Source organism: Ranitomeya variabilis, chromosome 1, assembly GCF_051348905.1.
Source record: "Ranitomeya variabilis isolate aRanVar5 chromosome 1, aRanVar5.hap1, whole genome shotgun sequence".
Taxonomy (NCBI): domain Eukaryota; kingdom Metazoa; phylum Chordata; class Amphibia; order Anura; family Dendrobatidae; genus Ranitomeya; species Ranitomeya variabilis.
In genome coordinates, this window is record NC_135232.1 from 246,797,851 (window position 1) to 246,869,939 (window position 72,089).

The window sequence follows — 72,089 nt, forward strand, 5'->3', positions numbered from 1 at the left end:
CCTAAGGGAGATGACGAAGGACGAATATGTCCCTTTTCCAAGGACTCCTTTATATATTCTCGCATAGCAGCATGTTCAGGCACAGACAGATTAAATAAACGACCCTTAGGGTATTTACTACCCAGAATCAAATCTATGGCACAATCGCACTCCCGGTGCGGAGGTAATGAACCAAGCTTAGGTTCTTCAAAAACGTCACGATATTCAGTCAAGAATTCAGGAATCTCAGAGGGAATAGATGATGAAATGGAAACCACAGGTACGTCCCCATGCGTCCCCTTACATCCCCAGCTTAACACAGACATAGCTTTCCAGTCAAGGACTGGGTTATGAGATTGCAGCCATGGCAATCCAAGCACCAACACATCATGTAGGTTATACAGCACAAGAAAGCGAATAATCTCCTGATGATCCGGATTAATCCGCATAGTTACTTGTGTCCAGTATTGTGGTTTATTACTAGCCAATGGGGTGGAGTCAATCCCCTTCAGGGGTATAGGAGTTTCAAGAGGCTCCAAATCATACCCACAGCGTTTGGCAAAGGACCAATCCATAAGACTCAAAGCGGCGCCAGAGTCGACATAGGCATCCGCGGTAATAGATGATAAAGAACAAATCAGGGTCACAGATAGAATAAACTTAGACTGTAAAGTGCCAATTGAAACAGACTTATCAAGCTTCTTAGTACGCTTAGAGCATGCTGATATAACATGAGTTGAATCACCGCAATAGAAGCACAACCCATTTTTTCGTCTTAAATTCTGCCGTTCACTTCTGGACAGAATTCTATAACATTGCATATTCTCTGACGTCTTCTCAGTAGACACCGCCAAATGGTGCACAGGTTTGCGCTCCCGCAGACGCCTATCGATCTGGATAGCCATTGTCATGGACTCATTCAGACCCGCAGGCACAGGGAACCCCACCATAACATCCTTAATGGCATCAGAGAGACCCTCTCTGAAATTCGCCGCCAGGGCGCACTCATTCCACTGAGTAAGCACAGCCCATTTACGGAATTTCTGGCAGTATAATTCAGCTTCGTCTTGCCCCTGAGATAGGGACATCAAGGCCTTTTCCGCCTGAAGCTCTAACTGAGGTTCCTCATAAAGCAACCCCAAGGCCAGAAAAAACGCATCCACATTGAGCAACGCAGGATCCCCTGGAGCCAATGCAAAAGCCCAATCCTGAGGGTCGCCCTGGAGCAAGGAAATCACAATCCTGACCTGCTGAGCAGGATCTCCAGCAGAGCGAGATCCCAGGGACAAAAACAACTTGCAATTATTTTTGAAATTTTGAAAGCAAGATCTATTCCCCGAGAAAAATTCAGGCAAAGGAATTCTAGGTTCAGATATAGGAACATGAACAACAAAATCTTGTAAATTTTGAACTTTCGTGGTGAGATTATTCAAACCTGCAGCTAAACTCTGAATATCCATTTTAAACAGGTGAACACAGAGCCATTCCAGGATTAGAAGGAGAGAGAGAGAGAGAAAGGCTGCAATATAGGCAGACTTGCAAGAGATTCAATTACAAGCACACTCAGAACTGAAGGGAAGGGAAAAAAAAAAATCTTCAGCAGACTTCTCTTTTCTCTCCTTTCTCTGTCAATTAATTTAACCCTTTTGGGGCCGGTCAAACTGTTATGGTTCTCAATGGCAAGAGAACATAGCCCAGCAAACATAAGCACTAGCTCTTGGAAGGATGGAAACTAAACTGACCATGAACTAAACCTGCCGCACAACTAACAGTAGCCGGGTAGCGTTGCCTACGTTTTTATCCCTAGACGCCCAGCGCCGGCCGGAGGACTAACTAATCCTGGCAGAGGAAAATATAGTCCTGGCTCACCTCTAGAGAAATTTCCCCGATAGGCAGACAGAGGCCCCCACATATATTGGCGGTGATTTTAGATGAAATGACAAACGTAGTATGAAAATAGGTTTAGCAAAATTGAGGTCCGCTTACTAGATAGCAGGAAGACAGAAAGGGCACTTTCATGGTCAGCTGAAAACCCTATCAAAATACCATCCTGAAATTACTTTAAGACTCTAGTATTAACTCATAACATCAGAGTGGCAATTTCAGATCACAAGAGCTTTCCAGACACAGAAACGAAACTACAGCTGTGAACTGGAACAAAATGCAAAAACAAACGAGGACTAAAGTCCAACTTAGCTGGGAGTTGTCTAGCAGCAGGAACATGCACAGAAAGGCTTCTGATTACAATGTTGACCGGCATGGAAGTGACAGAGGAGCAAGGTTAAATAGCGACTCCCACATCCTGATGGAAACAGGTGAACAGAGGGGATGATGCACACCAGTTCAATTCCACCAGTGGCCACCGGGGGAGCCCAAAATCCAATTTCACAACACCCTCCCTGGTGTTGCCCTCAACTGAATAAAGCTGAGCTTCTACCTTCCGGCTCTGATTAACTGCTGTTTTTAAACACATTGCTGGTTCCGGCCTACTAACGGTGTCTGCCCCTGCCTGGTGTTGCCCTCAACTGAATAAAGCTGAGCTTCAACCTTCTGGCTCTCATTAAGTGTTTTTTAAAAAAACAAAATGGTGGTTAGGGCCTACTAACGGCTTCTGCCCCTCCCTGGTGTTGCCCTCAACTGAATAAAGCTGAGCTTCTACCTTCCGGCTCTGATTAACTGCTGTTTTTAAACACATTGCTGGTTCCGGCCTACTAACGGTGTCTGCCCCTGCCTGGTGTTGCCCTCAACTGAATAAAGCTGAGCTTCAACCTTCTGGCTCTCATTAAGTGTTTTTTAAAAAACAAAATGGTGGTTCCGGCCTACTAACGGTGTCTGCCCCTCCCTGGTGTTGCCCTCAACTGAATAAAGCTGAGCTTCTACCTTCCGGCTCTGATTAACTGCTGTTTTTAAACACATTGCTGGTTCCGGCCTACTAACGGTGTCTGCCCCTGCCTGGTGTTGCCCTCAACTGAATAAAGCTGAGCTTCAACCTTCTGGCTCTCATTAAGTGTTTTTTAAAAAACAAAATGGTGGTTCCGGCCTACTAACGGTGTCTGCCCCTGCCTGGTGTTGCCCTCAACTGAATAAAGCTGAGCTTCAACCTTCTGGCTCTCATTAAGTGTTTTTTAAAAAACAAAATGGTGGTTAGGGCCGACTAACGGCTTCTGCCCCTCCCTGGTGTTGCCCTCAACTGAATAAAGCTGAGCTTCTACCTTCCGGCTCTGATTAACTGCTGTTTTTAAACACATTGCTGGTTCCGGCCTACTAACGGTGTCTGCCCCTGCCTGGTGTTGCCCTCAACTGAATAAAGCTGAGCTTCAACCTTCTGGCTCTCATTAAGTGTTTTTTAAAAAACAAAATGGTGGTTCCGGCCTACTAACGGTGTCTGCCCCTGCCTGGTGTTGCCCTCAACTGAATAAAGCTGAGCTTCAACCTTCTGGCTCTCATTAAGTGTTTTTTAAAAAACAAAATGGTGGTTAGGGCCTACTAACGGCTTCTGCCCCTCCCTGGTGTTGCCCTCAACTGAATAAAGCTGAGCTTCTACCTTCCGGCTCTGATTAACTGCTGTTTTTAAACACATTGCTGGTTCCGGCCTACTAACGGTGTCTGCCCCTGCCTGGTGTTGCCCTCAACTGAATAAAGCTGAGCTTCAACCTTCTGGCTCTCATTAAGTGTTTTTTAAAAAACAAAATGGTGGTTCCGGCCTACTAACGGTGTCTGCCCCTGCCTGGTGTTGCCCTCAACTGAATAAAGCTGAGCTTCAACCTTCTGGCTCTCATTAAGTGTTTTTTAAAAAACAAAATGGTGGTTAGGGCCTACTAACGGCTTCTGCCCCTCCCTGGTGTTGCCCTCAACTGAATAAAGCTGAGCTTCTACCTTCCGGCTCTGATTAACTGCTGTTTTTAAACACATTGCTGGTTCCGGCCTACTAACGGTGTCTGCCCCTGCCTGGTGTTGCCCTCAACTGAATAAAGCTGAGCTTCAACCTTCTGGCTCTCATTAAGTGTTTTTTAAAAAACAAAATGGTGGTTAGGGCCTACTAACGGCTTCTGCCCCTCCCTGGTGTTGCCCTCAACTGAATAAAGCTGAGCTTCTACCTTCCGGCTCTGATTAACTGCTGTTTTTAAACACATTGCTGGTTCCGGCCTACTAACGGTGTCTGCCCCTGCCTGGTGTTGCCCTCAACTGAATAAAGCTGAGCTTCAACCTTCTGGCTCTCATTAAGTGTTTTTTAAAAAACAAAATGGTGGTTCCGGCCTACTAACGGTGTCTGCCCCTGCCTGGTGTTGCCCTCAACTGAATAAAGCTGAGCTTCAACCTTCTGGCTCTCATTAAGTGTTTTTTAAAAAAACAAAATGGTGTTTAGGGCCTACTAACGGTGTCTGCCCCTCCCTGGTGTTGCCCTCAACTGAATAAAGCTGAGCTTCAACCTTCTGGCTCTCATTAAGTGTTTTTTAAAAAACAAAATGGTGGTTAGGGCCTACTAACGGTGTCTGCCCCTCCCTGGTGTTGTCCTCAACTGAACAAAGCTGAGCTTCCACATTCTGGCTTTCGGCCTATACTATCAGATATTAAACTGCATTTGGCCTACTAGTGTGGTTAGGCCCTTGAAACAGTGTCTGCTGCTCTTGGGTTTGCTACTCCACTGAACAAAGCAATGCCGCCTGTTTAGTCCTGTTACCAATTTTGATCTGCATTTAGCCTACTTTATTCTTTGGCCCTATATCTGTTTCCTCATCATCCTGCCCATTGCCCAGCCACTGCTAGATGAGTCTGCTGGTACATTGACCTAGACCACTACATTCCCCTTGTACTCTACACAGCCAGAATCTGACCCTGCTGAAAGTAAGGTTCCCCTTCCCGCATATTATACCACCTTACACAGGGACAAAGAGGAAGGTGCAGATGAAAGTGCAGGTTCCTTCATCAGGTGGGGGGGCATACTCGTTGGCGACGTCACTGGCACAGGGCCACTCAGAGTACGCAAAAGTGTCGCTGCTGGTGGGAGGCGCCCCCGCCATGCAAACACACCGCCGTACTTTGAGGGGCCCTGTGCCAGTGCCAATGCGAACAAGTGGGCCCCCCCTGCTTGCTCAGGATCACAGCACTTGCAACGTTGAAATACTTACCTCTCCCTGCTCCACCGCCATGACGTAGTCCATGTTTCCTGGGCCCACTAAAACCTTGAACCAGCCCTACCCCCACAACTTTTGCCAAATGACCCCCAATTTCCAGTGCCCAACTATTATTATAAAGTTAATTAAGATTGACAAGCTTCAGAAAACAAGAATGGATGTTTTTGGCAGTAAAATGTGCACTGTAGGTGTTTTCCTGGCCTCCACTCACTGCCGGCTATGCTTCCCCATTGACTTGCATTGGGTTTCGTGTTTCGGTCGATCCCCGACTTTTAGCGATAATCGGCCGACTTCACTCGACTCGACTCTGGACTAAATCGGGTTTCACAAAACCAGACTCGATCTTAAAAAAATGAAAGTCGCTCAACCCTACCCCTGACTATGTTAAGTACCATCATACATGTCAACACAATGGTATTGTCAGTGGCAGGTATGGAAGGATGTCAGCGCATAGACTAAACATTGGTGGAAGTGTGAGAGATAACTGTGGAAGTGGTAGAGCAATGTTTGACCTGGGGGTGGGTGAACTCTCTTGTGGCTGGCGGTACGGGCCCAGGGCCCCTCATGTTACAACAGTGTGTCTGACGTTGGGTGCGCACCACCACCGCCAGAGACACTTTATTGTACTATGAGGGACCCAGTAGCAATGCCGTCGACCAAAAGCGAGCACACCCACCTCTTCAGACAAACAGCAGTCTCACGGGTGCTTGCGCCAAGTCGCGATACCACGGCCCCGTGTGGGGAGTTTGGCCATTTAGGGAGGTGTAAACATGTTGTATGCTGGACAATCAGCTGCAGAAAATTAGACATTAGAAAAGTAATTCACAGTAGTCCACAGGCAAGAGCTTTTCATAGGAAAGCTAGGTGTCGGCCGGGCAAGGTGGGGCAAAAGATTTCGAAATCCAGTTGTGGTTCATTTTAATGAATGTTAGATCGTCAACATTTTGGGTAGCCAGACGAGTCCTTTTTTCGGTTAATATTGAACCTGCAGCACTGAATACTCTTTCTGATAGGACACTTGCTGCCGGGCAAGCAAGCTCCTGCAATGCATATTCTGCCAATTCTGACCAGGTGTCTAATTTTGATGCCCAGTAATCAAATGGGAATGACGGTTGAGGGAGAACATCGATAAGGGATGAAAAATAGTTAGTAACCATACTGGACAAATGTTGTCGCCTGTCACTTTCAATTGATGCAGCAGTACCTGTCCTGTCTGCTGTCATAGCAAAATCACTCCACAACCTGGTCAGAAAACCCCTCTGTCCAACGCCACTTCTGATGTGTGCACCCCTAACACTCCTAGTCTGCTGCCCCCTGGAGCTCGTGTGAGAACGATCACGTGCGCTGTGTGCTGGGAATGCCTGAAGCAAACGGTCAACAAGAGTTGATTGTTTGGTTGCTAATATTAGTTCCAAGTTCCATGTGGCATAATATTTTGCAATTTGCCTTTATAGCGTGGATCAAGGAGGCAGGCCAACCAGTAATCGTCATCGTTCATCATTTTCGTAATGCATGTGTCCCTTTTTAGGATACGTAAGGCATAATCCGCCATGTGGGCCAAAGTTCCAGTTGTCAAATCTCCGGTTGTGATTGGTTGAGGGGCAGTTTCAGGCAAATCTACGTCACTTGTGTCCCTCAAAAAACCAGAACCCGGCCTTGCCACGCAACCAATTTCCAGTGCCCCCGGGAAAGCTTCCGCATTAAAAATATACTCATCCCCATCATCCTCCTCGTCCTCCACCTCCTCTTCGCCCGCTACCTCGTCCTGTACACTGCCCTGACCAGACAATGGCTGACTGTCATCAAGGCTTTCCTCTTCCTCTGGTGCAGACGCCTGATCCTTTATGTGCGTCAAACTTTGCATCAGCAGACGCATTAGGGGGATGCTCATGCTTATTATGGCGTTGTCTGCACTAACCAGCCATGTGCATTCCTCAAAACACTGAAGGACTTGACACATGTCTTGTATCTTCGACCACTGCACACCTGACAACTCCATGTCTGCCATCCTACTGCCTGCCCGTGTATGCGTATCCTCCCACAAAAACATAACAGCCCGCCTCTGTTGGCACAGTCTCTGAAGCATGTGCAGTGTTGAGTTCCACCTTGTTGCAATGTCTATGATTAGGCGATGCTGGGGAAGGTTCAAAGACCGCTGATAGGTCTGCATACGGCTGGAGTGTACAGGCGAACGTCGGATATGTGAGCAAAGTCCACGCACTTTGAGGAGCAGGTCGGAGAACCCAGGATAAGTTTTCAATAAGCACTGCACCACCAGGTTTAAGGTGTGAGCCAGGCAAGGAATGTGTTTCAGTTGGGAAAGGGAGATGGCAGCCATGAAATTCCTTCCGTTATCACTGACTACCTTGCCTGCCTCAAGATCTACTGTGCCCAGCCACGACTGCGTTTCTTGTTGCAAGAACTCGGACAGAACTTCCGCGGTGTGTCTGTTGTCGCCCAAACACTTCATAGCCAATACAGCCTGCTGACGCTTGCCAGTAGCTGGCCCATAATGGGACAACTGGTGTGCAACAGTGTCATCTGCCGATGGAGTGGTTGGCCGACTGCGGTCTGTGGAAGAGCTGTAGCTTCTGCAGGAGGACGAGGAGGAGGAGGAGGGGGTGCGAACGCCTACAGCCAACTGTTTCCTAGACCGTGGGCTATGAACAACTGTCCTGAAATTGATGTCCCCTGTGGACCCTGCATTCACCACATTCACCCAGTGTGCCGTGATGGACACATAACGTCCCTGGCCATGCCTACTGGTCCATGCATCTGTAGTCAGGTGCACCTTTGTACTCACAGATTGCCTGAGTGCATGGACGATGCGCTGTTTAACATGCTGGTGCAGGGCTGGGATGGCTTTTCTGGAAAAAAAGTGTCGACTGGGTAGCTCGTATCGTGGTTCAGCGTACTCCATCAGGGCTTTGAAAGCTTCGCTTTCAACTAACCGGTAGGGCATCATCTCTAACGAGATTAGTCTAGCTATGTGGGCGTTAAAACCCTGTGTACGCGGATGTGAGGATAAGTACTTCCTTTTTCTAACCAGAGTCTCATGTAGTGTGAGCTGGACTGGAGAGCTGGAGATCGTGGAACTTTCGGGTGTGCCGGTGTACATGGCAGACTGAGAGACGGTTGGAGACGGTATTGTTTCCACCGGTGCCCTAGATGCAATATTTCCTCCTACAAAACTGGTGATTCCCTGACCCTGACTTCTTTTGGCTGGCAAAGAAACCTGCACAGATACTGCCGGTGGTGCGGAAAATGGTGGCCTTACAGTGACGGAAGGGATGTTGCGTTGCTGACTAGCTTCATTGGCCGAGGGTGCTACAACCTTAAGGGACGTTTGGTAGTTAGTCCAGGCTTGAAAATGCATGGTGGTTAAGTGTCTATGCATGCAACTAGTATTTAGACTTTTCAGATTCTGACCTCTGCTTAAGCTAGTTGAACATTTTTGACAGATGACTTTGCGCTGATCAATTGGATGTTGTTTAAAAAAATACCAGACTGCACTCTTCCTAGCATCGGATCCCTTTTCAGGGATTGCAGACTGAGCTTTAACCGGATGGCCACGCTGTCCTCCAACAGGTTTTGGCTTTGACACGCGTTTTGGGCCTGATACGGGCCCGGCAGATGGAACCTGTTGCGATGTTGATGCCTGCTGCGGCCCCTCCTCCACCTCCGCTTCTGAACTACTGCCGCCTGCACCCTGTTCCCCCAATGGCTGCCAATCGGGGTCAACAACCGGGTCATCTATTACCTCCTCTTCGAGCTCGTGTGCAACTTCGTCTGTGTCACTGTGTCGGTCGGTGGTATAGCGTTCGTGGCGGGGCAACATAGTCTCATCAGGGTCTGATTGTGGATCAGTACCCTGAGAGGGCAATGTGGTGGTCTGAGTCAAAGGAGCAGCATAGTACTCTGGCTGTGGCTGTGCATCAGTGCACTCCATGTCAGAATCTACTTGTAATGGGCATGGCCTGTTAAGTGTTTCACTTTCTAAGCCAGGGACGGTATGTGTAAAGAGCTCCATGGAGTAACCCGTTGTGTCGCCTGCTGCATCCTTCTCTCTTGTTGTAGTTTTTGCTGAAGAGGACAAGGAAGCGACTTGTCCCTGACCGTGAACATCCACAAGCGACGCGCTGCTTTTACATTTACCAGTTTCAGAAGAGGAGGCAAAAGAGCTAGAGGCTGAGTCTGCAATGTAAGCCAAAACTTGCTGTTGCTGCTCCGCCTTTAAAAGCGGTTTTCCTACTCCCAGAAAAGAGAGCGTTCGAGGCCTTGTGTAGCCAGACGACGAAACTGGCTCCACAGCTCCAGACTTAGGTGGAATATTTTTATCCCCACGACCACCTGATGCTCCACTACCACTACCATCATTACCAGCTGACAATGAACGCCCACGGCCACGACGACCTCTTGCACCAGACTTCCTCATTGTTTTAAAAACTTAACCAAAGTAACTTTATTTGTTGCTGTCAAACAACTTACACGGTGAGCTATAACTTCAGTATGATTTCAATATCCCTTAACAGGTTGGTGAGACCACAAGGAAAATCAGGCACAATGTTACACACTCTGTTTTCTGTGGCACCAAATCACAGAGATGCCACACACGCAGAACTGTCACTCAAGCACAAATGTCAATATTAATCTCCCACTATTTTCTTTTTTTTTTCTTTTTCAGGGAGACTTTAGAAACCAAATAATAAAAAATAAATAGGCTTTCTATGGCCCACTGAGTGAGAGATGGCACACACAGGAGTCAGGAGTGGCACACAAGCAGAAAGGGCAATATTAATCTCCCACTGTTTTCTTTTTTTTTTCTTTTTCAGGGAGACTTTAGAAACCAAATAATAAAAAATAAATAGGCTTTCTATGGCCCACTGAGTGAGAGATGGCACACACAGGAGTCAGGAGTGGCACACAAGCAGAAAGGGCAATATTTATCTCCCACTGTTTTAACTTTTTTTTTCTTTTTCAGGGAGACTTTAGAAACCAAATAATAAAAAATAAATAGGCTTTCTATGGCCCACTGAGTGAGAGATGGCACACACAGGAGTCAGGAGTGGCACACAAGCAGAAAGGGCAATATTAATCTCCCACTGTTTTATTTTTTTTTTTCTTTTTCAGGGAGACTTTAGAAACCAAATAATAAAAAAACAAAGGCTTTCTATGGCCCACTGAGTGAGAGATGGCACACACAGGAGTCAGGAGTGGCACACAAGCAGAAAGGGCAATATTAATCTCCCACTGATTGATGTAGTGATTTTTTTTCAGGTAGATTTTAGAACCCAAATCAAGCAAAAAAAATAAATAGGCTTTCTATGGCCCACTGAGTAAGAGATGGCACACACAGGAGTCAGGAGTGGCACACAAGCCCTGAGGCCAATATTTTTCTCCCACTGATTGATGTAGTGTTTTTTTTTTCAGGTAGATTTTAGAACCCAAATCAAGCAAAAAAATTAATAGGCTTTCTATGGCCCACTGAGTGAGAGATGGCACACACAGGAGTCAGGAGTGGCACACAAGCAGAAAGGGCAATATTAATCTCCCACTGATTGATGTAGTGATTTTTTTTCAAGTAGATTTTAGAACCCAAATCAAGCAAAAAAATAAATAGGCTTTCTATGGCCCACTGAGTGAGAGATGGCACACACAGGGATGGCACTCTAGCAGAAATGCCAATCTTAATCTCCCACAAAAAAAAAACAAACAAAAAAAAAAAACAGGGACTGTCCTACAATTACTATCTCCCTGCAGTAATCTCAGCCAGGTATGGCAGGCAGCAATAAGGAGTGGACTGATGCACAAATTAAATAAAAAGTGTGGACAAACAAAAAAGATAGCTGTGCAGAAAGGAAGGAACAAGAGGATATGTGCTTTGAAAAAAGCAGTTGGTTTGCACAGTGGCGTACACACAGCAATACAGCTATCAGGGAGCCTTCTAGGGCAGCCCAATGAGCTACAGCGCTGAGAGAAAAAAAAAATGTAGGTTCCACTGTCCCTGCACACCGAAGGTAGTGTTGGACAGTGGAAATCGCTACAGCACAAGCGGTTTGGTGGTTAATGGACCCTGCCTAACGCTCTCCCTGCTTCTAATGAAGCGGCAGCAACCTCTCCCTTTATAGCCCCTGTGACGCCACAGACAGCAAGCCAATCACTGCAATGCCCTTCTCTAAGATGGTGGGGACCAGGACCTATGTCATCACGCTGCCCACACTCTGCATTCACCTGCGCTGCGCTGAGAAATGGCGCTTTTCGCGTCATTGAAACGCGACTTTGGCGCGAAAGTCACGTACCGCATGGCCGATGCAACGCTGGGATCGGCTCGGTTTCATGAGACGCCGACTTTGCCAAAAGTCGGCGACTTTTGAAAATGAACGACCCGTTTCGCGCAACCCTACTCATTACTGGTTGGTGACACTTCTAAACCTACGCTACAAGGAAAACTTTCAATCTCTTCTCCCAGAGACAGACAAGTGTATTAAAATGGTGCAGTACCAAAGTGCCCTTGTTGAGGAATTATTTAAGAAAAATTCCCATCTGAAAATGCTGGCGGCATACGTCACAGTTCTTTGGACAACCATAGAGTACAGGCAAGAGAAACACAACTCCAATCCAGCAGAAGCAGGGGAACAATAGCAAAGTTCTGGGAGAGTTTTCTCAGATCCTCTCATCGCCCGGGCCTGGGTGCTGTCATAAGGAGTGCAATGTTTGAGAAGATGCTGAAGGACTTCCTTGCTGACCATACCAATGTCCTCCATGATTCCTCTGTGCCTTCTAATTATTGGGTAACCAAGCTGGACACGTGGCATGAACTGGCTCTCTACGCCTTGGAGGTCCTGGCCTGCCCTGCCACTAGCGTTTTGTCAGAGTGGGTTTTTAATACAGCTGGGGTAATTATAACTGATAAGAGCATCTGCCTATCAACTGAAAATGCTGACAGGCTGACTCTTATAAAATTGAACAAGAACTGGATTGGGCCAGACTTCTCTACACCACCGAATAATAAGAGCGAAACATAACCTCCAATACAGTGTCTTTTTTGGGAGGTGTATTTCCATGCACCTCTTCACACCCACACATTGGTATAAGCTTCCTAATTTTGGCTATTTGGTGTTCTCCTCCTCCTTCTTCTCTTCCTCATCTTTCACCACCATTAGAAAACCAGGGTGAACGTGTTCCGTGATGCTACAGCCACTCTACTTTTTTGCAAGGGTGTTTATAATGCCCATAATTATTTTTTTAATAAAAAGCTGATGTGTACCCTCCAGGGGGATATGTTTGTCAACCCATACACATAGTGTATGGGCATTACAAATATAGGAGACCCGATCATTTAAATTGGGAAAACATCCTCCACATCTCTTCAGATAGCACCACTAGAACACGAGGGTGAACGTATTCTGTGATGCAACAGCCACTCTAGGTTTTGGCAAGGGTGTTTATGATGCCCATAAAAAAAAATTATAAAAAAAGCTGATGTGTACCCCCCCAGGGGGAAATATTTGTCAGCCCATACACGTATGGGTATTAAAAGTATAGGAGACCCGCTCCTTTATAATGGGAACTTTTTTTGTTCTCTTTCAAAGGGCATTGGAGTGCCTCCTAAATTTTTGGAGGCCTTTCATTCACTGAATAGGCAAACACTATAGGAGACCCACTTCCTAATAATGAGAACATTGTTTTCAGGAGACCCACCTCTACATCTCTTCTAAGGGTTATTGTGGTTCATGTAACTGTTTGGCAGGGCAGGCCTTGCATTCAATGCATAGGCTAACAGTATGGTAGTACCAAATGAAAAAAAAAAAGGGAAGTTTGGATTTATGTGGCCATCCAGGACATCTATGTTATAGGTTATTGTGATGCATTCACTTCATGGAAAAACTGCATGGGAATACAAAATTAATAATAATGGGAACCTTGGTTTCAGGTGGCCAACCAGGACATCGGTTCAAAGGCTTACTGGCGTCCATGTTACTTTGGTGCAGGGCAGGTGTTGCATTAAATGCATAAGCAAACAGTATGGGAGTACCAAATTAATAATGTGAACTTGGTTTTCATGTGGCCATCCAGTACGTGGGTTCAAAGGCTTATTGGGGTGTGTGTAACCTTGGGGCAGGGCATGCCTTTCATTCAATGTATAAGCAAACAATATGAGAGTACCAAAAGAATAATCTAAACTAGGTTTTCATGTGGCCATCTGGAAGTGGGTTCAAAGGCATAGGCTAGTTTCACACTAGCGTTTAACCGGGCTGCGGAGGGATGCGGACTTCCTCCGTGAAGCCCTGCCCACTGCCGCGTCTCTTCGTTCAGCCCCGCCTATGGCTGCATGCGGCATGTGCACCCTATCTTTAACATTGGGTACGCAGGCCATGCCGCTGTATGCGGATGCCGCAGCATGCGTCATTTTGACGGTGCGTCGACCTGCGCCAAACGCAACATGTTGCATTTTCGTGCAGATACCGCACTGTCAAAACGACGCATGCGGCGGCATCCGCATACAGCGGCATGGCCTGTGCACCCAATGTTAGGGTGCGCACGCCGCATGCAGCCGTAGGCAGAACTGAACGAAGAGGTGCAGCAGTGGGCGGGGCTTCATGGAGGAATTCCGCATCCCAGATAAACGCTAGTGTGAAAGTAGCCTTATTAGGGTGCGTGTAACTTTGGTGCAGGGCAGCCGTTGCATTAAATGCATAAGCAAACAATATGGCAGTACCACATGAATAATGTGAACTTGGTTTTCCTGTGGCCATCCAGTACGTGGTTTCAAAGGCTTATTGAGGTGCGTGTAACTTTGATACAGGGCAGGGCCTTGCATTCAATGCATAACCAAACACTATGGGAAACCCACTTTCTTATAGTGGGAACATTTTTTCAGGAAGCCCTCCTGTACGTCTCGTGAAAGAGGTATTGGGGTGCGTCCTAGTTTTTGTCAACCCAGCCACTCACTGCATTGGCAATAATTTAATAATGGCCCTTTAAGAATATTAATGCCCCCATAAAAATAGGCTTTGTGACTTTAAGAGTCCCTCCTTCATAAAGGATACAAGATGTGTCTGATGATGAGTCACACATCACATGGCCAGCTAGGGTTGTTAAATGTTACAATGACATTTCCCAGTTAATGCATTTGTATTGGTTGAAAGCAATGCTAAAGTTGAAAAATGCATCAAAAATGCTACATGTGACAATAACCCAAGTGGTGGAGGTACATTTTTTGGGGGGGTTCTTTATTTTGCTATACATACAAATTATTACCCTGGAAAGGATGTTCCTTAACATATTTCCTGGGAAAATCCATTTTTGTTTTGTTTTTGTATGTTTTAGTGTGCGCTTGTAAAAGAGGCGTCACACTCTGACAACATTGGTCACAGCTGTGACCTAGGAGTCAGAAATACTTCCAGGTGTCTTCCCCATGATGTTCCCATGTCACTTGATCACTGTTCCCAATGATTTCAGATGTTTTTAGACACTAAAAGGACCCCTGGGGGTATTGTCGCAAAAATGCTCGGGTTTCCCATAGACTTACAGTTAGTGTTGAGCATTCCGATACCGCAAGTATCGGGTATCGGCCGATATTTGCTGTATCGGAATTCCGATACCGAGATCCGATACTTTTGTGGTATTTTGGTATTTTCGGTATTTTAAAATGCGCGCGTCTCCTGCCTCCCGTGACGTCACGGCTTGTGATTGGTCGCGTCGACCATGTGACCGCGACGCAACCAATCACAACGCCGGAACGTAATTTTAAAATCCTGAAGGACCTGAAATTACGTCACGGCTTGCTGTGATTGGTTGCGTCCCGGCCACATGGGCGGCGCGCGACCAATCACAAGCCGGGACTTCGCGTAAGGAAGGAAAAGCGCGAATTTTAAGCAAACAACGCTGCCGGTTCCCTCGGTAAGGTGCAGGCTGCGTCGGAGAGGTGAGTATAGCAATATTTTTTATTTTAATTTTTTATTTTACACATTAATATGGTTCCCAGGGCCTGAAGGAGAGTTTCCTCTCCTTCAGACCCTGGGAACCATCAGGAATACCGTCCGATACATGAGTCCCATTGACTTGTATTGGTATCGGGTATCGGTATCGGATTAGATCCGATACTTTGCCGGTATCGGCCGATACTTTCCGATACCGATACTTTCAAGTATCGGACGGTATCGCTCAACACTACTTACAGTACATTGGGTTTGTTGCTCGGGTCGAGTACCTGAGTTTTCCAATTTGCTCAACCTGAGCAACGAGCACCCAAGCATTTTAGTGCTTGCCCATCACTACTGATGATTTTTTTATATGTTCGTGTGAACCAATCCTAATTAAAACTCCACGCCATATGCAGATCTTGGTTTTGTTTCAGTGGCAGTGGGAAGGAGCAGTACATTCATGATGTTTTATACAAATTGCTCTAGAATCCATGTTCTATCAATATAAATAGAAAAAACGGTTAGCACTCACCGATCCTTAAAAATCTTGCTTTATTTCAACATTTAAAACATCATGGCCAGGAAAACAGGTGAAGGAGTGTGTGAGCCAGTGCTGGCGACTGCCGTTTCAAGCTCAACAGCACTTCTACAGGTCCCATGATGTTTTAAATGTTGAAATAAAGCAAGATTTTTAAGGATCGGTGAGTGCTATTTTTTCTATTTTCTGCATACTCTTTATGAGAGGTGGTGAGGCGCCCCCTGCTGGATGTCCTTATGAACTGCAGCCTGTGAACTTTTTCTCACGCTCGACGTCATATGAGGACATCCAGCAGGGGGCGCCTCACCGCGAATGAAGGTAACTACAGGTCATTGACCTACATTACCTTCATTCCCCGGGGTTTACAGGCACGAGCACAGCTGCATTATAGCAGAGCTCCTGCCTGTAAAATATTTTAACCCCTTCAGATGTATTTACATCGTGGGACATCACAGATCTACGGAAGGTATGTATATTGTTGGTTTATTATTTTTCCAAACGAGGGTCTTCAGGTGGATTGAGAGAGCAATAAAATATTACAACAACCTGTGTGTTTATTTCATTAAAATATTGTGCAATATTGTGTGTGTTTTTTAACCCTTTCATACAATTGGATTAATAATGGATAGGTGTCATAATTGACGCCTCTCCATTATTAACCTGGCTTAATGTCACCTTACAATAGCAAGGTGACATTAACCCTTCATTACCCCATATCGCACCGCTACACGGGAGTGGGAAGAGAGAGGCCAAGTGCCAGAATAGGCGCATCTCACAGATGTGCCTTTTCTGGGGTGGCTGGGGGCAGATGTTTGTAGCCAGGGGGGGCCAATAACCGTGGACCCTCTCCAGGCTATTAATATCTGCCCTCAGTCACTGGCTTTACAACTCTGGCGGAGAAAATTGCGTGGGAGCCCACACCAATTTTTTCCGCCATTTAACCCTTTATTTTAGCAGCTACAGCGGGCAAATTTTGCACATGCACACTACTAACATTAGTAGTGTGGAATATGGAAAAAAAAAGGGATATGAGATGGTTTACTGTATGTAAACCATGTCTCATATCCTGTCAGGTTTGTGAAAGAGAGAGCAAAAGCCGGCAATTGAATTAGCGGCTTTTATGCTATCTAGCGCTGCATTAAATATAAATATACATATATAGGTGTCTCACTGACATATATATATATATGTATATATACACATTCTATGTGTATATATCTATTCTATTCTAACCTGTCAGTGTGATTTTACTGTACACAGCACTGATTTGCCGGCTTTTCAAAGGACACCGGTGCGTACAAATCGGACAGTACGGATGTCATATGGATGATGCGATTGCAAAAAACGGATGATGCAATGAAAAATCGCATTGCACTCGCATGACACTCGCATGACAATCGCATAAGTTACATCCGTTTTTTCGGTCCAGATTACGGACCGTTTTTTCTCTCGTAAGTGGAAAGGGACCCTTATACTGACAAGTAGACAGTCACAGAGGATGACAGGCAGCAAGGATTCTGGGAGATATATGGTGGAGGGAGCAGGGTGACAGCGGCACAGAGTATTTCAGGAGAGCATTGTGCTGGTGTATGGAGGCACCATGTTTGGTGCGTGGAGCAGCCAGGGTTTGTACATAGAGTGCTGTCTTTTATACACATGGATGGAACGTCTGCTCCACAGAAATCCAGGAAACATATCTGTGGATTGATGGCCTGTTCTGATCCAGACATTGCATGCTAAGACCCCATTCCCCTCCTCAGATCTTGTCCTGGTGATGTGTGAAAGCGAGACGACAGGCGAAGTACGGTAAACGTAAAGTAACGATAAACATGAGACCCCTCTCTTCAGCTTCCTCACCAGCCTTCCCCTGACGGCACCTAACAGGAGGTCATGCTGCGCCCTCTATTACCCCAGACCCATGTGCAGCTGCTCAACCAGAACCACCCTAGATTGGGTCCCCTTTCTGAAGATAATACTGCCATAGTGTTCTCACATAATACCGCCATATAGATCACACATAATACTGTCCTATAGTTCTCACATAATACCATCATATACTGTAGATCGCAAATAACGACGCCATAGTGTTCTCACATAATACCGCCATATAGATCGCACATAATACCGCCATATAGAGCACACATAATACCGCCATATAGAGCACACATAATACTGTCCCATAGTTCTCACATAATACCATCATATAGTTTGCAAATAACGACGCCATAGTGCTCTCACATAAAACCAATATATAGATCTCACATAATACCGCCATATAGATCACACATAATACCACCAGTGTTCTCACATAATACCGCCATATAGAGCACACATAATACCGCCATATAGATCACACATAATACCACCATATAGATCACACATAATGCCGCCATATAGATCACACATAACGGGGGAGAGGAGTGCATAGGAGAGGATTAGATACACAGCTCAGCAGTCAGTATCACACAGGACAGTATTAGATACACAGCTCAGTCAGTATCATACAGGATAGGATTAGATACACGGCTCAGCAGTCAGTATCACAAAGGATAGCATTAGATATACAGCTCAGCAGTCAATACCACACAGGAGAGGATTAGATACACGGCTCATCATACAGTAACACACAGAATAGGATTAGATACACGGCTCAGCACACGGCATCCCACAGGAGAGGATTAGATACACATCTCAGCAGAGTATCACACAGGGTAGAATTAGATACATGGCTCAGCAGACAGTATCACACAGGAGAGGATTAGATACACGTCTCAGCAAAGTATCACACAGGGTAGGATTAAATACACGTCTCAGCACAGTATCACACAGGGTAGGATTAGATACATGGCTCAGCAGACAGTATCACACAGGAGAGGATTAGATACATGGCTCAGCACACAGCATCCCACAGGAGAGGCTTAGATACACATATCAGCACAGTATCACACAGGGTAGGCTCAGATACATGGCTCAGCAGACAGCATCACACAAGAGAAGATTAGATACATGGCTCAGCAGACAGTATCACACAGGATAGGACTAGATACACGGCTCAGTCAGTATCACACAGGATAGGATTAGATGCATGGCTCAGCAGTCAGTATCACAGGAGAGGATTAGATACACAGCTCAGTCAGTATCACACAGGATAGGATTAGATGCATGGCTCAGCAGACAGTATCACACAGGAGAGGAGTAGATACAGTCAGCACAGTAACACACATGGGAGGAGATACACTGCTCAGAGTCAGCATCACAAAGGATAGGATTAGATGGCCTCTCCCCCTCCCCTGCTGATACTTACTTCACTGCTCCGCTGCTGAGTCCTTAGTTTCTCCCTCCCATCCTTGGTCTCCTCCTCCTCCTATAACCGCAGGGCTCCTGGGATTATACTGGGAAACTAGAGCTTATAGATGCACTGTGAGCTCCAGAAAGATGGCGCCCATCTCCTGCCTCTGCTGTGATGTGGATGGCTCAGGGGGCATGGCCAGACACAGCAGGGAGCAGCTCAATGCAAAGTATAGGGTCGGATGCCAACCGCAGATCTCTATGCCCAGGGCAGCTGTATTTGCAGAGTGTAAGTGTCGTGCAGCTACACTTACACTCCTGCAAAGCAAAATGGCGGCGCCCAGTGGCTAAAAAAATTAATAATAAAAAAAATGTTAAAGTAAAAAAATGTAAATTTGTATTTAAAATAATTGTTTATATAAACAATCATTTTTAATGCAAAAAATAAAATGCGGCACCTTCCCTTTAAGAGCAGTTTGAATGTGTAAATAGGCTACTAAACAACCGCTAAGGCTACTTTCACATTTCTGTCTGCAGTCCCGGGCAGGAATGAGACAGAGAGTGAGATTTCCTGCTGGGCATGCGCAGATGGACAAGCAGGATGCAACGCATAGAAAAACGTTCCCTTGAACACTTTTTCCAGATGATGGGTCTCCAAATTCCAACGCAACGTGTGGCCATACATCACGATCCGTCGGCAATACAAGTCTATGGGACAAAACGAATCCTGCAGGCAAATTTGCAGGATGCATTTTTTTCCCAAAACAACGCATTGTGACAGATACAAAACAACGTAAGTGTGAAAGTAGCCTAAGTAGTAAAAAGTTGCTGATCAGTGGACAATTAGGGTATGTGTCCACGTTCAGGTTTGCTTCAGGCTTTCGTCAGGATTTTATGCAGGTAAAATCCTGACCAAAAATGCACCTGAGGTCACTGGCAGGTCACCTGCGGTGTTCCTGCGTGTTTTGCTCATTGTAGCAACATGCTGCGTTCTGAAAAAACGCACCGCATGTGCGTTTTCACGGGAAAAACGCATGCGTTTTTTAATGCACAGTGGAGACGGGATTTCATTAAATCCCCTCCACTATGCTGTAACATCTGGACGCTGCGTTTTTGACTCTGCGGCTCAGCGCTGCGTCAAAAACGCAGCGTTTCCTGAACGTGGACACATACCCTTAGTGCCGTCGGTTGGTTCTTGTAAATGAAACTTGGAATGCAGCTGTATTTTTCATCAGTCAGCTTCACTAGAAATAGATTTAACTACAAATAGCCAGCATATGTTTACTTGGTGTAATGGTATAAGGCATGGATGTTTACTGTTATATTTTTGTAACAAATGAAAAACAAAACAGAATCATCATTTTGCAGTGGTTAGACAAAGTGCCTTGTTTTAAAGCTCGCGTTCACAGCCAGATACAATGGCAATAAACATCTGATGAGGTCTAGCATGTGTCTTTTAGTGAGAAGAAGACAAAATGACTTAATGCTACCCTCCTGCACTGTCAAAATAATTCAATGATAAAAGCTTAGATTACCCCAACTCCTGTCAATGCTGTCACCATATCCAAACAATTGCCGGGTGGATGAAAATGACATTAATATTTTTTATTTTGTAATTTCTGCTAGTGGTACTGACAGTTGCCTGCACTCTCCCTACTACAGCTTTTATGTCAGTTGTCAATGTTTCCTTAAACATCACATATGTTTTGTGAGTGACTAAAAGTATTACCGTATATACTCGAGTATAAGCCGAGATTTTCAGCCCAAATTTTTGGGCTGAAAGTGCCCCTCTCGGCTTATACTCGAGTCACGGTCAGCGGCAGGGTCGGCGGGTGAGGGGGAGAGGGCGCTGAGGCATACTTACCTGCTTCCGGGGCTCCTGGCGCTGTCCCTGCAGTCCCAAGGTCTCAGGGTGCCGCAGCTCTTCCCCTGTTCAGCGGTCACGTGGGACTGCTCATTAGAGAAATGAATATGGACTCCACTCCCATAGGGGTGGAGCCGCATATTCATTTCTCTAATGAGCGGTAACAGTGACCGCTGATTGAGGAAGAGGCTGCGGCACTGAAGACCAGCTGTGCGGGGGAAGGAGCGGGACGCCGGGAGCAGGTAAGTATTACATATTCACCTGTCCGCGCTCCACACGCCGGGCGCCGCTCCATCTTCCCGGCGTCTCTCCGCACTGACTATGCAGGTCAGAGGGCGCGATGACGCATATAGTGTGCGCGCCGCCCTCTGCCTGATCAGTCAGTGCAGAGAGACGCCGGGACGGGACGCTGAGGAGCTGCAAGCAAGAGAGGTGAGTATGTCACTTTTTTTTTATTGCAGCAGCAGCAGCAATGGCACAGCTTTCTATGGTACATCTATGGGGCAATAATGAACGGTGCAGAGCACTATATGGCACAGCTATGGGGCAATAATGAACGGTGCAGAGCACTATATGGCACAGCTATGGGGCAATAATGAACGGTGCAGAGCACTATATGGCACAGCTATATATGGATAATATATGGGGCAATAATCAATGGTATGGAACATTATATATGGCACAGCTTTATATGGAGCATCTATGGGGCCATAATGAATGGTATGGAGCATCTATTTTTATTTTTGAAATTCACCAGTAGCTGCTGAATTTTCCACCCTAGGCTTATACTCGAGTCAATAAGTTTTCCCAGTTTTTTGTGGCAAAATTAGGGGGGTCGGCTTATACTTGGGTCGGCTTATACTCGAGTATATACGGTAATTAACAGGTATATATAATACAACTGAGATCTTTTTTTCCTAGATAGTTGTGTTCTGTCAGTGTTGGCCTCTCTCTCAAGTATCATAAATTACACAATTTAAAAAAACAACTCTTTTGCTTCCTCCCCTGTCCATTACCTGTGTTATGATCAGACCATGTCCCTGTACGGTCAGACATGGCCATTACACAGTACACAGCAGGGGCACATTTATGAGATTATCTCACAGGAACATTTTTTTAACACACCAATTGCGGAAATTATTGTTATTCAAAGTTCTATTGATTAAAATGTTGATTACAATTAAATTTGTTTGTGGGAAACCCCTTTTACTCCCTCACAATCTTTGGATTTTCTGTTTTTGTTCCCCTACTTCCCAGAGCCGTGACTTTTTTATTTTTCTTCAATATAGCCGTGTGAGGGCTTTTTTTTTTGTGGGATGAGTTGTACTTTTCAATAACACCATTGATTTTCCAATATAATATACTGGAAAATGGGAAAACCTTTCCAAGTGCGGTGACATTGCAAAGCAAGTGCTGTTTTTTTTTTTTTACCATGTTCACTCAATGCTAAAACTCACCTGCCATTATGATTTCAAACATGTATAGCTTCTTTATATTTAAGTGGTGAAAAAAAATCCAAAATTTGAAATAAAAAAAAAAAAATGGCACCATCTCAAGTTTTCGATTGGGTGACGGCTTATTTTTCCATACTGAGCTGAAGTTTTTATTGATACCAAGTTCGATGTTTTGATTGCCTGTTATTTCATTTCAATGTTGTGGTGATGGTGACCAAAAAAAACCTTAATTCTGGTGTTTTGATTTCTTTTCTGTTTACACCGTTTACCGATTGGATTCATTCTTTTTATATTTTGATAGAACGGGCATTTTTTAGCCCGGCGATACCAGATATGAGTATTTTTTTATTATTGTTTTATTTTGAATGGGGCAAAAGGGGAGTGATTTGAACTTTTATAACTTTATTTTTTTACATTTTTTAAAAACTTTTTTTTTTCACCGTCATCCATACTACCTTTAGGAGATCAGGCGTTTTTTCCCTACTTTTTACTTAATTTAACAGTCTCCTTAGGAAACTTGAAGCTGTGATCATCTGATCACTTGTGATACATATAGCAGGTCTTCAGCTCTACTATGTGTAGCAAATATCATCATCTGCTATGAACGCCGGCTACAGTGTTTGTGACGCAACATCATGTTAAATGCCGCTATTGGAGATTAACAGCAGCATTTAACATGTTAACAGCCAAGGGTGGATCGTGATTCCACCCGCTCCTGTTAGGGGCACACGACAGCTGTCATGTACCGGAAAAGAGCTCCGCGCTAGAGTCTGCATCAAAGGGGGATATCTGACCTACCTATAGGTCATGAAGAGGTTAACGAATATATTACAAAAAATAGACTTACAACAAAAAGCTGCACTACTTCTTTCTGAAAATGATTTCTGAAGATGTAACCTTAAAAAATGTCTGGGCGCATGGTGTCAGTAAAGATCCCTATAGACTTTTATAAAGTGCCTTTATGGAATGTGGTGTCTATGGCACTAAAACTACAGCAAATTGCAAGAAAAAATCTCAATCTAAAAACAATTAATTTACTTAAGGGCTCATGCAGAAAACCATATTTTTGATCCAGGTCTTCAAATCTTCTATGGGGCCATGCACATGCCCAATTATTTCCTTGGACACAGCTTGTCTGAGGAAAAAATCACAGCATGCTTGATTTGCATCTGATATTCGGATCACATGAAAAAATTAGACTGCACTCAGATGACATCTGATTTTCACGGACTGACAGAATGGAGAAGTTGAAGAAATGTTTTCTTCCATTTTGTCCTCTTTGGAGAAAATCAGAGCACACTGTGATCTCACTTTGATTAAACTCTGATCAGAGTCTGATCAGTGTGATTAGCAAAATCAAACTGATTAAATAATAATGATTAATAAACATGACTACTCAATAAGTTACATTATAGCAAGTAATCTTTAATTGTTGGTCAAAAGACCTCTCAATTATGGATAAGCATATCTACCAGAATTTAAAATAATCTGATGTGAATCAAATATGCTGATTATGCTCTCCGATCTCTTCTGACCCCAGAGCATAGAAAATATAGGTGGCCCTCACGTATCCTGCCACTTAGATTCATTCATCTTCATAGTTCCACTGTAGTCTTCTGTTGCATCTTTATTACCTATTACACTTAGTGTTGAGCATTCCGATACCGCAAGTATTGGGTATCGGCCGATACTTGCGGTATCGGAATTCTGATACCGAGATCCGATACTTTTGTGGTATCGGGAATCGGAATCGGAAGTTCCCAGTGTATGGTTCCCAGGGTCTGAAGGAGAGGAAACTCTCCTTCAGGCCCTGGGATCCATATCCATGTAAAAAATAAAGAATTAAAATAAAAAATAGGGATATACTCACCCTCTGACGCGCCCTGGTAGTAACCGGCAGCCTGCTTTGCTTAAAATGAGCGTGTTCAGCACCTTCCATGACGTCACGGCTTCTGATTGGTCGTGTGCCGCTCATGTGACCGCCACACGACCAATCACAAGCTGCGATGTCATCCCTCAGGTCCTAAATTCCCTTCTAGGAATTTAGGACCTGAGGGATGACGTCACGGCTTCTGATTGGTCGCGTGGCGGTCACATGAGCGGCACGCGACCAATCAGAAGCCGTGACGTCATGGAAGGTACTGAACGTGCTCATTTTAAGCAAAGAAGGCTGCCGGTTCACAGCGGTAAGGTCCAGGCTGCGTCGGAGAGGTGAGTATATCAATATTTTTTATTTTAATTCTTTATTTTACACATTCATATGGATCCCAGGGCCTGAAGGAGAGTTTCCTCTCCTTCAGACCCTGGGAACCATCAGGGATACCTTCCGATACTTGAGTCCCATTGACTTGTATTGGTATCGGGTATCGGTATCGGCGAGATCCGATACTTTGCCGGTATCGGCCGATACTTTCCGATACCGATACTTTCAAGTATCGGACGGTATCGCTCAACACTAATTACACTGACTAAGCCCCGTGATCATTGTGGGAGGTGTAATCATTAGGCCTCATAAAAAATTATGCTGTGAATCGACCCCCAAAGATACCAATGAAGACTGGATCAAAGAAGACATAACTGTAGTGGTGCTGTGGAACATGTGAGGGCAGGGTGATTATGATTTTTTAAATTTTGTAACTAACAAACTCCTTCACGGCCCTCATAATCCTGCAAAATGTTAGCTATAAAAGCATTCTTAATCTGTGATATCATATCTAGTATGCAAGACAAAAAAGAGATCTATGACTAGAATAAAGAATAAAACTCCAACAGGAAGATGTTAGAGAGGTGAAACGCGCGTCGAGGCAGAGAGACAGACAAAACCTGCTAGACTGCACTAAAACCACAGCGAACAGATAACCATCTTTTCTACAGGTAAAAAGTCCTAACAGATCGATTATTCCTTATATATCCAAGATTGGAACTAGTTTACTGGAGAGGAACATAACATGGTGGGTAAACTGAACAACTGTAATTACAAAGAAAAAGAAAAAATTATTTTCTGCAGTGTCAATGTATAATTATGAATTAATTCCTATGTTTTACTTATTTTTGGTTCTACAAACATAATCAGTTATGCAGTTGTGTGTTGTCCCTTTTGAGGTATCCTTATTTTAAGTGATTCATTTTGTATATTTTCTTTTTCAGGGATACTAGATATCACAGATTTAATAGGCTTTCATGTTATTTTTGAAGTTCTGTACATGACATTGGAACCTAAATTGATAATTAAAATGGTAGCTGTGACCTATTTGCTGGATTCATCTGAATCAAATTGCAAAAAAATTTGGATTCTAGTATATCCAATTTCTTTTACAAAAATCGAGAAAAATTCAATTGGCCATGAATCAATTTGTTGATCTCTACTTACAGTTTCTTGAGGTTGTCTATATTAATATACATGTCAGGCTCATAAATTCCCACTTGTGAGACCCAATCAAGTGTAACAAAAATCTTCTTGCAAAACCTTGGAAAATGATTAAAACCATTAACGTACTTCTATTTATTCTTACATTTTGTTTTCCTTCTGAATGAGATTAGACGGCTCTACAGACCAGAATAATTGGTTTGTGTTCCTATTCTTTGATAAGTAGAGAATTCCATCAAATATGAGGGCATTTTTTTTTACATTACACTGCTCTAACAAATCTTTTTTTACCATTTAGATCATTCCCAATAGATGAAATCTTCCAAATGGGAATGAATTTAAAAATTCTGCTGTGAAAAGTTTAAGATAAACTAGAGCAGATTGTACATGTATTGACTTTAATCCTACACGCAGCATCAGATCTCCAGTGTCACCTAAACATTCGCTCTTGGTGAACGTTCACTACAGTTAGCTGGAGCAAAGCAAACAGCAGCAAGCGGCGCGGACGAATCCAGAACAAATGATGAGAGAAAATTGGAAAGAGAAATGATGTTACTAAAACAATGGAAAATGGACAAATATATCTAGATTTTGACACCACACTGTTATAATGATGACTTGTTATTCAAGGCCATTTACATCAGTCTGAGAAGCTCAGAAAGACAGCAGAAATGTGCTAAAAGCAATCGGAGCGCTTGGCTGCAGTGAAATATAATTAGGAGCATAAAGGAAAGCAGACAAACGGATTGGAAATAATTCTGCTATGAGAGAGATGTACTTTATATTCCACAAAACAAACACTGTGGAGAGAAAAAGCTTTAAATGATTTGGAAAACCATTTATATAGAAATGCATGCGCTGCGATTCCAGGGTCATATGTAAATGAGCTGTGGGTTGACAAGGCCGGTTCTCAGCAGGCAAATGCATATACCGAAATTTAGGTTTTGCTTTTATTGTACTTGTTAGCTAGAAGGAATGGTATATTTTAGAAAGTACATCATTATTATATGTGTATTTCTACGTGGAACTTAACAATATTCCTCAGCATGTGGTCTCGAGAATTTGAGGTCATCACTTTAGCGAACAATGAACATTTTTTCTGTGAACAATCATTGAGGCAGAATCCGAGGCACAGTGCTGGACCTGTTGAGGGAGAGGACCAGTAGGGCTGTATGTTTATGCTGCCATTGGCACTAAGCCTTATTATGCCCTAATTAATGGGTTTTCCAAGATCAGAATACTGACGGGCTTACTCCTCAGCTGCTTAAAGGGAACCTGTCAGCAAGATTGTGCACATTAGCCTACACACTGTGTCAGATCGCGCCATTATTCAGATTAAAATGATACCTAGGTTGCTGAAATCGGTCTTGTGGTTGTTAGGTAATCTTTATTTTCAGTTTTGAGTTAATGATATGCTCATGCCCGGGGGCAGGGCTGTAGGGGGGCTTCCAGCGGCGCCATCTTGCTAGAGAAGAAAAACATTTCCTCCTCCAAGATGGTGCCTGCGCAGTAGCAGCTCTCAGATCACCTCTATATACACCGATAGCTGCTACTGCGCAGGTGCGGCAGGCACCATTTTCAAATGGATTTTATTTGTACTATCAGGATAACCTCAAGCACATTTATTATTAACATAGTACACATGCGATTATGCTGCAGTGCAGGTGCCACGGCCGGCACCTGCCTGCAGAAGGGTTGTTTTTTAGTATATACATAAATTCATTATGTAATCTAGGGGCAGGTCAGTGAGGGATCAGTGACCTGTCAGCAGTCTGCATTATGAATACCTTATCAGAGCACCACATGAAGACCCCCACATAGGCCCAACCCGGAGTACGGGCATATCATTAACTCAAAACTGAAAATAAAGATTAAACAACAACCACAAGATGGATTTTTCACTTTTGCAGTGAAAATACTGCAAAGTTCGTGAATTAGAATTTCAAACAATCCACTCATCTCTACTGTCTACACACTGGCGGCAAGGAAGAGTATTGCGTCCTTTTACCACTCGACTGAATAGCAAAATTACATCTGCTCTATCCCTAATAAGTAAACAGCGTGTGGGTCGATGACAAAAAATAAACAGTAAAACAATGTAGAAAGCGCAGTGCAGGCTCTTCCAAACCTTCTGACAAGCCCTGCAGACACTTCAGGCAGTTGATAAACAGAGGTGCCAAGAGATGGCTCTTCAATCAACCTGATTTCGAAAGTTTGTCCAAAGAACAGGCTATCAATATTAAACATTTTGGGTTATTTTAATGTACGGATAACAAACATTTTATATTCTCAGTGAAACAAAGGTGAAAAAATTCAAGCAGTCAATACCCTAATCCCAGAATACTACTTCACTGAAAATGTACTCTCACATAAAAAGCCTTGAACAATTGCTGGTTTTTGATAAATCATAATGAGTAAGATCAGCAAAAAAAATATCTCTTATGATTTATTATTAATCACAGTAAAATCATTTTATTTGTGTCACACTTGCAGCTAAGCAAGATTTAGAAAAATCACTGCTGCTTAATGCAAATCCTAATGATATGGACTTTGCTCTCTTAACGCCTTCTTGACATATGACATGCAGTTAACTCATATGGGGGGTCCCTGACTTTGTTGTGGGCTTAGAAACTGTGACAACATCTTTCCCAACAGATGACGGCTGAATAAAAAAATCTAAATGTCAGAATAGCATTTTTTAGGCTGCTGAAAAAACACAAAAACTGTAAAAACATTGACTAGGGCCACACAAAACAAGCCCTCACATAGGACCATATTCTGAAAATTGAAAATGTTGAAATTGATTTTTTTTCCTACAAATTTTTAAATTTTTTTCCACTACTTAAATGAAATAATAAATCCACGTTTGGTATCTGCAAATTGATACAGACCAGGAGAATCATAATGCTTGGTGTACTTAACCCTAAAGTGAACACTGTAAATAAAAAACCTAAAACGCAATGTTTTTTACGCTATTTCACCATGCATGGAATTTTTCCAGGATATCACATGATAATGTTGATGGTGTCATTCAAAAGCACAACTCTCGCAGCTATGTCAATAGGAAAATAAAAAAAGTTATGGCTCTTGATATATGGTGAGAAAAAAACAAAAGCCCTAAAACAGAAAATAATGTGGTGAGAAGAGGTTAACCATTCTTTTGTAGTATTTGAGTGCTCTGGGTCATTATCTTATTGCATATTATACATTCTCTTGAGATTCAGCTCATGGACAGATGCCCTGACATTTTCCTTTAGAATTTACAGATATAATTCATAATTCATTGTTCCATCAATGATGACAAGCGATTTTGGCTCTGGTGCAGCAAAAATTGCCTGAACTATGAGATCAGGGTCACATAATCGTATATTCTCTCTCTGAGGGAAACAGATCGATTATGTTCATAACACTATGCTCTGAGTTTAACCCGATTGTCAGGTTAGTGTGATCCGATTCTCTCACAGAATAAAATCGTATCACAGGTGAGGAGAAGTCACAGAACTTAATTTCTCCATCTTCTCCATTGTCTGGATCTGCCGAAGTCGGACTGAACTCGAATGACATCCAAATGCAGTATGATATTTTACACACACGCATAGACTTGTATAGGTTTGCGGATCAACATACAGCATTTTGTGATGTTTTATCAGATAGCACTTGGAGCAGTGTTATTCTTTGGGTCAGTGCAGATCTGCACATTTTCCCTATGAGAAAATAAAAGAGGATCTCACTGCCCCATAGAGTAACACTGGTCTGAGTGCTATCTGATAAAATATCAAATAGCACTTGTCTGACTTATACGCTCGTATGGCGAGGTTTTGTTGCACACTTGCAAAATGAGCAAATGATGGATCCCTGGCCTGAAAATCATTAGAAATTATTGTGGGACCCTATTTATTGGCTCAATAACAAATCCCCTCCTCCTAGCTTGGCTTGAAAGTGTTTGCTGGTGTATTTTTTGAGCTGATTTGTCTGCAACATGTCATATAGACTAACCTTTAACCACACTGAGCAGGTGCTTTTACACTGGGTTTTGTTCCAGCATTTTGGGGCAACTTACCCAGTGATTGTGGATCCGAGGAGGCAGAGAAGAATGTAGGTCCATCCACTTATGAGGCGACGGGTGACTAAAGGGCATTTTCACAGTCTGTATGCTTCACTACGCAGTCATCCAGACAAATTTTACCAATATACTCGGATGAGCCTGGCCACATTTGATATTCTTCTTGAGACTCTGCACCCTGGTATCACCTATCAGGACACCGCGATGTGCAAGTCTATTTCAGCAGGGGAGCGGCTTCTACTGATTTTACGGTATGTCCAAAAACTGTATGTTGCGTATGTATTTAATGTATTTTCTACACACACATTTCCCTTTTTTTTGTGGCCTATGTTTTTTTTATATATATCATGCCTTTCACATTACCTGCTCTTTGTATTTCTGCTATGTTCCCTAGGCATTGTATACCTGCTGTAACTTGTTGAGGCCGGGCTTAGTTTGCACTCTCCATTAAATGTTATGTTGCTGTAACGTTGGTATGATGATGCATGGATATGTCCTAACCCTTTTTATTTTTTTCTATTCTAGCTTTCTAGCAACTGGCCTGTCCTCCGTGGCACTACATCTGGAGTTCCTAATCTGCAAATCCACAATTTCAGGCATTGTTCGGGCTACGTGCTCACAAATTTGGTCCCAATTGCATCAATCGGTCATGCCTGAGCCAAAACAACAAGGCTGGCTGCGTATTGCCCGTAGGTTTGAGGAGACATGCCAGTTTCCTAACTGTATTGAAGCCCTGGATGGGAAGCACATCCGTGTACGTAAGCCACCCAACTCTGGCTCCCAATATTATAATTATAAAAATACTGTTTGGTAGTGCTGTTGGCCCTAGCCGACAGTGCATACATGTATTGAATTGTTGATATTAGGGCCTATAGTAGAACAGGAGACTCCCAAGTGTTCCATTATTCCATTTTGGCTCGTCATATGCGCAAAAATCAGTTGGACCTCCCATCCCCATGTCAGCTACCACGGTCTAATCTTGAAGCTGTCCCTTATGTAATGGTTGTTGATGAGTCCTTTCAATTAACTGTGAACCTCATGAGTCCCTATCCATTTAGAACTCTGGACCACCGGCGTCGAATCTTTAATTTCCGCCTTTCCTGTGCACGACGCCTGGTGGAGTGTGCCTTTGGCATTATGAGTGTTCTGCAGTCTGCTATTCAATTAAGTGAAGAAAATGTTAATCAAGTTAGCAAAGAATATGTTGTTCTTCACAACTTCACAAGAATTCAAGACTGTAGTGCAAATGCTGGTGATGATGTGGAGGATGAAAATAATGTCCTGAGTACTTCACATGGACATCATGCACGCCGTCCGCCCTCTGGACTTAAAGTGCGGGATGTCTTTACTAATTATTTTGTTTCACCAGATGGATCTACTCCGTGGCAAGAGAATGCTGTGTCTATGTTATAATTTTTTGGGGTTATGTGTGTAAAATAAACTGATACTGTTATATTTTCAAAATGTTGATGTGTTTTTCAAAATGTGTTTACAAAATTATGATAGAAACATCATCTATATATTTGAAAAAAACACACATTTAACTAACTCAGTTTACTGACATAATGTTTATATGTCACAATCACCATATTTACATCATATGGAAGTTATTGCCACTATTATCAGCCCTCAAACCAGGTTTTTTTCACATAATAAAATTAAAACAAAAAAAAACCCCATAAAACCTACAATTTCAAGCAAAACATTACAAATTTATGTATAAAGGTGGAGGATATGGTGGGGCTGCAGCCTGAGTGCTTTGACTACTTTGTCTGCCTAATTGACCATGAGCCGGAGTGGTGCCTGAGGCTGCATGATGGAGCATGGAAAGGACTGGGTGTGGAACATACTGGTACTGAGCATTTTGGTATTGTTGAAAATAATAATCCTGGGTATTGGCAGTACCCATTTGTGGATACCCCGCAGAATGTCCATGTCGACAATACACATGTAGTGGCCACTCTCCTACACTGGGTATGGTCAAGTGGCCATACTGGTGTAGTGCAGCTGGTGGCATAAATTGGCCGTGTTGTGGCCGGTGTTGTTTTGGGCCTTCAGGTATTTGTAGTGAAGGACTCCGTGTGGGAGGGGGTTCACTATCAGATCTTGTATTCTCCTCTGGTTGTGCAGCTATTTGGAGAATGTTTTGCCATGAAAGTTGCCATCTTTCAAAGTAAAACAATATTGGAATGGGGTTATTGGTTGGGGTGCATGCATCTAAATCTATTTGAAGTGCACCTCTGGCCCCCAGCCTCACTTCTCGGGGGATTGGGCGGAGATAACGTGCCAGACTCTGTGCATAGGCCTCTTCCCCATCATCATTGGCAGTGCCGGACAGGTAGTTCAATACCCCAGTATCCACTTGCCGTTTGGTCCCAGTGGTGGCAAGTAGGGTTGAGCGAAACGGGTCGGCCATTTTCAGAAGTCGCCGACTTTTGGCAAAGTCGGGTTTCATGAAACCCGACCCGACCCCTGTGTGGGGTCGGCCACAAGGTCGGCGATCTTCTGAATCTGGTATCGGAATTCCGATACCGAGTTCCGATATGTTTGCGATATCGGAAATCGGTATCGGAATCCACATTTAAGTGTAAAATAAAGAATTAAAATAAAAAATATTGATATACTCACCTCTCCGGAGGCCCCTGGACATCGCCGCTGGTAACCGGCAGCCTTCTTTGCTTAAAATGAGCACGTTTACGGCCTTCCATGACGTCACGGCTTCTGATTGGTCGCGTGCCGCTCATGTGACCGCCACGCGACCAATCACAAGCCGTGACGTAATTCTCAGGTCCTAAATTCCTAATTCTAGGAATTTAGGACCTGAGAATTACGTCACGGCTTGTGATTGGTCGCGTGAGCGGTCACATGGGCGGCTGCGACCAATCACAAGCCGTGACATCATCTAAGGCCCTTCACGCGCTCATTCTTAAGAAGGAAGGCTGCCGGAAAGAAGCAGGGCGCGTCCGAGGGTGAGTATATACCTAATAGGAATATACTCACCCTCGGCTTCTTTCCGGCAGCCTTCCTTCCTAAGAATGAGCGCGTTCAGGGCCTTAGATGACGTCACGGCTTGTGATTGGTCGCGGCCGCCCATGTGACCGCCACGCGACCAATCACAAGCTGTGACGTAATTCTCAGGTCCTAAATTCCTAGAATTAGGAATTTAGGACCTGAGAATTACATCACGGTTTGTGATTGGTCGCGTGGCGGTCACATGAGCGGCACGCGACCAATCAGAAGCCAAGTCATGGAAGGCCCTGAACGCGCTCCTTTTAAGCAAAGAAGGCTGCCGGTTACCAGCGGTAAGGTCCAGGCTGCGTCGGAGAGGTGAGTATATCAATATTTTTTATTTTAATTCTTTATTTTACACATTAATATGGATCCCAGGGCCTGAAGGAGAGTTTCTTCTCCTTCAGACCCTGGGAACCATAGTATCCCATTGCACTGCATTGGGTTTCGTGTTTCGGCCAACCCCGACTTTTTTATAGGATCGGCCGATTTCACTCAACCTGACTTTTGAGAAAGTCAGGTTTCGTGAAACCCGACCCGATCCTATAAAAATAAAAGTCGCTCAACCCTAGTGGCAAGCTCCCTCCTGCGGCGGCCATAGCGTGAGAATACTGCAGGCTGTGGTGAGGTATCAATTGGTAGTGTTGGGCTGCTACTCTGCCCATGATCCTCCTGTTCTTCATTTGGCTCCTGTCCCGCAGAAGGCCGTGATGGGGGTGGTTGTTGGTAACTTGTTGATGGTTGGGAAGATGCTCCAGCCTGTTCTTCCCCTTCACCAACTGGGTCGATGTGGACCTCCGAATCTGACCCAGTCTCCTGCTCAGTTATGTTTGATTCTGTTCTGTTTTTCATAAAAAGAAAGAAAAAAATTTCATACTGTAAGACCACGTGGCAAATATGTGGTGTGCTGACTCAAGCACTTACGGAGATTAAGAACTGGAGCCAGAAAATTTAACCGATCAAAGTAAATATATTATCTCTTTTTGGGTCCCTCTGACCTACTCCTGGCCCAATAATGACGCTCCCTGCGGAACTGGTCACGGCAGCTCCTCCACCGTATCATGACATCAGACACTACAAAGTAAACCAAAAAAAGTTTGACATTAGGATGACAGAGCAATTATAGGCAAATGTAGGTTAAAGCCTAATGTGGCATGCTACTTGACAAGTGTAGACTTTAAAACAGCCTGGCTAGCAAGCATAACATCACACATGATTATGTTTTTTGCATTTGTTGCTTCCTTTTAGGCAACTAATTTTTTACAAAAATTTAGGGTAGTACTTACTCATTTCATGCTGCACCTGATGTGTACTTTCTTCACATGTAGCAAACATTTGCTGGCAGATACTCTTCCATGAGGCATCCTTGCGGGCATGGTCGGCATAATGTGCATCATGTACATCCCATATTTTGGGCCTCTCCTGCACCAAAACGATCAGAAGCTTGACATTAATTTGCCTTGCCATCTTGCTGTACTCTGTGGAGGCGTGCTGGTGGCTTGTTGTCAAACTTCCCAGGCTAATTAGCATGCCAAAGCTTCCTGAATAATGGCTGAGTCAATTTCCTGTCACCTGGCCAATGAATGAGAATTTCTCGCAAGTCACACGCATGGTCTGTGTGCTGTGCGATTTTTTTTATCACACCCATTAACTTGCATTGGCGAGACTCCGGCCGAGATACACAAACAATCGCAGCATGCTGCGATTTCACTCGCAAGTATAATACGGCTAAGAAAAAAGCGGATAATGTGAGCTGCCCCATAGATTAACATTGGTCCGAGTGCTATTGCGCTCAGGTGTGACTCCAGTCTAATAGGAATTTCAACTTTAAAAAAATGATCAATTGATCAAAGCATTTAATTTGTAGAGAATAACAGAGAGTAATGGAACATCCACTCATTTCTAATAGTTATCTAAATGTATATATACAAATTTATAATATTTATATTGCAATGTATATTGTAAAATATAGTGTGTGTGTGTGTATGTGTATATATATATATATATATATATATATATATATATATATATATATATATATATATATACACTGCTCAAAAAAATAAAGGGAGCACTAAAATCCCACATCCTAGATATCACTGAATGAAATATTCCAGCTGTAAATCTTTATTCTTTACATAGTGGAATGTGTTAAGAACAATAAAATCTAAAAATGATCACCGTAAATCAAAGGGGAAAATGCTCAAAATCAAAGTGGAAAATGAAGTTACAGGCTAATCCAACTTCAGTGGAAATGCCTCAAGACAAGTAAATGATGCCCAGTAGTGTGTGTGGCCTCCACGTGCCTGTACGACATCCCTGCAATGCCTGGGCATGCTCCTGATGAGGCGGCAGATGGTCTCCTGAGGGATCTCCTTCCAGACCTGGACAAAAGCATCCGCCAACTCCTGGGCAGTCTGTGGTGCAATGTGACGTTGATGGATGGTGCGAGACATGATGCCCCAGATGTGATCAATCGGATTCAGGTCTGGAGAACGGGAAGGCCAGTCCATAGCTTCAATGCTTTCATCTTGCAGGAACTGCTGACACATTCCAGCCACATTAGGTCTGGCATTGTCCTGCATTAGGAGAAACCCAGGGCCAACCACACCAGCATATGGTCTCATAAGGGGTCCGAGCATCTCATCTCAGTAACTAATGGCAGTCAGGCTACCTCTGGCGAGCACATGGAGGGCTGTGTGACCCTCCAAAGAAATGCCACCCCACACAATTACTGACCCACTGCCAAACCAGACATGCTGAGTGAAGTTGCAGGCAGCAAACCACTCTCCACGGCATCTCCAGACTGTCACGTCTGTCACATTTGCTCAGTGTGAACTTGCTTTCATTTGTGAAGAGCACAGGGCACCAGTAGCAAATTTGCCAATCCTGGTGTTCTGTGGCAAATGCCAAGCGTCCTGCACAGTGTTGCTCACAGCCCCCACCTATGGACGTCGGGTACTCAGACCATCCTCATGGAGTGGGTTTGTAACTGTGCAGACACATGCACATTTATGGCATGCTGGAGGTCATTTTTCAGGGCTCTGACAGTGCTCCTCCAGTTCCTCCTTGCACAAAGGCTGAGGTAGCGGTCCTGCTGCTGGGTTGTTGCCCCCTCCTTCAGCCCCCTCCACGTCTCCTGGTGTACTCGCCTGTCTCCTGGTAGCGCCTCCAGCCTTTGGACACTACGCTGACACACAGCAAACCTTCCTGCCACAGCTCACATTGATGTGCCATCATGGATGAGCTGCACTACTTGAGCCACTTGTGTGGGTTGTAGAGTCCGTCTCATGCTACCAGGAGTGTGAAAGCACAACCAACATTCAAAAGTGACCAAAACATCAGCCAGGAAGCATTGGTACTGAGATGTGGCATGTGGGTTCCACCTGTAGAACCACTCATTTATTGAGTGTGTCTTGATCATTGCCAATAATTTCCATCTGTTGTCTATTCCATTTGCACAACAGCATGTGAAATTGATTGTCAAACAGTGTTGCTTCCTAAGTGGACAGTTTGATTTCACAGAAGTTAGATTTACGTGGAGATATATTTAGTTGTTTAAGTGTTCCCTTTATTTTTTTGAGCAGGGTGTGTGTATACTGTATATATATATATATATATATATATATATATATATATATACAGTATATATATATATATATATATATATATGTATATACACACCACGAGAGAGAGAGAGAATGGAACAGCATCAAAGTGTTACCTCAGGTGATATGCAGAGTTTTCCCAACCAATAATCCAATGGTTTCCAACAATAAAATAAAAAAAAAGTAAAAAAAAATGAAAAACTAGTCTTTACCCCATGTTCCAAATTATTATGCAAATGGTATTTTTCTCGGATTTGCCTAAATGGTCGGTGCAAATGACAGTGAGTCTAATAAAAGTAATCACCCGTTAGAGTATACATCGAATTTTATTGACGAAACCTCCCAATGATAACAGTATAATCTCCAAAATGAATAAAACCTCAAAATGCACTGTTCCAAATTATTAGGCACAGTAGAATTTCTAAACATTTGATATGCTTTAAAGAACTGAAAATGCTCATTTGTTGAATTTGCAGCATTAGGAGGTCACATTCAATGAACAAAAAAGTCATTTAACTCCAAAACATCCTAAAAGGCCAAGTTACATGTTAACATGGAAAATCTTCTTTGATATCACCTTCACAATTCTTACATCCATTGAACTTGTGAGTTTTTGGAGAGTTTCTGCTTGTATTTCTTTGCATGAAGTCAGAATAGCCTCCCAGAGCTGCTGTTTTGATGTGAACTGTCTCCCACCCTCATAGATCTTTTGGTTGATGATACTCCAAAGGTTCTTTATATATGGTTAAGGTCAGGGGAAGATGGTGGCCACACCATGAGTTTATCTCCTTTTATGCCCATAGCAGCCAATGACTGAGAGGTATTCTTTGCAGCATGAGATGGTGCATTGTCATGCATGAAGATGATGATGCTCCTGAAGGCACATTTCTGCTTTTTATACCATGGAAGAAAGTTGTTAGTCAGAAACTCTATATACTTTGCAGAGGTCATTTTCACACCTTCAGGAACCCTAATGGGCCCAACCAGCTGTTTCCCCATGATTCTGGCCCAAAACATGACTCCTCCACTTCCTTGCTGACGTTGCAGCCTTGTTGATGGCCATCCATCAACCTTCCACTACTCCATCCATCTGGACCATCCATGGTTGCTCGACACTCATCAGTAAACAAGACTGTTTGAAAATTAGTTTTCATGTATGTCTAGGCCCACTGCAACCGTTTCTGCTTGTGAACACTGTTTAGTCATGGCCGAATAGTAAGTTTATGAATCAAAGCAAGCCTTTGAAGGATCCTACACCTTGAGGTTCGAGGGACTCCAGAGGCACCAGCAGCTTCAAATATCTGTTTGCTGGTTTGTAATGGCTTTTAAGCCCTCTTAATCCGATGAACTTGCCTAGCAGAAACCTTCCTCATTATGCCTTTATCAGCAGGAACATGTCTTTGCTTAAATTCAGCCACAAATCTTTTAACAGTATGATGATCACGCTTACGTTTTCAGGAAATATCTAATGTTTTCATCCCTTAATCAAGACATTGCACTATTTGATGATTTTCGGCAGCAGAGAGATCCTTATTCTTTCCCATGTTACTTGAAAACTGTGGCTTAATTATGTGGAGCATAATTTTTAAGCAGTTTTCCTTTAATTAGAATCTCCTGGAAAACTAATTATCACATGTGTTTAAGATTGATTTCAGTGATCCATTGAGCCCTGAGACACAATAACATCCATGAGTTTGTTTGAAAAACAAAACAATTAAATCTTTGCACCACTGAAATCCAATTTGCATAATAACTTGGAACATGGTGTATTGCCCAATGGTGTGGCGACATTTCGGATGTAGTATCCTTTCTCCAGCACTTCATTTTTTTGTGCTGATTTCTATATATATATATATATATATATATATATATATATATATATATATATATATATATTATACAGTGGGGCAAAAAAGTATTTAGTCAGTCAGCAATAGTGCAAGTTCCACCACTTAAAAAGATGAGAGGCGTCTGTAGTTTACATCATAGGTAGACCTCAACTATGGGAGACAAACTGAGAAAAAAAAATACAGAAAATCACATTGTCTGTTTTTTTTATCATTTTATTTGCATATTCTGGTGGAAAATAAGTATTTGGTCAGAAACAAAATTTCATCTCAATACTTTGTAATATATCCTTTGTTGGCAATGACAGAGGTCAAACGTTTTCTGTAAGTCTTCACAAGGTTGCCACACACTGTTGTTGGTATGTTGGCCCATTCCTCCATGCAGATCTCCTCTAGAGCAGTGATGTTTTTGGCTTTTCGCTTGGCAACACGGACTTTCAACTCTCTCCAAAGGTTTTCTATAGGGTTGAGATCTGGAGACTGGCTAGGCCACTCCAGGACCTTGAAATGCTTCTTACGAAGCCACTCCTTCGTTGCCCTACGGTGTTCTTTGGATCATTGTCATGTTGAAAGACCCAGCCACGTTTCATCTTCAATGCCCTTGCTGATGGAAGGAGGTTTGCACTCAAAATCTCACGATACATGGCCCCATTCATTCTTTCATGTACCCGGATCAGTCGTCCTGGCCCCTTTGCAGAGAAACAGCCCCAAAGCATGATGTTTCCACCACCATGCTTTACAGTAGGTATGGTGTTTGATGGATGCAACTCAGTATTCTTTTTCCTCCAAACATGACAAGTTGTGTTTCTACCAAACCGTTCCAGTTTGGTTTCATCAGACCATAGGACATTCTCCCAAAACTCCTCTGGATCATCCAAATGCTCTCTAGCAAACTTCAGACGGGCCCGGACATGTATTGGCTTAAGCAGTGGGACACGTCTGGCACTGCAGGATCTGAGTCCATGGTGGCGTAGTGTGTTACTTATGGTAGGCCTTGTTACATTGGTCCCAGCTCTCTGCAGTTCATTCACTAGGTCCCCCTGCGTGGTTCTGGGATTTTTGCTCACCGTTCTTGTGATCATTCTGACTCCACGGGGTGGGATTTTGCGTGGAGCCCCAGATCGAGGGAGATTATCAGTGGTCTTGAATGTCTTCCATTTTCTAATTATTGCTCCCACTGTTGATTTCTTCACTCCAAGCTGGTTGGCTATTGCAGATTCAGTCTTCCCAGCCTGGTGCAGGGCTACAATTTTGTTTCTGGTGTCCTTTGACAGCTCTTTGGTCTTCACCATAGTGGAGTTTGGAGTCAGACTGTTTGAGGGTGTGCACATGTGTCTTTTTATACTGATAACAAGTTTAAACAGGTGCCATTACTACAGGTAATGAGTGGAGGAAAGAGGAGACTCTTAAAGAAGAAGTTACAGGTCTGTGAGAGCCAGAAATCTTGATTGTTTGTTTCTGACCAAATACTTATTTTCCACCATAATATGCAAATAAAATGATAAAAAAACAGACAATGTGATTTTCTGTATTTTTTTTCTCAGTTTGTCTCCCATAGTTGAGGTCTACCTATGATGTAAATTACAGACGCCTCTCATCTTTTTAAGTGGTGGAACTTGCACTATTGCTGACTGACTAAATACTTTTTTGCCCCACTGTATATATGTATATACAGTATATTGTGCTCTATGAATACCATTTTAGTTAGCAAATAGACGTGAGCCTGTTTATTAGTTGGTCACACCTAAAAGAGGTCACCTTGTAACTGGTGGATAGAGTCATAAACTTTGATTTAAAGCCCTCTTATTTATGCTGTACATGTGTGGCAATAATGTCATTCATGTATTAAATATTTGGAGTGCTGTTGCATCGTGTTTGTATTTAGCTTTATGTTTATTGTTAGCATGATATTACTTTAGGATAATTTTATTTTTGCTTTTATATTCTTTTTCATTAATTGTTAAACTGGAATAATATTGTTTATAAATAAATATTCTTTATCCTTTGAAGCTAATTATTTGGGAAGACAAGGACGGTCGTTATCCATTGCTTAAATGACTTTATGACGTTACGTGACATTTATGTTAATTTCTTATCATTTACTTATTTTTCAAGCATGTGTTTGGAAATGTCTATTTCACACAATTCCCAAAATTTTTAATTTCATCATTTTTTTCTGCATGCATAATAGTTGACACAAGTTTTGTCTCATTGACACAAAGAAATGGACATACTGTAATAGGCATCTCATTATTAGAAAGTGATTCACTAACATTGTGAATAGATAACTAATTTTGCCAAAGTAATTTTAGCATTAATATAGATTCATAACATCTGTGCCATCCGCTCCAGCGGTCTTGGTGTTTTCATTTCACATTATACAGGTGAATTTTGATTTCCAGCAGCTTCACTAAAAATGTTTTTGTATTTCATTTTACAAAATCATTAATCAAGGGACTTAAAATTAGCTGTAATTTTTGTTGAGAGAGGCCTTGGTAAGTGCAGCAGATGGTGTTGGTACAGCCAGTGATACACTAGCCGATGCCTCACAGTTTTCAGAGGCTACATCGTTAATGAAAAATCTCAAGACTGTATGTTGCTGTGCTTCTAGCATATTCCCACTTACTATGCTGTATAAATGTGTTCACAGGTAAATTGTTGAGAAAAATATTTTACAGATGTATCCCTAAATACTTTTAAATTCAAATTTTTTCACGTACGTCTAGATTTGTGCTGTACATCCTCGGGCAAGTTTTCATGTACAAGGAAACATGTATTATGTTTGCAGTTAAGGAAACTATATAAATAATTTGTTTGTTAACTAATTTTCTTTACCGGTATGTTTGCATTCTAGATTTTTATGTTAAATTTTTGCACAAGGGACAAAATATTAACAGAGTATTACATGTTGCACATGTGATTCATACTTTTATATTTACATATTAAACACTATAGTATTAGAATCTTTATTCAGAATATTACATCCATGCATACAATATCACACAATTATTACTAGAGAAGATCAAACTTGTCTGGAAAAAGTTTGCCAATCTCAAATTCGGCACAAACGTTGCACATTCGGATTCATGTTCGGATTCCCAAGCATTGTCCTCAAAATTGGCAAACTTCAGACAAAGTTCGATAAATGATCGCGTTTACCCTAATGCTTTTGCCAAGACTTTGGCTAGGAAAGTGATGCTGTATGATGAGTGGGGGGGGGCGTGTTTGATGAGGGTAGGTGGTAGGGAAAGGTGTGGAGATTCCAGCAGCCAATCATGGTGCAGAAACCATTCACATTTTTCAGACATAAGGCCTTTTTTAATTGTCTGCCGAAGTCACATGTTGCTCTTCATATAAAAGATGGACATGTTTTTGTGCCATTTTTTTCAGTGTAACTGAGAAAAGAGGATCCTCTTACTGCTGCTGCAAGTAGTCAGACAGTTCAGATAGATAGGATCCTGTGTAAAATCGACCTTCCAGCATAATAGTGTGGGCCACAGACCAGGCCACATTTCGGCATCTGAATAGTGTCTAAAGAGTATGATCCAGCCAGTAGTCCACATTTCAGAATCTAAATCCTCTCTTCTAATAGTGTGGGCCATACACCAACTGAATTGCAGTTTTGGTTCTGTAGCTAGATTGTTCTTTTGAAGGAAATATTCCATCCTTATGAGGAATGTTGGAATAGAGAGACTCTACATCCATGGTGGCTAGTATCGTGTTCTCTGGAAGTGGGCCCAGTGCTGACAATTTGCAAAGAATATCCGTGGTGTCCTGGATATAGCTGGGTGTGCGCCTCACCAAGTGTTTCAAAATGTTCTCCACCCAGCCTGAGATATTCTCAGTTAAAGTCCCAATACCAGAGATGATATGCCTGTTTGGGGATTGTCTGGTATTAGTTCCAGCATTGAGGATGAAGTAGAATCAAATCCATTGATGATATGTGTTAGTTCCTCTGTGTATTTTTTGGTCAGCTCTCCCTGAAGTGGAGTGTACTATTTTATATCCAAGAGTTGTCTGTTTTCTTCCTGGATGTGATCTGTCATGTTCATTATGATTACAGCTCTTGCTTTGTCTGCTGGTTTGATGATGATATCGGTGTTTGCTTTTAAGGATTGTATGGTTTGTCTTTCCTCCATAGTGATATTTTGCGGTACTTTATGGTGTCTGTCCAAAATGTCAGATTTTACTTACTTACGGAATCAGTCAATGTAGTGATCCAGAGTTTGGTTGTGCCCAGGTTGCAGGGTCCAGTTTGTCCTCTTTTTTCTTTTTTGCTGTGTCATTCACATTGTCTTGTGATGTGATATCTGCATGGTTATGATAGAATTCTTTGAGTCGCAATCTGGGGAAGAATTCCTCGATATCACTACAGAACTGAGCCCTATCAAGCTGTTTTGTAGGACAGAATGTTAGACGCTTTGATAGAACATGCATTTCTCCTGTGCTTGGCTCATATTGTGAGAGGTTTACAACAGAGGATGATGTATTAAAATGATTCTGTAAATTGGGCTTACCTTCAGCTATGTACATTGAGACCTGCTTTTTTCCTGAGTCTGTCCAGTTTCTTTTTCTTATTGATAATTAAGTGATGTTGTAAATTGTTGTAGAATTCCTGCCATGTCTCCTTGATTAAACATGAAACCGGTCCTTGTATTCGGTCCTATAGGTAATTTATCTCTCTATGGATGGTCCTATTCTTGTGGTAGAAAAATCCAATTAGATGATTCCGCAGTCTCTCAGATGATCTGTAGCAAAGTTTCTGTGAAAAATGGGTATTGTAGGTATACTTTGTTGGATTCCTTATCATGAGGCCTTTAGGGATTAAGTTTTCTTTCTTGCATCTGGATAGAAAGAAAATGTCACTGTTCATTTGTACCAGTTTCTTCAGGAGGTTTTTCAAATCCATCTGTGATTGGTACATTGGGGTATCTTCCATTATCACAATGTACAATAGCAAATTGAATTGTGGTACCGTGTTAGCCAGAAAAATCAATGTGAATACTTTTCTGCCCACTGATGACAAAAGTATTCTAGGAGTGATACCTTTATTGGCTAACCAGAAAATAATACATTTGCAAGCTTTCAGAGCACAGTGGCTCCTTCTTCAGGCAAGATTACAAATAGATTAATTAGACAAAATCACAACATTTAAGGAATACTACAGTAGGACATTTGTTAAGGGCCTGGGAGGTGTGATGCCTCATAAAGATAAGCCAAGGAAATCAAATTAGGCATTTCCTTAAGGCCCCGTCTCACATAGTGAGATCGCTAGCGAGATCGCTGCTGAGTCACAAGTTTTGTGACGCAACAGCAACCTCAGTAGCGATCTCGCTATGTGTGACACGTACCAGCGATCAGGCCCCTGCTGCGAGATCGCTGGTCGTGTCGGAATGGCCTGGGCCGTTTTTTGGTCGTTGAGGTCCCGCTGACATCGCTGAATCGGTGTGTGTGACACCGATCCAGCGATGTCTTCACTGGTAACCAGGGTAAACATCGGGTTACTAAGCGCAGGGCCGCGCTTAGTAACCCGATGTTTACCCTGGTTACCAGCGTAAATGTAAAAAAAAACCAAACACTACATACTCACCATCTGATGTCCGTCAGGTCCCTTGCCGTCCGCTTCCTGCTCTGAGTGCCGCCGTACAGTGAGAGCGCAGCACAGCAGTGACGTCACCGCTGCGCTCTGCTCTCACTGTACGGCGGCTCAGTCAGAGCAGGAAGCAGACGGCAAGGGACCTGACGGACACCGAAAGGCGAGTATGTACTGTTTGTTTTTTTTGGTAACCAGGGTAAACATCGGGTTACTAAGCACGGCCCTGCGCTTAGTAACCCGATGTTTACCCTGGTTACCCGGGTGCTGCAGGGGGACTTCGGCATCGTTGAAGACAGTTTCAACGATGCCGAAGTCATTCCCCTGATCGTTGGTCGCTGGAGAGAGCGGTCTGTGTGACAGCTCCCCAGCGACCACACAACGACTTACCAACGATCACGGCCAGGTCGTATCGCTGGTCGTGATCATTGGTAAATCGCTATGTGAGACGGGGCCTTTACAAATGGAGTGGCAGTGGGAATGATGTTCTTAGTTATCTGGAGTCAGTCTGGTGGAAGTGTGAATTGTATCCATGTAGTGACTATTTCCCCAATAGATACTTCCAGGGCACCTCGTACATTGTATCATATACACCACGTTGAAGGATGTACATGATAAGGAACCCATGACCTTATAGCCCTGATTTGTGTTTGTTACGTGCACTATATTTGTTGGTAATATGTGAGTACAAGTTTTGCATTTGTTATTGTTACATGAGAATGCGCCAGTCACAGATTGATGAGAGGACACTTCTGACAAGGAAATTCCTTAAGTTGGGTGCTGTTTATAGGAGAGAAGTGGTAGTTCTGGGAATATGTCTTTCAATTTGTGGTCTCTGTGGAATAATTGTAGGAGTGATCACAGCTGTAGTTCCCTGTCTTTACTGTCTGAACAGATCCAAATATGCCTCAGAGCTTGACTGTAGATTTTTTTGTGTGTCTTGGATGAAAGCTGTCCCATCTAAGGTATGCCGGACTTCCTGTGGGCTTATGGTAAATTGATGTTTGCATGGCATTGTCCTTGATGTATATGGTCATGTCCAGAAAATGTATTTGGGTCTTTGAAAAGTAGAGGTTGAGCTTGATGTTTGTGTGGTACTTGTTGAATTTATCGTGGAAGGTGAGTAGATCATCATTTGTAAGAAAATGCCTAATTTGATATCCTTGGCTTATCTTTATGAGACATCACACCTCCCACCCCTGAACAAATGTCCTACTGTAGTATTCCTTAAATGTTGTGCTTTTTTCTTATTAATCTATTTGTAATCTTGCCTGAAGAAGAAGAAGCCACTGTGCTCTGAAAGCTTGCAAACATATTATTTTCTGGTTAGCCAATAAAGGTATCACTCCTAGAATACTTTTGTCATCAGTGGGCAGAACAGTATTCACATCGACAGTATATTACTCAAATGTTTAAATCTTAATTATTTAATTGCTGATTTATTATTCTGCAGCACTTTTCAGACATCATCATCACTGTCCTCAACAAGGCTCACAATCTAAATTACCTATCAGTATGTCTTTGGTGTGTGGGAGAAAACCCGAAAACTTGGACGAAACCCACACAAACACAGGGAGGACATACAAGCTGCTTGCAGATGTTGTCCTTGGTGGGATTTGAATTCAGGGTACCCCAGCTACAAAGGAACATTGATAACCAGTGAGCCACTGTGCAACCCCAGTACAGTACAATACACATAATACTAACACTGCAAATGTTGCATGCAATTAATATTAGATTTACAGATCACTATAATTTCACTGAAAATTTTGACTGCTTCAAGTCTTTATTTGCTTAAGACCTGATCATTAACAATTTTAGACACCATAGAAAGCAGGCAATATGAATTTACAGTTATATCTAACTACAAGAAATCTTCAAAGAATAAATAACAGAATTTCTTGTTATAACTTACCCCATACGTTAATGTGAAAAACAAATACCAATGAAATGTCCAATTACGTTACTGAAGCAATAATATATCAAATAATTAATTTTCACGTTCTGTTTTCTGCACCTTGCAAAATCAAACAAAAATGTAAAATCATATAAAGAATGTAAGACTACTATTAACCCATCACTTTATCTATGGCACTTATTGTTAGTATATTTGCTTAGCTATCAACATTTTTTGTAGATTCTAAAGCTTTTAAAGAAAGCACAAAAAAATTGATGTGACTACTACTTCATTTCTGAGAAATTGTACAATGCAACCATCGTGTGTATTGACTGGTAAGAAGAAATGTCTGATCAAATATCATACACTCAAGTAGCTGGGATCAATGGTCCTTCTACTATCGTTTGGTTTGTAATTGCTCAGCCAGATCTTAATAGCAATGAATAAGCACTTAAGGCAAAATCCTTTAACTTAGGCTATTTGAAATGCTATTCAGAAAACAGCTTTTCTCATTTTTTGTTATGTACCAGGTATCTTTCGGAACTGCATGTCCAGAAATGCAACTTGGAACTTACAAGCTTCATCTTAAAAAGCTTTCTGAAAATAGTGTAAGAAGAAGGGTATGGTGGATATGAAAAATGTGGATTCTTTCTGTTAAACTCTAAAATTATTTTTTTATTATGTACATTATATTAAATTACACCACCTTATACTGTAATTTTATTGCACATTTCTTTTCCTGGTAGTGTTTACAGATAAGATGTGTGGATCTGTCAAGAATCAAATTGTGAAAAGCATGTAGATTTTACATGGAAGTTCTATATGCAGCAAAGTTTTAGACACCAGAACATAATAAATGTAGGTTGTAAAAAAAATGAAAAATAATTCTTAGTTTTTTACTCATCTGTCCTATCTCAGTGCCTCTTTTCTATCTCATCTCAAATTTTGCTCATTTTCTTTGGAATGTCAAGGCCAATAGCAAAGCCACAAAAGAGGACTGAAAGTACTCCAAAAATTCAAAAATAAAGCTAAAAAATGGGCAGCACCGCTTACCTGCCCAGGTCTCTGAACAAATGCACTACAGGATGCAGCCAGCCCATGTAGCAAGATGTTGGCAACACAGGTGCAAAATACTAAATACACAGCCACTCACAACCTACCAGCTCATGGAGGGGGTGACTGCTTAGTATATGTTTGCACAATAAAGGCCTGAATAAGGCTCTGTTCACATGCAGGTAATGCATAGTGTTTGGTTCACAGCCTATTAGTCAACCCCATACTATTCGATTAGGCGGGCTGGCCAGCACTCTCTCAATGCATCCCATGTGAACACCCCTTAAATATTCTAATTTACTGAGATAATGACTTTTGGGTTTTCATTGGCTGTAAGCCATAATCATCAACATTAACAGAAATAAACACTTGAAATAGACCACTCTGTTTGTAATGACTCTATATAATATATGAGATTCACTTTTTATATTGAAGAACTGAAATAAATTAACTTTTTGATGATATTCTAATTTAGTGAGAAGCACTTGTAGTATGCAGAAAAAAAATTATGTAACAATTATAACAAGTTAACAAACAAATATCTGATTCCAGTCATGCTTCTTCTGCTCCAATCTTGGAGTATCAACTATGTTGGTTAGCATCAGGGAATCCTGATTACAAAATAAATTGAGAGGAAAACAGTTTAATCAGAAGGTGGCAGTTTCTTCTCTCTGAGATGTGTGTGACTGTTTTTTCCTTAAACATTGCAGCTTCATGATGTCAGCATTGTAAATTGAAAGCTCCGCGGGCTTACTTGTTTTGCTGCTAAATTGAAATAACCCAAATTTAAATACCAGTAAAATAATATTTAACATAAAATATATAATTACATGAGTATAATGAATAAAAAAAGACTAAGCCTATGACAAAGGGCGACATTTGTATTAGAAATGCATCAGAGATGAAGCTTGAACAATTTGAACAAATTTTTAATGGAACCCAAATAAAGAAGTTATTTTATTTTATACAAACAGATCTATCTACTGCTTTCTTTTCCTCTAGTCAAATAAACATAACATATATAAGGTAAAGACATGTATTATAAAAATTACAATATATCAGCAGGCTATGAAAAAATGATTGCAGAAGTAATTTCTAGGACACACATAAAATGTGGCTGAATTTGCAGAATGGGCAAAACAAACATTGGAACAGACCCTCAGTTTGCACAGAACATTATGTTCAGTAGGAGGCAAACTTTTTTCAGTGGGCCATTTATATGGATCAGCCTAAATAAAATGGGAATGGTGACAGTTTTCTTGCTTAGGGTGTCTTGCATTGAAATCTGAGGCAATGACCCTGGTACTGCGTTCACCAGACATCAACACAATTTCTATCCGCTCCTCACATGTTACCCTCTGCAACATGTCAATGGCTGTAAACAAAGGGAAACTTGTAAATAGCTCATTAAATAATAAAGTTACGTTAAAACCAAGCACACCATTGTTTTTCTTGTGAAATTCTCAATAAGTTTGATGTGTCACATGACTCTCTTCCCATTGGAAAAAATAAAGTTGGATCCAAAATGTCCGACTTCAAAATGGCCGCCATGGTCAACACCCATCTTGAAAAGTTTTCCCCCTCCCATATCCTAATATGCCACAAACATGATGTTGATATCAGCAACCATTCCCATTTTATTTAGGTTTATCCATTTAAGTGGCCCACCCTGTACATTATATAGGTGATACTGTGACTGGTGTGTATAGTCACAGTATCACCTATGTAACATATATATAGCAGTATCACCCATATTTTGTATTTTTAAGTCACGGTATTGTTAGGGGTCGAGTTCCCGCCTCTGCACAGGGGGAATCTCGGGCCATCTCCACTGTGGTCTCCCATTCTTCTTCTGCCGCAGTGGGGCCTGCTCAGCAGAGACGTTGGTGCCAGCGTCTCGCCCAGTCTGACTCTATACAAAGAGTTACTGCTGCTTTTCCTGCTTCTGCCATTGAAGTCAGTGCTGGGCAGTGGCGAGCAGATGCTTGTGGGACCAAGTCCTGCTTTTCTTGTTCTGAGCATGCCCAGAGTAAGATCTCTCAGTGGAGATCGAGGGTCACATGATCAGATACTGCAGCTAAGGCCATTGATCCTTCAGGAAGGTCCTGTAGGTGCTCACACTCTGTGGCAGCCTCTCATTGGTCCTTCCGGGAAGGTCCTGTATGTGCTGCAACTATTTAAGGCTCGCACGGCCATGCGCTAGTATTCTTCTATGTTATGTCCTTTGCGCCAGTGTGGTCATGTGAGTTTCTGTTCAGAGACCCGGCTGAAATAAGCCCCTAGAATGCTGGCACCTCCGGCGAGGAGATTTTTTGTGAATGTATTCAGGGACCTGGCTGAAATAATCCCCTAGAATGCTGGCACCTCCGGCGAGGAGTTTGTGTGCATGCATGACCACTGGCTGCTCTCAGTTGAGTAGTTAGCCTGTGCCACTGTGAAGTCAAACAGGGCGCAGTGCTTTGAGTTTTGGCTACTCTGTGAAGTAACAGGGTCAGCTCATACCGCCATATAGTTCCACCGTTTGCTAGCAGCAGGTTCTCCTGGGACCCCGGGCTGCAAACGCATCTATTATAATAAAACCTCTATATTTACTTGGTGCGTTCCACTAGCCCTAACAAGTATCCCCTATATAATGTGCATAGACTGCTGTATATACGTTATATAGGTGATACTGTGATTATACACAGATTTAGCAGCTAGTATCACCTATATAATGTATATACAGCACAGTCACAGTATCACCTATATAATGTATATAGACTGTTGTATATGCACTATATAGGTGATACTGTGATTATACACAGATTTAGGAGCCAGTATCACCTATATATGGTATATGGTCTACATACATTATACAGATGATAGTGTAAGTGCTGTACATACACAAAACAAAGTTTCCATATTGGCACTCTCTCAGGTCCCTGAGATGGGGGAAGGATGAAGGGGTCTGAGCTGAGGCGGGTCCATCGTTGGCCATGCACAAGAGAGGATCCCTGGCTGGGGCTGGTGGTGAGTAGTGCATGAAACAAAAAAATGCTGCTCTAACACTGGTACTGGCCAGCATAAGACTGAAGATCCCTGCGCGTGCATTGCAGCCCTTTCAAACTTGTTACTGCAGGCCCTGTGTGTGCGCACTCTCCTTTTTGCACACCCTGACGGGGCCTCAGACGAAAGCACTCACGCACTGACAAGTGCCGCTGTGGCCCTTGTAAGAGCATGCACACAGGGCCTTTAGCAAGATGTTTTAAAGCGCCGGCGGCACACTTTGTATTGCAGAGCTGACAGTACACCGGGCATCTGCCCAGCTGGGCAGATTAGCAATCCGGGCCTGATACTTTCTCCCTTCAGACATGCGAGACTGCAATGGGTTCCAATGTGGCTACAACGTATGCTAATGCATATATAAATCTGTTTGAGGAACAATATGTATACCCCAACTCATAGGAGTTCACCGCAAGACACTGAGCAGTGCTAGCACATGCTGCTCAGTTTCTCTGCTGGATGGCAGGCTGTATAGTCACATCATGCAACAATGCAGACTGCCATCTAGATGTAACAGAGCTAGATCCATCATGGGACATATGAATTATTATCTTCTCAGTGGACAGGTAAGGAATATTGTTGTTTATTATTTTAATTGTTACAGGAGACCATGGCTTCTGCATACTTGGCAATGATGTAAGTGTGGTTTAAGTTAGATTCATTAAAGGAGTCATTCTTTCAATTAAAGGACTTTATTATGTGTGTGTGTTTATTTACAATCTACGTAACTATAGGATTAGTAATGGATAGGCGACTTATACATTTTCAAACAAAGGAATGCCTTCTGGGTTCATAAATTCCAGACCCTGACCCTTTTGGGCCTCCACAGAGAATTAGACTTATTAACCTAATTAACATTTTTACCTCCCATACAGAACCGTTAGACCACTGTCCACAGGAACCTCCCTCTCTCACCCTTGTGGCTTTTACAGCGTCAGTTACACACATTTGCGCCTTCCTTTTCTGTTCGTTCTATGTTCCTTGCTTTCATTCATTTTCCTCCTTTTTTTCCTGTTTTCTTTTCTCTTCTTGTACCCAAACACTGACTGTCCCTTCAGTTATCAGGCAGATGATGGACATGAGTGGGGGCTGGATTTTGTGTAGGATAAATTAGGGGTACATACAATTTTTTGATTGCTTCCAGCATAACGCTGGGAACACATTTTTGTGATCTGCGCTGAGCACTTATATCAGGTTTTCCGTGTAAATCCCACAAAAATGCAATTTAGATTCCTGATGGAGCCACCCACCATAATGAAGCAGATGGAAAACCTTTGGAGTCCGTTTGGCGTCTGTTCTGTTGGTATTCATATTTTCAGGGGTTCACAGAACTGTGGTCAACTACACTTGTGCACTAAAAAGACGTATAAAATGGTGGGACACCTCCGGACAGAGACCAGACAGAGTCCAAAGGGACTCCATGTGCTTCATAAGTGAATGGTTCCATCTAGGAATTTGTCTGAATTGTAGTTTATGGGATTTACACAGAAACCCTGACGTAAGCGATTAGTGGAGAGCGTAGGATAAATGTGAGCTGAGCCTTAGGCTACTTTCACACTAGCGTCGGGCTTGGCCTGTCGCGGTGCGTCGGGCCGAGGGGCAGCGGATGCATTTTTCCAGCGCATCCGCTGCCCCATTGTGAGGTGCGGGGAAGTGCGTGGAGGTGGGGACGGAGTTCCGGCCGCGCATGCGCGGTCGGAAAAAGCGGACCGTCGGGAGCAAAAAACGTTACATGTAAGGTTTTTTGGTCCCGACGGTCCGCCACAACACGGCGCAACCGTCGCACGACAGTTGCGACGTGTGGCAATGCGTCACAAATGCGTCGCTAATGTAAGTCAATGCAAAAAAAACCGCATCCTGCAAGCACTTTTGCAGGATGCGTTTTTTCGGCAAAACGACACATTGCGACGTATTGCAGAAAACGCCAGAGTGAAAGTAGCCTTATTATGATTTTTGGGAGGCACAAAGAACAAACAGACAAACAGTACAAGAATAGTTCTTATTTTCCTTTTTGCGTGGTTCACCTTATGATATAAGTGATAAGACAACTTTATTCTTAGGGTGCGATTATCCCGATAATGTATTTATATCTTTTTTTATGTTTTGCCATTATCACTCAGTACAAAAAGCTTTTTTATAAAAAAAATGTTATTCCATTCCCATAGTCTGAGAGTTGTAACTTTTTATATTTTGGCGAACACAGGTGAATGAGGGTTTTTTTTTGCATGATGAGTTAGAGATTTTTTTTGGTACCATTTTGGGGTTCATAAAGTTTTTTACCGCTTTTATTCAGATTTTTCAGACAGTCATTGGCTTTTGAAGGCTCGTCTGGTTTCCAGAAGAACAGCAAATAATCAAAGAAGACACATCTTTCCAAGAAAATATCAAGGACAAATTAACAATATACTTGAAGCGCAGGGATTAGATGGCAGATGACTGGGTTGAAGTTATTTTTTTCTGAAGAAGCATTCTTCACACTGTTTAGGATATCTCGAAGATAATTACTCTGAGAACAAAAGTTGAGCATTACCATGAGTTCTGTGTAATCCTAAGGCTACTTTCACACTAGCGTTAACTGCAATACGTCGCAAATGCGTCGTTTTGCCGAAAATACGCATCCAGCAAAAGTTCTTGCTGGATACGTTTTTTCGTCATAGACTAACATTAGCGACGCATTAGCGACGCATTTGCGACGCATTGCCAAACGTCGCGTCCGTTTTGCGACGCTTGGGCGTGTGTTAGCGGACCGTCGGGAGAAAAAAACCTTACATGTAACGTTTTTTGCTCACGACGGTCCGCTTTTTCCGACCGCGCATGCGCGGCCGGAACTCCGCCCCCACCTCCCCGCACTTCCCCGCACCTCACAATGGGGCAGCGGATGCGTTGGAAAAATACATCCGCTGCCCCCGTTGTGCGGCGGAGACCACGCTAGCGTCGGGAACGTCGGCCCGACGCACAGCGACGGGCCATTCCCGACGCTAGTGTGAAAGTAGCCTTACATTAAAGTGCAAGAAAGCAAACAATTGGGCTCTCACACCTTTAGCATTAAATGAATGTACAATTGCATAAATACTCTTTGTGGATAATATAAAAAACTTATAGATACACTGTGCTTACATATTAAAAATGTGAGGTGCATTTTTTTAAATCAAAAAATGCAAAAGGCATCCAACCATGTCAATGTGCGCTGTTAATGTGGATGGACTCACTAATGTCCCACCTCTCCTTGTGCCAAGTCAGGCCTCATCTGAGCTGGGGTAAATAAAGGAAACCAGACATAGCCTGTAATTAAATCCTTGCTTAGAAAAAAAGGGTGGATAAGGAATTTACTTTATAAACATAATGAGGAAACACCAGAAATGTGTTTTTTTTAATAGCTAAAATTCCATGAAGACATGCACTAAAAAGCAATGAAAACATCATATTTACCTCAAAATGATATCAGTAAAAATGCCAGACAACCCAACAAAAAATATAAGCATAAAAATATAATATAAAGTAATGTTAAAATATATGTAAATAGCTGTATTGATCAAAAATAAAAACATTATTGGTCTCAGAAAATGGGAAGCAAACATTTTTAATTTTTAATTTCCACATTTATTTTCACTGCAGAAAACAGAAAAGGGTAGTGCCAGCTCACCATTGAAGTTTATAGGAGTCCAGCATGCACGGAACCACGAGCCAGCCACTCATATACAGCAATTTCAGGAAAAAGAAGAAATGTTCCAGCTTATGGTAACATTTTTAGAGTAATCTTTATTCCGTCAATAAAAAATTATAAAAAATATGGTGGACAGGAACAGGAGCAAGCGACGCATTTCGAACACAATTGTTCTTTATCAAGATGACTTAAAAATGACCAAACACCAGTCTTAAATACACAGGTGCAATTAAACAACACATATGGGAAAAAATAACTAATTAAAACTGACACACTGTGAAAGAAAAAAAAGGGGAAAGAAAGGAAACACAAAAGGTTGATAAATGTTAAAATCCAAATAGATAAAACAAAAACAAAGGAATAGAGATAAATAGGATAACGTGAAAACGTGAGAAAATATTCAAAATCTCAATAATGATAAGCTATTTCATTTCTCAGATTCAATCCCAAAGGGGAATGAATACCCAAGTAAAAAATCTAGAACGCCTCCCTCACCATTAGACGTTTCCACATATCGCCACCTCGGGCCGGTCAAGTAATTTTTTAAAAACCAAAAACCTTGAGGAATGAAAGATTGCCTCTATGTCAATAAAGTGTTTGGATGCAGATGATATATACCTATTGTTCTGATTATTAATAGTAATATCATTAATATGTTTGTTGAAATGAAAGTTTAGTTTGCGAGACGTACATCCAGCTTATTATAGGCTGTACACTAGATGGCATAAACAGAGTGATCAGTGTTAAAATTAATGAATTGCTTAATACTAAAGCTCTGACTGTTGTCAAAATTAGAAAAGGAAGAGCACTGCAGCACAAAGCTGAAGGTTCTGCAGCGCTGGGCTTCACAATGAAAAATGCCTTTAAAGTTAAGCCAGGTACCTGCAGATTTGGATCTTGAAAAAAGATGGGAGAAAGTCGATTTGCTAGCAAAGGTATTTTTTGGCAACTACAGAACATCTGGATTTAAGAATGGATGAAAGAAACAAGGTTCCCTGGGAGCAAGCAATGAAGATTTTTTTTAATCACAAATGGATTGTGCTCTTTTTAATACCATGGGGGGATACCCCTGTTTGGCAAGTCTGCAATTTAATTGACTGCTTTGAAAACTGCAGTCAGTAGGGTTACTGCAATTTCTTTTCATACGAATGTGTTCGCCAATGGGAACTGCTTTAGCTACATGTTTGGGATGACTATACCCATAGTGCATGATGCTGTTGCCTGAAAGTGGTTTTCTAAAAACAGAGGAGACAACAAATTCATCCACCAAACCAGTGAGCTCCAAATGCAGGAATGTAATCCTGAGGGATCATGGTTGATGGTAAATTGAAGATTAAATTCATTTGATTTTATATACAGCTCTGGGAAAAATTAAGAGCTCACTGCACAGTTTTATAAAACTGAGCTTCTCTACATGTCTGACAACCATTCCATTCCAGTGTCGGTTGAATTCCAACCAGAGTACACCTCGTTCTACTTAATGTGCTTCTGAATAGGTGATCACCTGAACCAAATCTTATTTAACAATAGAAAGTATAAAAAACACTGCTGTGGTGTTCAGAATCCTCTTGCAATAGGACAAGCTGGATGGCAAAACAAGTGCTAGTAATATCCCAAAAGTAATAGGAATGAAAAAATAACTTTTAACCATGCCAAAGGAGTTGAAAAGAAAAGTCTTGAGTAGTGTTGAGCGATATCGTCCGATACTTGAAAGTATCGGTATCGGATAGTATCGGCCGATACCCGAAAAATATCGGATATCGCCGATACCGATACCCGATACCAATACAAGTCAATGGGACACCAAGTATCGGAAGGTATCCTGATGGTTCCCAGGGTCTGAAGGAGAGGAAACTCTCCTTCAGGCCCTGGGATCCATATTACTGTGTAAAATAAAGAATTAAAATAAAAAATATTGATATACTCACCTCTCCGGAGGCCCCTGGACATCACCGCTGGTAACCGGCAGCCTTCTTTGCTTAAAATGAGCGCGTTTAGGGCCTTCCATGACGTCACGGCTTCTGATTGGTTGCGTGCCACTCATGTGACCGCCACGCATCCAATCACAAGCCGTGACGTCATTCTCAGGTCCTAAATTCCGAATTCTAGGAATTTAGGACCTGAGAATTACGTCACGGCTTGTGATTGGTCGCGTGGCGGTCACATGAGCGGCACGCGACCAATCAGAAGCCATGACGTCATGGAAGGTGCTGAACGCGCTCATTTTAAGCAAAGCAGGCTGCCGGTTACCAGCGGTGATGTCCAGGGGCCTCCGGAGAGGTGAGTATATCAATATTTTTTATTTTAATTCTTTATTTTTGACATGGATATGGATCCCAGGGCCTGAAGGAGAGTTTCCTCTCCTTCAGACCCTGGGAACCATACACTGGGAACTTCCGATTCCGATTCCCGATACCACAAAAGTATCGGATCTCGGTATCGGAATTCAGATACCGCAAGTATCGGCCGATACCCGATACTTGCGGTATCGGAATGCTCAACACTAGTCTTGAGTAAGGAAAATAAGGGCTCAATTTTGGCTTAACTAGCAGAGGGACACAGTGAGCGTCATGTTGCCTCAATTCTTAAAATTTCTAAGACGGCAGTCCATTACAACAAGATCAAGCAGCAGACATTGGGGACAACAAAGCTACAGACCCACCGAGGGTGAAAACGACTCTCCACTGACTGGAATGACCGTCATCTTATTCAAATGTCACTCAGCAACAGCAGGATGACATCAAGAGATCTACAAAAGGAATGTCAAATGGCAGCTGGGGTGAAGTGCACGGCAAGAACAGTTTGTAACAGGCTCCTAGAGGCAGGACTCAAGTCATGTAAAGCTAGAAAAAAGCCTTTCATCAATAAGAAGCAAAGGAGAGCGAGGCAGAAGTTTTCCAAAGACCATAAGGATTGGACCATAGAGGACTGGAGTAAGGTAATCTTCTCTGATGAGTCTAATTTTCAGGTTGGCCCAACACCTGGTCATTTATTGGTTAGCTGGAACTTGGGGAAGTGTACAAGCCACAGTGTCTTGCACCCACTGTGAAATTTGATGGAGGATCGGTGATGATGTGGGGATGCTTCAGCAAGACTGGAATTTGGCAGGTTTTCCTTTGCAAAGGATGTATGAATCAAGGTTATCCTGGAAAAACAGTTGATTCCTTCTGCTCAGGCAATGTTCCCCAACTCAGAGGACTGGTTATTCCAGCAGGACAATGTGCCATGCCACACAGCTAGGCCAATCAAGGTGTGAATGAAGGACCACCACATGAAAACCCTGTAATGAGCAGTCCAATCTCCAGACCTGAACCCCATTGAAAACCTCTGAAATTTAATCAAGAGGATAGTCACAAGCCATCAAAAAAAGAAGAACTGCTTACATTTTTGTACCAGCAGTAGCAAAAGATCACTCAAAAGCATTGTGAAAGACTGATGGAAAGCATGTCAAGACGCAAGGATGCTGTGATTAAAAATCATGGTTATTCCACAAAATATTGATTTCTGAACTCTTCCTGAGTTAAAACATTAGTATTGTTGTTTCTAAATGATTATTAACTTGTTTTTGTTCTTTTTGCATTATTTGAGGTCTGCAAGCAATGCAGTTTTTTTTGGTTATTTTGATCATTTCTCGTTTTCAGAAAATAAATACAAAATGTATTGCTTGGAACTTCAGAGAGATGTTGTCAGTAGGGTTGAGCGAAACGGATCATTCATTTTCATAAGTCGCCGACTTTTGGCAAACTCGACGTCTCATGAAACCCGACCCGATCCCTGTGTGGGGTCGGCCATGCGGTACGCGACTTTCGCGCCAAAGTCGCATTTCAATGACGCTAAAAGTGCCATTTCTCAGCCAATGAAGGTGGACGCAGAGTGTGGGCAGCGTGATGACATAGATCTCAGTCCCCACCATCTTAGAGAAGGGCATTGCAGTGATTGGCTTGCTTTCTGCGGCGTCACAGGGGCTGTAAAGGGGCGTTCACGCCGACCACCATCTTACTGCTGCTGATCTGAGCGTAGGGAGAGGTTGCTGCCGCTCAAAAGCAGGGAGAGCGTTAGGCAGGGTACATTCACCCCCAAACCGCTTGTGCTGTAGCGATTTCCACTGTCCAACACCACCTTTTGTTTGCAGGGACAGTGGAGGCTAGATTTTTTTTTCCCTCAGCGCTGTAGCTCATTGGGCTGCCCTAGAAGGCTCCCTGATAGCTGCGTTGCTGTGTGTGTACGCCACTGTGCAAACCAACTGCTTTTTTCAAAGCACAAGTCCTGTTGTTCCTTCCTTTCTGCACAGCTATCATGTTTGTTTGTCCACACTTTTGTGTGCAGCAGTCCTTTTTATAGCTGCCTGCCATACTTTTCTGAGATTACTGCAGGGAGATAAAGATTGACAAGTCTGCCTCTGTGCTATTGCTGTGTGTGGCATCTGTCTCTCATTGTGTGACACAAAAAAACAGTGTGAAATACTGGGCCATTTTTTTTTTTTGTAAATTCTCCCTGAATAAAAATAAATAAATAGTGGGAGATAAAGATTGGCAAGTCTGCCTCTGTGCCATTGCTGTGTGTGGCATCTGTCTCTCATAGTGTGCTGTTATGACCCCAATGGCGAGGGTCTCAGAGGAACGTGGAAGTCTGCAGAATACAAAAATCCAGCTCATAGGGCAGTGGTAACTGGGTTGACCATATATCTACTCCTAACGCCAACACTAGAAGTAGCCGGGGATCATTCCTACGTTGATTCTAGATGACACGCGCCAGCCGGAGAATCTAGCTACCTCTAGTAGAGGAAAACAAAGACCTTTCTTGCCTCCAGAGAAGGGGACCCCAAAGCTGGATAGAAGCCCCCCACAAATAATGATGGTGAGGTAAGAGGAAATAACAAACACAGAAATGAACCAGGTTTAGCACAGAGAGGCCCGCTTACTGATAGCAGAATAAAGAAAGGTAACTTATATGGTCAACAAAAACCCTATCAAAATCCACACTGGAAATTCAAGAACCCCCGAACCGTCTAACGGTCCGGGGGGAGAACACCAGCCCCCTAGAGCTTCCAGCAAAGGTCAGGATATAGATTAGGAACAAGCTGGACAAAAATACAAAACCAACACAAATAGCAAAAAGCAAAAGGCAGACTTAGCTGATATAACTGGAACCAGGATCAGTAGACAAGAGCACAGCAGACTAGCTCTGATAACTACGTTGCCAGGCATTGAACTGAAGGTCCAGGGAGCTTATATAGCAACACCCCTAACTAACGACCCAGGTGCGGATAAAAGGAATGACAGAAAAACCAGAGTCAAAAAACTAGTAACCACTAGAGGGAGCAAAAAGCAAATTCACAACAGTACCCCCCCCTTAGTGAGGGGTCACCGAACCCTCACCACGACCACCAGGGCGATCAGGATGAACGGCATGAAAGGCACGAACTAAATCGGCCGCATGAACATCAGAGGCGACCACCCAGGAATTATCCTCCTGACCATAGCCCTTCCACTTGACCAGGTACTGAAGCCTCCGCCTGGAGAGGCGAGAATCCAAGATCTTCTCCACCACGTACTCCAACTCGCCCTCAACCAACACCGGAGCAGGAGGCTCAGCAGAAGGAACTACAGGCACAATGTACCGCCGCAACAAGGACCTATGAAATACATTGTGAATAGCAAACGACACAGGAAGATCCAGACGAAAAGATACAGGATTAAGGATTTCCAATATCTTGTAAGGCCCAATAAAACGAGGTTTAAATTTGGGAGAGGAGACCTTCATAGGAACAAAGCGGGAAGAAAGCCACACCAAATCCCCAACGCGTAGTCGGGGACCCACACCGCGGCGGCGGTTGGCAAAGCGCTGAGCCTTCTCCTGTGACAACTTCAAGTTGTCCACCACATGATTCCAGATCTGCTGCAACCTATCCACCACAGAATCCACCCCAGGACAGTCAGAAGGCTCCACATGACCCGAAGAAAAGCGAGGATGGAAACCAGAGTTGCAGAAAAAAGGCGAAACCAAGGTGGCGGAACTAGCCCGATTATTAAGGGCAAACTCAGCCAACGGCAAGAATGTCACCCAATCGTCCTGATCAGCAGAGACAAAACACCTCAAATAAGCCTCCAAAGTCTGATTGGTTCGCTCCGTCTGTCCATTAGTCTGAGGATGGAAAGCAGACGAAAACGACAAATCAATGCCCATCCTACTACAAAAGGATCGCCAGAACCTGGAAACGAACTGGGATCCTCTGTCTGACACAATATTCTCAGGGATGCCGTGCAAACGAACCACGTTCTGGAAAAACACAGGAACCAGATCGGAAGAGGAAGGCAGCTTAGGCAAAGGAACCAAATGGACCATCTTGGAGAAGCGATCACATATCACCCAGATAACGGACATGCCCTGAGATAGCGGAAGATCAGAAATGAAATCCATGGAGATATGTGTCCAAGGTCTCTTCGGGACAGGCAAGGGCAAGAGCAAACCGCTGGCACGAGAACAGCAAGGCTTAGCTCGAGCACAAGTCCCACAGGACTGCACAAATGACCGCACATCCCTTGACAAGGAAGGCCACCAAAAGGACCTGGCCACCAGATCTCTGGTGCCAAAAATTCCCGGGTGACCTGCCAACACTGAGGAATGAACCTCGGAAATGACTCTGCTGGTCCACTTATCCGGGACAAACAGTCTGTCAGGTGGACAAGACTCAGGCCTATCAGCCTGAAATCTCTGCAACACACGTCGCAGATCCGGAGAAATAGCTGACAAGATAACTCCATCTTTAAGAATACCAACAGGATCAGCGACTCCAGGAGCATCAGGCACAAAGCTCCTAGAAAGAGCATCGGCCTTCACATTCTTTGAACCTGGTAAATACGAGACAACAAAATCAAAGCGGGAGAAAAACAATGACCAGCGGGCCTGTCTCGGATTAAGGCGTTTAGCAGACTCGAGATACATCAGATTTTTGTGATCAGTCAAGACCACCACACGATGCTTAGCACCCTCGAGCCAATGACGCCACTCCTCAAATGCCCATTTCATGGCCAACAACTCCCGATTGCCCACATCATAATTTCGCTCGGCAGGCGAAAACTTCCTAGAGAAAAAGGCACAAGGTTTCATAACAGAGCAACCAGGGCCTCTCTGCGACAAAACGGCCCCTGCCCCAATCTCCGAAGCATCCACCTCAACCTGAAAGGGAAGTGAGACGTCAGGCTGGCACAAAACAGGCGCCGAAGTAAACCGGCGTTTCAACTCCTGGAAAGCCTCCACGGCAGCAGGAGCCCAGTTAGCTACATCGGAGCCCTTCTTGGTCATATCCGTCAAAGGTTTCACAATGCTAGAAAAATTAGCGATAAAACGACGGTAGAAGTTAGCGAAGCCCAAGAACTTCTGAAGACTCTTAACTGACGAGGGCTGAGTCCAATCAAGAATAGCTCGGACCTTGACTGGGTCCATCTCCACAGCAGAAGGGGAAAAAATGAACCCCAAAAAGGGAACCTTCTGTACACCAAAGAGACACTTTGAGCCCTTGACAAACAAAGAATTTTCACGCAAAATTTTAAAGACCAACCTGACCTGCTCCACATGCGAATCCCAATCATCAGAAAAAACCAAAATATCATCCAGATAAACAATCAAAAATTTATCCAGATACCTCCGGAAAATGTCATGCATAAAGGACTGAAAAACTGAAGGCGCATTGGAGAGCCCAAAAGGCATCACCAAGTACTCAAAATGACCTTCGGGCGTATTGAATGCGGTTTTCCATTCATCACCTTGCTTAATGCGCACAAGGTTGTACGCACCACGAAGGTCTATCTTGGTGAACCACTTGGCACCCTTAATCCGGGCAAACAAGTCAGACAACAGCGGTAAAGGATACTGAAATTTGACAGTGATCTTATTTAAAAGCCGATAATCAATACAAGGTCTCAAAGATCCGTCCTTTTTTGCCACAAAAAAGAATCCCGCACCAAGAGGGGAAGAAGACGGACGAATATGTCCTTTCTCCAGAGACTCCCTGATATATGAACGCATAGCGGTATGTTCAGGTACCGACAGATTAAACAGTCTTCCCTTAGGAAATTTACTGCCTGGGATCAAATCTATAGCACAGTCACAGTCCCTATGAGGAGGCAGTGCACTGGACTCAGACTCACTGAAGACATCCTGATAATCAGACAAATACTCCGGAACTTCCGAAGGCGTAGAAGAAGCAATAGACACAGGCAGGGAATCCCCATGAATACCACGACAGCCCCAACTTGAGACTGACATAGCCTTCCAGTCCAGGACTGGATTATGGGTCTGCAACCATGGCAGCCCTAAAACAACCAAATCATGCATTTTATGTAAAACCAGGAAACGTATCACCTCGCGGTGTTCAGGAGTCATGCACATGGTAACCTGTGTCCAATACTGCGGTTTATTTGCTGCCAATGGTGTAGCATCAATACCCCTAAGAGGAATAGGATTTTCTAATGGTTCAAGAGTAAAACCACAGCGCTTAGCAAATGAGAGATCCATGAGACTCAGGGCAGCACCTGAATCTACAAACGCCATGACAGGATAAGATGACAGTGAGCAAATCAAAGTTACAGACAGAATAAATTTAGGTTGCAAATTACCAACGGTGACAGGACTAACAACCTTAGCTATACGTTTAGAGCATGCTGAGATAACATGTGTAGAATCACCACAGTAGTAGCACAAGCCATTCCGGCGTCTATGAATTTTCCGCTCATTTCTAGTCAGGATTCTATCACATTGCATTAAATCAGGTGTCTGTTCAGACGACACCATGAGGGAATTTGCGGTTTTTCTATCACATTGCACCGAATTAGGTGTCTGTTCAGACAACACCATGAGGGAATTTGCGGTTTTGCGCTCCCGCAACCGCCGGTCAATTTGAATAGCCAGTGCCATAGTATCATTCAGACCTGTGGGAATGGGAAAACCCACCATAACATTCTTAATGGCTTCAGAAAGGCCATTTCTAAAATTAGCGGCCAGTGCACACTCGTTCCAATGTGTCAGCACGGACCATTTCCGAAATTTTTGGCAATACACTTCAGCCTCGTCCTGCCCCTGAGACATAGCCAGCAAGGCCTTTTCTGCCTGAATCTCAAGATTGGGTTCCTCATAAAGTAAACCGAGCGCCAGAAAAAACGCATCAAGATCAGCCAATGCCGGATCTCCTGGCGCCAGCGAAAAAGCCCAATCCTGAGGGTCGCCCCGTAAGAACGAAATAACAATTTTTACTTGCTGAGCAGAATCTCCAGATGAACAGGGTCTCAGGGACAAAAACAATTTACAATTATTCACGAAATTCCTAAACTTAAACCTGTCTCCGGAAAACAGTTCAGGAATCGGTATTTTAGGTTCTGACCTAGGATTTCTGATAACATAGTCTTGTATGCCCTGCACACGAGTAGCCAGCTGGTCCACACTTGTAATCAAGGTCTGGACATTCATGTCTGCAGCAAGCATAGCCACTCTGAGGTAAAGGGGAAGAAGAAAAAAAAAAAAAACTCAGAATCTTCTTTCTTATAATCCCTCTTCTGCAATGCATTAAACATTTAATACTGGCCTGGCAAACTGTTATGACCCCAATGGCGAGGGTCTCAGAGGAACGTGGAAGTCTGCAGAATACAAAAATCCAGCTCATAGGGCAGTGGTAACTGGGTTGACCATATATCTACTCCTAACGCCAACACTAGAAGTAGCCGGGGATCATTCCTACGTTGATTCTAGATGACACGCGCCAGCCGGAGAATCTAGCTACCCCTAGTAGAGGAAAACAAAGACCTTTCTTGCCTCCAGAGAAGGGGACCCCAAAGCTGGATAGAAGCCCCCCACAAATAATGACGGTGAGGTAAGAGGAAATAACAAACACAGAAATGAACCAGGTTTAGCACAGAGAGGCCCGCTTACTGATAGCAGAATAAAGAAAGGTAACTTATATGGTCAACAAAAACCCTATCAAAATCCACACTGGAAATTCAAGAACCCCCGAACCGTCTAACGGTCCGGGGGGAGAACACCAGCCCCCTAGAGCTTCCAGCAAAGGTCAGGATATAGATTAGGAACAAGCTGGACAAAAATACAAAACCAACACAAATAGCAAAAAGCAAAAGGCAGACTTAGCTGATATAACTGGAACCAGGATCAGTAGACAAGAGCACAGCAGACTAGCTCTGATAACTACGTTGCCAGGCATTGAACTGAAGGTCCAGGGAGCTTATATAGCAACACCCCTAACTAACGACCCAGGTGCGGATAAAAGGAATGACAGAAAAACCAGAGTCAAAAAACTAGTAACCACTAGAGGGAGCAAAAAGCAAATTCACAACAGTGTGCCACAGAAAACCAGTGTGTAATACTGGGCCATTTTTCTTTTTTTTTGTAAATTATCCCTGAAAAAAAATAAATAAATAGTGGGAGATAAAGATTGGCAAGTCTGCCTCTGTGCCATTGCTGTGTGTGGCATCTGTCTCTCATAGTGTGCCACAGAAAACCAGTGTGTAATACTGGGCCATTATTTTTTTTTTGTAAATTCTCCCTGAATAAAAATAAATAAATAGTGGGAGATAAAGATTGGCAAGTCTGCCTCTGTGCCATTGCTGTGTGTGGCATCTGTCTCTCATAGTGTGCCACAGAAAACCAGTGTGTAATACAGGGCCATTTTTCTTTTTTTTGTAAATTATCCCTGAAAAAAAATAAATAAATAGTGGGAGATAAAGATTGGCAAGTCTGCCTCTGTGCTATTGCTGTGTGTGGCATCTGTCTCTCATAGTGTGCCACAGAAAACCAGTGTGTAATACTGGGCCATTTTTCTTTTTTTTTGTAAATTATCCCTGAAAAAAAATAAATAAATAGTGGGAGATAAAGATTGGCAAGTCTGCCTCTGTGCCATTGCTGTGTGTGGCATATGTCTCTCATAGTGTGCCACAGAAAACCAGTGTGTAATACTGGGCCATATTTCTTTTTTTTTGTAAATTCTCCCTGAAAAAAAATAAATAAATAGTGGGCGATAAAGATTGGCAAGTCTGCCTCTGTGCCATTGCTGTGTGTGGCATCTGTCTCTCATAGTGTGCCACAGAAAACCAGTGTGTAATACTGGGCCATTTTTTTTTTTTTGTAAATTCTCCCTGAATAAAAATAAATAGTGGGAGATAAAGATTGGCAAGTCTGCCTCTGTGCCATTGCTGTGTGTGGCATCTGTCTCTCATAGTGTGCCACAGAAAACCAGTGTGTAATACAGGGCCATTTTTCTTTTTTTTTGTAAATTATCCCTGAAAAAAAATAAATAAATAGTGGGAGATAAAGATTGGCAAGTCTGCCTCTGTGCCATTGCTGTGTGTGGCATCTGTCTCTCATAGTGTGCCACAGAAAACCAGTGTGTAATACTGGGCCATTTTTCTTTTTTTTTGTAAATTATCCCTGAAAAAAAATAAATAAATAGTGGGAGATAAAGATTGGCAAGTCTGCCTCTGTGCCATTGCTGTGTGTAGCATCTGTCTCTCATAGTGTGCCACAGAAAACCAGTGTGTAATACTGGGCCATTTTTTTTTTTGTAAATTCTCCCTGAAAAAAAATAAATAAATAGTGGGCGATAAAGATTGGCAAGTCTGCCTCTGTGCCATTGCTGTGTGTGGCATCTGTCTCTCATAGTGTGCCACAGAAAACCAGTGTGTAATACTGGGCCATTTTTTTTTTTTTTGTAAATTCTCCCTGAATAAAAATAAATAGTGGGAGATAAAGATTGGCAAGTCTGCCTCTGTGCCATTGCTGTGTGTGGCATCTGTCTCTCATAGTGTGCCACAGAAAACCAGTGTGTAATACAGGGCCATTTTTCTTTTTTTTTGTAAATTATCCCTGAAAAAAAATAAATAAATAGTGGGAGATAAAGATTGGCAAGTCTGCCTCTGTGCCATTGCTGTGTGTGGCATCTGTCTCTCATAGTGTGCCACAGAAAACCAGTGTGTAATACTGGGCCATTTTTCTTTTTTTTTGTAAATTATCCCTGAAAAAAAATAAATAAATAGTGGGAGATAAAGATTGGCAAGTCTGCCTCTGTGCCATTGCTGTGTGTGGCATCTGTCTCTCATAGTGTGCCACAGAAAACCAGTGTGTAATACTGGGCCATTTTTTTTTTTTTGTAAATTCTACCTGAATAAAAATAAATAAATAGTGGGAGATAAAGATTGGCAAGTCTGCCTCTGTGCCAGTGCTGTGTGTGGCATCTGTCTCTCATTGTGTGCCACAGAAAACCTAGTGTGTAATACTGGGCCATTTTTTTTTTTTTTTATTCTCCCTGAAAAAAAATAAATAAATAGTGGGAGATTAAGATTGGCATTTCTGCTTGAGTGCCGATCGTGTGTGTGCCATCTGTCTCAAATTATTGGGGCACAGAAAACCTAGTGTGTAACATTGGGCCTGGTTTTCCTTTCAGTGTCAGTCACCTATAAAGGTGTATATAAATCCTACAGAAGTTAGAGTTCACCTTATAAGTTGTTTTACAGTAACAAATACCGTTACTTTGGTTACGTTTTGCAAACAATGAGGAAGTCAGGTGGAAGAGGTCGTGGCCGTGGGCGGTCATTGTCAGCTGGTTATGATGGTAGTGGTGGTGGAGCATCAGGTGGTCGTGGTAAAAGCAGTACAGCACCTAAGTCTCGAGTTGTTGAGCCAGGTTCGTCGTCTGGCTAAACAAGGCCTCGAACGCTCCCTTTTCTGGGAGTAGGAAAACCGCTTTTAAAGCCGGAGCAGCAAGAACAATTTTTGGCTTTCCTTGCTGACTCAGCCTCTAGCTCTTTTGCCTCCTCTTCTGAAAGTGCAAAATGTAAAAGCAGCGCGTCGTTAGTGGATGTTCACGGTCAGGGACAAGTCGCTTCCTTGTCTTCTTCACCCAGAACAAGAGAGAAGGATGCGTCAGGAGACACAACGGGTTACTCCATGGAGCTCTTTACACATACCGTTCCTGGGTTAGACAGTGAAACAGTTAACAGGCAATGCCCATTAGAAGTTTAATCGGACATGGAGTGCACTGATGCACAGCCACAGCCAGATTACTATGCTGTTCCTTTGACTCAAACCAGAACATTGCCCTCGCAGTGTACTGAGCCAGAATCAAACCCAGCTGAGACTATGGTGCCCCAACACGAACGCTATACCACTGGCTTACACGGTGACACAGACGAAGTTGCACAGGAGATAGAAGAGGAGGTCATAGATGACCCAGTTGTTGACCCCGATTGGCAGCCATTGGGGGAACAGGGTGCAGGCGGCAGTAGTTCTGAAGTGGAGGAGGAGGAGCCGCAGCAGGCATCAACATCACAACAGGTTCCATCTGCCGGGCCCATATCTGGCCAAAAACGCGTGGCAAAACCAAAACCAGTTGGAGGACAGCGTGGCCATCCGGTTAAAGAAGCTCAGTCTGCAATGCCTGAAAAGGTATCCGATAGTAGAAAGAGTGCAGTCTGGCATTTTTTTAAACAACATCCAAATGATCAGCGCAAAGTCATCTGTCAAAAATGTTCAACTACCTTAAGCAGAGGTCAGAATCTTAAAAGTCTAAATACAAGTTGCATGCATAGACATTTATCCACCATGCATTTGCAAGCCTGGACTAACTACCAAACATGCCTAAAGGTTGCAGCACCCTCGGCCAATGAAGCTAGTTAGCAATGCTACATCACTTCCCTCACTGTAAGCCCATCATTTCCCGCAACACCTGCAGTATCTGTGCAGCTTTTGTCTCCAGGCCAAAGCAGTCAGGGAATCACCAGGTTCGTAGTAGGAAACACTGCATGTAGGGCACCGGCAAGAATACCATCTCCAACCCTCTCTCAGTCTGCCATGTCCATTGGCACCACCGCTAGTTCCACGATCTCCAGCTCTCCAGTCCAGCTCACCCTACATGAGACTCTTGTTAGGAAAAGGAAGTACTCATCCTCGCATCCGCATACACAGGGTTTGAACGCCCACATTGCTAGACTAATCTCATTATCATTAGAGATGATGCCCTACTGGTTAGTTGAAAGCAAAGCTTTCAAAGCGCTGATGGACTACGCTGTACCACGCTACGAGCTACCCAGTCGACACTTCTTTTCTAGAAAAGCCATCCCAGCCCTCCAACAGCATGTTAAAGACCGCATCGTCCATGCACTCAGGCAGTCTGTGACTACAAAGGTGCACCTGACAACAGATGCATGGACCAGTAGGCATGGCCAGGGATGTTACGTGTCCATCACGACACACTGGGTGAATGTGGTGGATGCAGGGTCCACAGGGGCCACCAATATTGGGACAGTTCTGCCTAGCCCACGGTCAAGGAAAGAGTTGGCTGTTGGCGTTCCCCCCCCTCCTCCTCTTCCTCATCCTCCTGCAGAAGCGAGAGCTTGTCCACAGACCGCAGTCGCACATCCACTCCATTCGCAGCTGCCACTGTTGCACACCAGGTGTGCCATTATGGGACAGCTAGTGGCAAGCGTCAGCAAGCTGTATTGGCAATGAAGTGTTTGGGCGACAACAGACACACCGCGGAAGTTCTGTCCGAGTTCTTGCAGAAAGAAACTCAGTCATGGCTGGGCACTGTACATTTTGAGGCAGGCAAGGTAGTGAGTGATAACGGAAGGAATTTCAAGGCTGCCATAGCCCTTTCCCAACTTAAACACATTCCTTGCCTGGCTCACACCTTAAACCTGGTGGTGCAGTGCTTCCTGAAAAGTTATCCGGGGTTACCCGACCTGCTCCTCAAAGTGCGCAGACTTTGCTCGCATATCCGCCGTTCGCCCGTACACTCCAGCTGTATGCAGAACTATCAGCAGTCTTTGAACCTTCCCCAGCATCGCCTAATCATCGACGTTGCAACAAGGTGGAACTCCACACTGCACATGCTTCAGAGACTGTGCGAACAGAGGCGTGCTGTTATGTATTTGTGGGAGGATACACGGGCAGGCAGTTGGATGGCAGACATGGAGTTGTCAGGTGTGCAGTGGTCAAAGCTACAAGAACTGTGTCAAGTCCTTCAGTGTTTTGAGGAATGCACACGGCTGGTTAGTGCTGACAACGCCATAATAAGCATGCGCATCCCCCTAATGCATCTGCTGATGCAAAGTTTGACACACATAAAGGAGCAGGTGTCTGCAGCCGAGGAAGAGGAAAGCCTTGATGACAGTCAGCCATTGTCTGGTCAGGGCCGCGTAGAGGACGCGGTAGTGGGCGAAGAGGATGAGGAGGACGAGGAGGATGATGGGGATGAGTACTTTTTTAATGAGGAAGCTTCTCCTGGGCCAACAGAAATTAGTGGCGTTGCAAGGCTGGGTTCTGGTTTTTTAAGGGAGACAAGTGACGTAGATTTGCCTGTAACTGCCCCTCAAACCAGCACAACCGCAGATTTGACAACTGGAACTTTGGCCCACATGGCGGATTATGCCTTACGTATCCTCAAAAGGGACCCACGCATTATTAAAATGATGAGCGATGACGATTACTGGTTGGCCTGCATCCTTTACCCTCGCTATAAAGGCAAATTGCAAAATATAATGCCACATGAGAACCTCGAACAAATATTAGCAACCAAACAAGCAACTCTTGTAGACCGTTTGATTCAGGCATTCCAAGCACACAGCGCCGGTGATGGTTCTCACACGAGCTGCAGGGGGCTACAGGGCAGAGGTGTTAGAGGTGCACCAATCAGAAGTGGCGTTGGACAGAGGGGTTTTCTGACCAGGTTGTGGAGTGATTTCGCAATGACCGCAGACAGGACAGGTACTGCAGCATCTATTCAAAGTGACAGGAGACAACATTTGTCCAGTATGGTTACTAACTATTTTTCATCCCTTATCGATGTTCTCCCTCAACCATCATTCCCATTTGATTACTGGGCATCCAAATTAGACACCTGGCCTGAATTGGCAGAATATGCATTGCAGGAGCTTGCTTGCCCAGCAGCTAGTGTGCTATCAGAAAGAGTATTCAGTGCTGCTGGTTCAATATTAACCGAAAAAGGACTCGTCTGGCTACCCAAAATGTGGATGATCTAACCTTCATTAAAATGAACCACTCCTGGATTTCAAATTATTTTGCTCCACCTTTCCCGGCTGACACCTAGCTTTCCTATAAAAAGGTCTTGCTTGTGGACTGGTCTTACTGAGTGTTCCAATCTCTTAATTAGCAGCAGCTGTTTGTCCAGCATATGACATGTTTACACCTCCCTCAATGGGAAAACTCCCCACTTGGCGCAAGCACCCGTTAGAGTGCCGTTTGTCTGAAAAGGTGGGTGTGCCCGCTTTTGCTCTACGGCACTGCCACTGGGTCCCTCATAGTACAATAAAGTGTCTCTGGCGGTGGTGGCGCGCACCCAACGTCAGACACACCCTTGTAACATGAGGGGCCCTGGGATGGTACCGCCGGCCACAAGAGAGTTCACCCCCCCCAGCTCAAACTGTGCTCTACCACGTGCAAAAGTATCTCTCACAGCTCCACGAATGTTTAGTCTATGCGCTGACATCATTCAATGCCTGGCACTGACAATACCAATTTGTTAACATCTATGATGCTAGTTAAAGTAGTCTGGGTCAGTGTCCTATATTGACACCAGTAAATACTTACTGCCAAATTACTATGTCAGAAACTCAGCAGATGAGCCCACCCCTGTACCTAAGTATGCCACACTTTTTTTTTGTTGTTGTTGTTTTGCGAGACATTAACATCTATTTATTTTTTGTGAGTACTAACTGTGTCAGACACTCCTTGCAATCGTCCTCCGCTGACCACACCAATGCTGCCTGTGTACCCCTGCGAGATAATTCTAAGTGCCTTGAGCCTATTTTTAGTTATTTTAGGCCTAGTAAGCCTGTCTGCGGTCCCTCCTTGCAATCCTCCTCCACTGACCACAACAATGCTGCCTGTGTACCCATGTAACCTATTTAAAACTGCATAGAGCCTATTTTTATTTATTTTAGGCCTAGTAAGCCTGTCTGCGGTCCCTCCTTGCAATCCTCCTCCACTGACCACAACAATGCTGCCTGTGTACCCATGTAACCTATTTAAAACTGCATAGAGCCTATTTTTATTTATTTTAGGCCTAGTAAGCCTGTCTGCGGTCCCTCCTTGCAATCCTCCTCCACTGACCACAACAATGCTGCCTGTGTACCCCTGCGAGATAACTCTAAGTGCCTTAAGCCTATTTTTAGTTATTTTAGGCCTAGTAAGCCTGTCTGCGGTCCCTCCTTGCAATCCTCCTCCACTGACCACAAAAATGCTGCCTGTGTACCCCTGCGAGATAACTCTAAGTGCCTTGAGCCTATTTTTAGTTATTTTAGGCCTAGTAAGCCTGTCTGCGGTCCCTCCTTGCAATCCTCCTCCACTGACCACAACAATGCTGCCTGTGTACCCCTGCGAGATAACTCTAAGTGCCTTGAGCCTATTTTTAGTTATTTTAGGCCTAGTAAGCCTGTCTGCGGTCCCTCCTTGCAATCGTCCTCCGCTGACCACACCAATGCTGCCCGTGTACCCCTGGAACCTATTTAAAAGTTCATAGAGCCTATTTATATATTTTATTTAATATTAATAAAGCCATGATGGACTACGCTGTACCACGCTACATGCTAACCAGTCGACACTTCTTTTGCGAGAAAAGCCATCCCAACCCTCCACCAGCATGTAAAAGACCGCATTGTCCATGCACTCTGGCAATCTGTGAGTACAAAGGTGCACCTGACAACAGATGCATGGACCTGTAGGCATGGCCATGGAAGGTTACGTTTCCATTACGGCGCAATGGGTTAATGTGGTGGATGCATGGTCCACAGGGGACAGCCTACTAAGTCTGTCTGCAGTCCCTAATTCAAATTGTCCTCCACTGTATAAATCTGAGCTTCAACCTTCTTGCTCTCATTAAGTGCTTTTTAAAAAAAAAAAAGTTTGGTGGTTGGGGCCTACTAACGGTGTCTGCCGCTCCCTGGTGTTGTCCTCCACTGTATAAATCTGAGCTTCAACCTTCTGGCTCTCATTAAGTGCTGTTTTTTCAAAATTTGGTGGTTGGGGCCTACTAACGGTGTCTGCCGCTCCCTGGTGTTGTCCTCCACTGTATAAATCTGAGCTTCAACCTTCTGGCTCTCATTAAGTGCTTTTTAACAAAAATTGGGTGGTTGGGGAATACTAACGGTGTCTGCCGCTCCCTGGTGTTGTCCTCCACTGTATAAATCTGAGCTTCAACCTTCTGGCTCTCATTAAGTGCTGTTTTTTAAAAATTTGGTGGTTGGGGCCTACTAACGGTGTCTGCCGCTCCCTGGTGTTGTCCTCCACTGTATAAATCTGAGCTTCAACCTTCTGGCTCTCATTAAGTGCTTTTTAACAAAAATTTGGTGGTTGGGGCCTACTAACGGTGTCTGCCGCTCCCTGGTGTTGTCCTCCACTGTATAAATCTGAGCTTCAACCTTCTGGCTCTCATTAAGTGCTGTTTTTTAAAAATTTGGTGGTTGGGGCCTACTAACGGTGTCTGCCGCTCCCTGGTGTTGTCCTCCACTGTATAAATCTGAGCTTCAACCTTCTGGCTCTCATTAAGTGCTTTTTAACAAAAATTTGGTGGTTGGGGCCTACTAACGGTGTCTGCCGCTCCCTGGTGTTGTCCTCCACTGTATAAATCTGAGCTTCAACCTTCTGGCTCTCATTAAGTGCTGTTTTTTAAAAATTTGGTGGTTGGGGCCTACTAACGGTGTCTGCCGCTCCCTGGTGTTGTCCTCCACTGTATAAATCTGAGCT